Source organism: Polypterus senegalus, chromosome 11 (assembly GCF_016835505.1).
Source record: "Polypterus senegalus isolate Bchr_013 chromosome 11, ASM1683550v1, whole genome shotgun sequence".
NCBI lineage: Eukaryota > Metazoa > Chordata > Cladistia > Polypteriformes > Polypteridae > Polypterus > Polypterus senegalus.
The window spans coordinates 108,632,792-108,704,880 of NC_053164.1; the positions used below are offsets into that span (position 1 = coordinate 108,632,792).

A 72,089-nucleotide genomic window follows, 5' to 3' on the forward strand; every position below is an offset into this window, starting at 1 on the left:
TTATAATGTCATGCATTTGAACATTAATGTATGTATAGTGAGATTAAAAGAAACTTCAGAACAGCTAATCCACCTCAATCTAAGCATGTTTGGGCCCAACAGTACTTGGATGAGAGATCATCTAGGTTGCTGCTGGAAGAGGTGTTGGCGTGGTCATCAGGGGGTGCTTACATGTGGTATGTGTGTGGATTCTAATGCCCCACTTCAGTGAATGGGAAACTGAGCTGTACAAATTGAGGCTGTCCTTTGGATGACATATAAAAAAGAGTTCCCAACTCTCTGTGGGCATCTTTCAGAAAGAATAAGGCATTTCCTGATGCCCTGACTAAGGTAGTGGTTGAAATGGTTCCCCACTGTCTCTGCAAATCACTTTGAATAAGTTAGAAAAATACTATATAATTGTAATTAATTATTATTACTGGTGAAGTCACAAATGTACACTTTTAGGCAGCAAGCGAACATATTGACAGATGCTTGATAAATCAGCAACTGAAATGCTTCTAAAGTAGTGCTGTACTCACTTGGCACTGGTTGTCACTGCACAACAATGCTAATGTGCATTGTGTTCTGGCCTAGTTTGACCAGAGCTGGCAAACCATAGAAAAATGGACCCATACCCACCTTATTCACTTTGGAATAGTACACCATGAAAGACTCTGGCAAGTAATTACTGCATCTTTCTTTAATGATGGATACCTTGATATGTGCAGAAACATATACAATCACCTATTTTTGTAAACCAACATACAGTAATACAAATTAGAAAAATTAGTTTTATTTTCTCTCTTAAATATACTCATTCACCCTATAGATTTCTCACTGATCATACCCTCTTCTGAAATGTTACTACTTCTGTAGTAAAGTTAATTCTGGACAGTCTCAAATCAAAACTAGATTTCAAATTTCATGAAGATCAGATATTATAGCAACTCTGGACTGTGAATATGCCAGTTTTCATTTATGTGTCCCAGGGAAATCAAAGGCTCCAATTTGACTCCACTTCATACTGCCAGGTGTATTCTTCTCTTATGTTCTGTCATAGTAGACATTATCAATGTGCCCCCTAGGGTCTGGCACCATACCACTTGGCTTTAAAATAACTATTTGAAGCATGTCTGCTAAACTCACTCCATTAATGCTAGCTATGTTAAAAGGAGCAAAAGACATCAATATTTTACCCCACTCCCTGCACTAGGGTTTGATCACTGTCTTTCCAAACAAAAATATAAACACTTTGAACTGAGAAATTTCTCCCTATAATAATATTATCACAAAACCAAGCTGATTCATCAATGGCAAGCAGATACAGTATTGTCAAAGTTTTGCCTCTTATTGGATGCTCTGTAAACTCCTTCAGATTAGAATGGGGATATCTCTTTACTGCGTTGCACAAATATGGGTATTGTTGCCTGGAAAATGTTAATTACTTAAGACCAGAAGCCTCTGTGTGGGTAAATGCTATAAATAAATAAAGGTAAGCGATTTTAAATTAGGATGTGGAACCCGACAATGTCCAATGCTATATTTAAAATTAAAACATTAGAACAATCAAGATGAGAACAGGCCATCAGCTCAGCAAAACTTGCCATTCCTATGCACTTAATTCTTCTAAAATAAATCAAGTTAAGTTTCGAAAGTTCCTAAAGTCCTACTGTCTACCACACTAGTTGGTAATTTCTATTAACTGCTGGCCATTTGTCTTCTTAGAAATAAAAGGAAATACAAGGAAGTTGTACCGCTCTCAGAACCGGCACGATTATAATACACGCTGCCCTATTTGAGAGGCAGCAAAAAGAAAAAAAATAATCCGGGGCGCGAGTGACCAACACTACTTTTCTACTTCCCCACTTCAATTATAGAAACACACCAGTGAAAGCAGGATCAAGCAAAAAATGATTATTGGCAGACAATATATAGGATCACTGTAACAACAACAAAACCTTATATACATAAAATCGGGCTGCAGCGCTTCCCTTCCCCACACAAATCATAACACCAACACATAAAAACATACATTACTAATAAAGACATGAGCCAATGGAAACACACAAAAAAAACAATGGATTTATAGTCTTTTAAATCTTATCTGTACGGAGCATTGATCTCAGTCTGTAGTGGTGAATGAGACGCCGACCATATCTCTTGTTCCGGGAAACGTTCTGATTAACAATTCCTTGTGCTGGCCCGTCAAGTCCTCTCCCGTATTCCTTCCTCCCGAAAGAAAAAATCATTTGCTTGGAATGAACCCGGGTTCACCTGACGATATCCAAGAGGTGTTAATCCTTTCCCTCGTGCCTTTTTCTGTTATGGCTTCCTTCTCTCCTCTTTTTCCCGCCACCTATTTACATTCAGATAGCTCCTCCCCGTACAGTCTGTTGGCTCTCCAAGCCAGGTACTCCCCTCCCTCTTTATAAAGGCCAGCCCTAAACATAAAGGCGTACCACAACAACAAGTAAGGGAAAAGGTACAAACTTACAGGTACATACACATATTTTAGTTGACCGTTACAGAGTCCCCCCCTCCAAACCCTCCATTGGGGCATAGTAGGGTTTCATGTTGGTCACATGGAATGTATCTGTTTTCATGTTACTGTCAGTTTGCCATTGGACTTGGTAATTAACGGGCCCTAATTGTTTTAATACTGTGGCTGGACCAAACCATTTTGGCGCTAGCTTGGATATAAATCTGGATGATGCTTTTGAGATGTAGTGAGTCCTTAGCCAAACCCGGTCCCCTTCAGAATAACTAACCTTCTTTCGGCGCTTATTGTAAAACCGGGCTTGTTTAGCCTTGGAACACACCAATCTCTCTTTAACCAGAGCCTTCAAATTTTCCAGCTGCAAGACTTTGCAATATTGGGATGAATCAGGAGTTGGGGGTGACAAGCGCTCTAGGGGACCTAATATCTGTCTTCCGAGAGCCAAACAAGCAGGCGATTCACCAGTACTCTCATGCCACGCGGAATTGAGGGCCATTCTTAACTCTGGAAGCCTCTGATCCCAGTCCTGGTGGCGGGTACCGACGTAGGATGCTATCATAGTTTTCAGGGTTCAATTCACTCGCTCCGTGAGGTTGGACTGTGGATGGTATGCTGTGGTTTTCTTATGGGTTACCCCCCAATCCTTCATGAAACTTTCCATCTCAGAGCTGGTAAATTGTGGACCTCTGTCAGAAATGATGATCTTTGGAACCCCCCAGCGGGTAAACATTTCATTCTTTAGAGTGGAGCACATCCGTTCAGTGGTTGAGTTTGGCAAAGCAAAAAGCTCCACCCATTTGGAGAAATAATCTACCACCACTACCAGGACGGTCCTCTTGTTCCTACTTGGCGGCAGTGGTCCCATAATGTCAATTCCCCACATCTCTCCCGGTTCAGTGAGATTTGTTGATTGCATTTGTCCTGCAGGAAGCCCCGGTGGGTTTTTGTACTGCTGGCATATGGTACAGGTTCTCACATGTCTCCACACGTCCTTCCTCACGGTGGGCCACCAGGCTACCTCCAATACCTTTTTTAGAATCTTCAATCTGCCAAGGTGACCGCCGAAAGGGCTGTCATGAAAATAAGCCAAGAACTCAGGAAGAAGTGCCTCGGGGATAACTAGTTGGTATTTCTCACCCCCGAGTCTTGATAGCACACAGCGATACAATATCCCTTGGAGCTCTTGGAAATGAATGTGTCCCATTCGTGACTCAGCGTTTTCCCGTACTTCCCGACAAACCAAACCAGACTCCATCGCCATGAGGTTCCCTTCCTCAGCTGGCGATGCAATGGGTCTGCGGTGTCAGCTAATCTGGGTATGAACTTGTGGAACCAACCCACCAACGGTACATACAACACAGCGTCTCTCTATGTTGATGATAAGGTTCTGTTCATCACTAACCCAAATATATCATTGCTGATCTTAATAAATGAATTTAAAAGTTTGCTGAAATTAAAGTTAGAAAAAAGATGTGCTTTTTCCACATTCTGTTAAAAATCTTCAGCATTTCAAATTGTTGCCTTTGCCCATTTTTATTGTGTGTGGAAGAAAGAAAGATTTGTCTTTAAAAATAAAAACATGTTGATGTATTAGGACAAAACAGGGCTAGACAAAGAGAACGAATGGCATTTTTTTCTAAAAGGACGCTTATTTCAAACTTAATATATCACACTTCAAAAATGTTAGGACTGTTTACTTTTCACTACTGTATCACCATTTCTTTTAAAAACACAAATGAGGCATTTGGGCAGTAAAGACACCAGTTATGGGGTGGCATGGTGACACAGTGGTAGCATTGCTGCCTTGCAGTAAGGAGACTTTGGTTCACTTCCTGGGTCCTCCATGTTCTCCCCATGTCTGCGTGGGTTTCCTCTGGGTGCTCCGGTTTCCTCCCACAGTCCAAAGACATGCAGGTTTAGGTGCATTGGCGATCCTAAATTGTGCTTGGTGTGTGTGGTTGTGTGTGCCCTGCGGTGGATTGACGACCAGTTGTTTCTGCCTAGTGCCCTGTGTTTGGTTGGGATTAGCTCCAGCAGACCCACGTGACCCTGTGTTAGGATATAGCGAGTTGGAAAATGACTGACTGGCTGACACCAGTTATTTTAGTTTAACAAGTGGAATTTCTTCAATTCATCCATCTTGCAGGCCTTCAACTGCACAATTCTTCATTGCCAAATTTTGTGCATCTTAATGTACCATACATCCTTAGTCGGAGACACGTCAGGACTGCTGACAGGCTAATCTAGTAACCATACTCTCTGCTTACACAGCAAAGCAGTTGTAATCGGTCAGAATGTAGTTTGGCATTGCAATGCTGGAAAAGACAGCACCTGGATGCTCTAAAATGTGCACATATCTTTGTGTATTAACAGTGCCGTCTAAAGTGTGCAAGTTACCCATGCTATGGGCACTGACACCACACCATACCATGACAGATGCTGGCTTTTGGAGCTGACATTGAAAACATCTTGCATTGGTTATTTCTTCTTTGAAGCGGTGAGCAGAATAGCTGTTTTTGCCAAGAACAATGTGAAATTTTGACTTGTAAATATTAATTTACGTAACTACTATTTTCAATCATGAAGAATCCACTGCATCCACTTAACAGTGTCATCTCCAGACAGAGGAGTAGCTTCAGTGACAGACTTTTGTCACTGTCCTGTTCCACTGACAGACTAAAGACATCGTTCCTCCCCCACACTATGCGACTCTTCAATTCCACCCGGGGGAGTAAATGCGAACATTAATTTTATTTTAATTCTTTTCATTTTTATTACTATTTAATTTAATATTGTTTCTTTGTATCAGTATACTGCTGCTGGATTATGTGAATTTCCCCTTGGGATTAATAAAGTATCTATCTATCATCTATCTATCTATCTATCTACTAATATCTGTCCCTCATGAAAGTTTACACACATTTTATGTCACAAAAAAACAATGGGAAGTTGGTTTCTGGTCTGTCTCAGTTCGCATCAGGTCATTGCAATATCCTCTAACACCAGCATCATCTGACAAAATATCACCCAATAGATTTAAATGTTGAGAGAAATGAGAGCCTCACAACCACCTGCTGCTCAGGAAGTTCTGTTGGCTATGAATTGCCAAAAGCAGGGGTGTCCAACTCCGGTCCTGGTGGGCCGCAGTGGCTGCAAGTTTTCATTCTAGCCATCGTCTTAATTAGTGAGCTGTAATCTTAATTGTTTTACCTTAGTTTTAATTGACGTGACTCAGACCCCTTAGTTGTTTCTTCTTCCTTAATGAGCAGCCAAACAATAATGAGACACAAAACAAGCCGCCACATGACCAGCTAACCTGAAAATAAGGAAAGTTGAAGGTCTCGGTCATGTTGGGCTTCTCAGGTCACCAAAACATCTTGATGATGGTCTTAGAAAAAACTGAAAAACAACAATGTGCTGTGGCAGAATATGAGCAGCAACAAGTCAAGATATTCAACAAAGGCTTTAATTAACAGCAAAAATTAGCTTCTCATAAAGAAACTGGTTGGAGTGAAATTGGCTTAGAAATGGTTTGACGTTCCAGTTTAGTTGGTCATCTGTTGGCTCGTTTCACATCTCATTTCTGTTTGGCTGCCATTTAATGAAGAGACAAATCAATTCAGAGGACTTAATCCTTAAAAACAGGGCTATTAAAATGAAGAGAAAATGAGTTAATTAGCAGTGAAAACTGCTCACTGATTAGGAAAAGGGTTAGAAGGAAAACCTGCAGCCACTGCACCCCACCAGCAGTTGCCATGTATTTTCTGGTCATGCTTGAAAATACTGTAAGTGAAAATCAGAACATTTTAACCCATGTTTCTTGTCACACATCCAATCTTAATTACAGTATTTGGGTATGGTATGACCCGCTCAGACAGTCAAGCAGATTCCCATACGCTCTCTGAGTCACCTTCAGAGATATATGTCCAAAAAAAGGATCATTCAGTCTTAAGAGAATAAGAAGACCAAAAATGGGTAGAATTCACATTATACAGAGCATTGTAAATAAGTGTGGCACACTATGAGAAGGAAGACAAGTAGTAAGTATCACATTTTAAGGTATAACCCATGTTAATTCTGAAATATAACAAGAATCTGAAATTATCTTGATGCACTTCTTTGTTTTTTGCCCTTTCTGTAGATTTCTGTTCATCTGATGGTTTCACACACGTGCGATTAGGAGGCAGTCAGAAAGCGTAAAGGTGAGTGAAACATCGCGAGATGAAGGGTTGTCACGTGGTACTTACCGGAATCTCTTCTCTCCACAGAAAAGCGGAGGAAAATTAATCACCAACATTTCCAGCTTCCAAAATGGCCGTCACAACATCACTTCCGGTCACACGAACTGACATCACTTCCGACGCTTCAAAAAGACATCACTTCCAGTTTTCATCAAACGACGTTGTTTCCGCTTCCTGTTGCCACGTCACTTCCTGCTAACCATTTCCTATTCCCATAATACATTTCGGTATATAAACGCCATTTTGACTGATAAACTTTGTCAACTGTTACCTCTTTGGTTGCATTTTGATCATTTATTTTACTACTTTGTCCGCAGGACGATATACAGGGACGGTTCCCAACATTTTGTTTTGTGTGAGACGTTTTATTATTTGGGAAAATCTCCACAGCTGTCACTGCAAAACTCAGTGAGCCTGACCTCTCTGTTTGTCCCTTTATTTGGTCATATTTGCACTATTCTTAAATTTACGTCGTACTTAACCCCCATCTTACCCTCCTGTACCCATCATGATCATTCTACTTATAATCAAATACCCAATACAATTTTCTGCAGACCTAAATAGATTTTCAATTTTAAAACAACTTTAAACAAAATAGAGTTATAAAGATGTTGGCCATTTTCACACTAGGATTGGCCATTTTTGCATCTGTTTAATAATTACTAAAGTGTGAGGATTTCTTACCATTACCATGCTAATGGACTGGTAAGGTGAATGCATTTCTTAAGATGCCTTGGTCAGGCATATTCTCACCTGAAGATATGAAAGCAACTATCTTTGCTTCAGAGCAGGTATGCCTTCACTCATTTCCAGCACAGTAATATTAAACAAATGTTTCCTAGGGAATTTTAACTTCTGATATCTGTTTGCTTTTTTGAAATGTCATGAAATTTCTCTTTTTTCCTTTTAATTTCATTTATAAATGGACTTCAATATTTTCTTGACTCTGAAGCCACACAAATTTTAAATTTGTAAAAAATATGGATGTCAAAATTAATTTTCAGTGTAATTCTTCATTCATGACACATCTCCATTTGCTGTTTCCATTTCTATTATTCATATTTTTTTATATGTAACCTGTTGCAAATATTGCCTCAGGTTCATATTAAAGTATATGCAGACTACATGCTGTCACAAATTCCCAGTCTAAAATAACAGAAATATGCTTTGCATTACAAAACACTAATGAAACCTATGCAGTGTATGAATGATAATCAGAAGCAACTGACAGTAAAATAGAACATGTCATGTTGACTTATTTTAATTTTTAACCATTTTACAAATCATTTGATGACAGACATGCAAGGAAGACTACTTTTTAATACATTAACGGAACAATAATTTATGTAATTAACATTCTTCACATTATCACACTGCATGACAGAATGCTGAAGGGAACAGCAAATGCAAAACTATAAGTTACTATATCAGGTCAATAAAACAAATGTATAAATATTTCTCTATCCAAATATTTCTGTAATCTTCAAATCCAGTTCAGTGTTGTGGGAAGCTAGAGCCTATTCTGCCAGCACTGGGTATGTGGCAGTAGCCAAACATGGATTAGAAATTACTCCATAACCGGACATGCTCATGCACACATGTATAATTGTGCACTCAGGGCCAATTTAGGGCAGCCAATCAACTTTATTTGCACTTTGCCAAGATGTCAGAGAAATACTGGAGTGCTGCACATGAAGAAAATCCCATGCAGATATGGGAAGTACAGGAAACTACAAGAAAGCCTCCAAAACTGTGGCAGTGGCATGTGCTGACAGAGCAGGCATAAAACTGGATTTAGATTACATTAGATTAGATCATCTTTATTAATCCCAAGGGCAAATTTAGATGCATAGAGTAGCAGCAACATAACAAGAATACATACTCACAGGAAAAATAATACAGCCAATCAATCGATTGATCAATTAAAAAATTAATAAATGTATATGGTGCAGAAATTTCAAATGAACGTCAACAGTACGTCAGGAGGAAGTAGCAGTGGGCAAAAAAGACCACCAGAGGCGCTTCTTAGCACACTGTTGTGGGATGAGCCTGTGGCTAAAAGTGCTCCATGGAGGGGATACTGGGGATTTTTCATGATGACACCCAATTTTGCGATCATCCTCTTTTTCACAACAGCTTCCAGTGTGTCCGGTGTTGAAGCAGGCTTTCCTGATAAAATATGGTCAGACATTGTGCATCTTTTAAACTCAGGTTGCTTCTCCAGGAGACTGCAGCACCGAGCAATACACTGAAATATTTCCAGAAGCTTGCTGCATAAATCAAAAGACCTGAGTCTCCTTAGGAAGTATAGTCTGCTCTGGCCCTTCTTGTGTGGTACCATTGTGTTGTCATACTGTAATAGGCTGTGATAACGGTATTTTATTGCATGTGATACACTTATACAGTGTAGTTCAACATTTAAGAAAGATCAGCTTGCAAAAGATCTAGAAGTGAAATAAAAAAATGCAATCAGGCAATAGCCAGTTGAAACGAGGGTCTATTTGTTAATAGTAGGGGTAGGCTTTTCTAAACATATCTTGAATAATTATCAAACATTTTTTCTTTTAATAAAAATTTCCCAAGGATGTAATAAAATACACATTATTTATCATATTACTTAAAATATGCTTTTCTCCACCATTTCAGCAAAGTGTGGATTAAGTTGAAGGTAAAGCATTTGCCTTTGTTTAACCAACTTTTTCCAACAGAAATGGATTATGTTAAATCTAGCTGTGTTACCCGTCATCACCTTGGAAATTTCCTAAATACTATATAATTAACAGAGTACTTTTCTGTTGTGAACTTGGCCCGGACACAGACAGGCGGACATGTTGTTCTTTAACCACCACACGTTTATTTACACTATATACAAGAATAATTATGGTCACAAAGACCCCAGTTCATTGGTCACACAGACCCAGTCACGTGCACAAACCCCCAAACACAGTCCTGGCCACAATGCCTTGTCTTCGGGCCGCCTCCACAGCCCCTCTTGCCTCGTCCTCCTTCCACCCGACACTAGCCTCGAATGAATGGAGACGGCCCCTTTTATAGATTACCCGGATGAGCCCCAGGTGTTCCCGGCAATCTTCTGTTGGCCACGCCCCAGCGTGGCGGAAGTGCCGGCTGCCCTCCTGGCTGCTCTCCGGGCGCCGTCATAAATCTTCCCCCCAACACTTCCTGGTGTGGCGGAAGTGCTGGGGTAACAGGTCCCCAAGGCACTGGGGTGCCTCCTGGCGGTGACCACGGGCCCCTACAGGGAAAGGCTTCCATGCCCTTGACCCGTGGCCCCAAAGCAACCCGGAAGGCAAACCCCACGTGATCCAGGCAGGGCTCTGACCCTCTTCCGGTCCCTCCTGGCGTCCCGGCCGGGTCATGGCCCCTGGCATCCCTGACACTGTATACAATATTTGTAGTTTTTTTTTTTTTTTTAAGCAGAGGATATTATTATTTCAATGAAGCTCCTTATGCGTGAACATACTACAAACAATTGCCCAGGAGTAAGACATTCCTACCATAGTTCAGCTTTTCCTATTGATTGACACAGGAAACTGTACTCTTTTGAATCAAAAAGGTAATTACATAACAGAAATTTTGGGTATAAATATACTTCCTCCTCTAGGACATCCTGTAAAAAGAGTAGCTTCAAACAAATTGAAACATGCCTAGTGTATGGGAACAGCAGTTTGGCTCAAAGAAAGTGGAAAACTAAAAACTGGAAACAATAAAAACTGAAATAAGCCTAAAATAAACTTTCAAAATTGAAAATAATATAAAGTCAAATAAAAAGTACAGTAAACAGCAAATCTAACTTTGCAATTTTCACTATATACGTACTACACAATGGTGGTAAGCAAAACTGAACTAAACTAAGTTTCAGGTGTTTTTTTTTTACTTCATTCACACAAAAATTTGTTTTTGAGTGTATCTCCAATCGTATGTTTATCTGGGGTGTGACGGAAAGTAGTACTATAGTCTTCTTCTTCTTTCGGCTGCTCCCGTTAGGGGTCACCACAGCAGATCATCTTCTTCCATATCTTTCTGTCCTCTGCATTTTGTTCTGTTACACCCATCACATGCATGTCCTCTTCTCACCACATCCATAAACCTTCTCTTAGACCTTCCTCTTTTGCTTTTGCCTGGCAGCTCTATCCTTAGCATCCTTCTCCCTATATACTCAGCATCTCTCCTCTGTACATGTCCAAACCAGCGTTCTCTCGACTCTCTGACTTTGTCACCCAACCGTCCAACTTGAGCTGACCCTCTAATGTACTCATTTCTAATCCTATCCATCCTTGTCACACTCAATGCAAATCTTACCATCTTTAACTCTGCTACCTCCAGCTCTGTCTCCTGCTTTCTGGTCAGTGCCACCGTCTCCAACCCATATAACATAGCTGGTCTCACTACTGTCCTGTAGACCTTTCCTTTCACTCTTGCTGATATCCGTCTGTCACAAATCACTCCAGACACTCTTCCCTACTGATTCCACCTTGTCTGCACTCTCTTCTTCACCTCTCTTCCACACTCCCCATTACTCTGAACTGTTGTGTTTAAACTCATCCACCTTCACCAACTCTACTCTCTGCATCCTCATCATTCCTCTGACCTCCCTCATTTATACACATGTATTCTATCTTGGTCCTACTAACCTTCATTCCTCTCCTTTATAGAGCTTATCTCCCCCTCCCAGAGTCTCCTCAACCTGCTCCCTACTCTCGCTACAGATCACAATGTCCAAGGGGACTCCTGACTATTCTCTTCTGTCACCATTGCAAATAAGAAAGGGATCAGAGCTGATCCCTAATGTAATCCCACCTCCACCTTGAATGCATCCGTCACTCCTACCGCAGACCTCATCATAGTCATACTTCCCTCGTACATATCCTGTACAACTCTTAGATACTTTTCTGCCACTCCCAACTTCCTCATACAATACCACAACTCCTCCAAGGCACCCTGTCATATGCTTTCTCCAGATCCACAAAGATGAAATACAGCTCCTTCTGGCCTTCTCTATACTTCTCCATCAACACCCTCGGAGCAAACATCACATCTGTGGTGCTCTTTCTCGTCATAAAACCATACTGCTGCTCACTAATCATTACCTCACTTCTTAACCGATCAATTATATTCCCCTGTAGTTACTGCAGTCCTGCACATCCGCCTTATTCTTAAATATCAGCACCAGTACACTTCTTCTCCACTCCTCAGGCATCCTCTCACTTCCATTTTCCTAAACACCTCTATGCTTCCATAGGTATGTCATCTGGACACAACGGCTTTTCCATTCTTTATCCTCTTCATAGCTGTCCTTACTTCCTCCTTGCTAATCCATTGCACATCCTGATTCACTATCTCCACATCATCCAGCCTCTTCTCTCTCTCGTTCTCTTCATTCATCAGCCTCTTAAAGTACTCTTTACATCTGCTCAACACACTGTCCTCGCTTGTGAGTACGTTTAAATCTTTATCCTTTATTACCGTAACCTGCTGCACATCTTTCCCAGCTCGGTACCTCCGTCTAGCCAGTCGGTACAGGTCCTTTTCTTCCTCCTTAGTGTCCAACCTCTTATACAACTCATCATATGCCTTTTCTTTAGCCTTCGCTACCTCTCTCTACACCTTGCGCCTTATCTCCTTGTACCCTTGTCTACTTTCTGCATCTCTCTGACTATCAAACTTCTTCTTTGCCATCCTTTTCCTCTGTATACTCTCCTGTACTTCCCCATTCCACCACAAGTTTCCTTTTCCTGCTTCCTCTGTCCAGATGTCACACCAAGCACCCTTCTTGCTGTCACCCTTACTATATCTGCTGTAGTTTCCCAACTGTCTGGTAATTCTTCACTACCACCCATGTACATCCTTTTGGCAAAATCCACTATCCTCTGACCTTCTTCATTTCTCTCCTTGACACTATACCTACCCATCACCTTTTTGTCTCCCCTGTTCCCTTCACCAACATGTCCATTGAAATCCGCTCCAATCACCACTTTCTGCTTGGGTACACTGTTCATCACTTCATCCAACTCACTCCAAAAATCTTCTTTCTCATCCATTGCACACCCAACTTGCAGGGAATATGCACTAACAGCATTCATCATCACACCTCCAATTTCCAGGTTCATAATCATTACTCTGTCTGACACTCTTTCACCTCCAAAACACTTTTGATATACTGTTCCTTCAAAATAATACCTACTACATTTCTCCTCACCTCGAATCCACCTGGCCCTTCCATTTAGTCTCATGTACGCGCAATATATCAATCTGCCTTCTCTCCATCATATCTGCTAACTCTCTCCATTTACCAGTCATACTGCCATCATTCAAAGTTCCTACCCTTAATTCCACTCTCTTTACCTTCCTCCTCTCGTCCTGCCTCTGGACACATCTCCCCCAACAGTAGCCCAATTTCCGCTAGCACCCTGTTGGCTAACAGTACTGTTGGCGGTCGTTGTTAACCCGGGGCTCAACCGATCCAGTATGGAAATTTATATTGTTGTCTGCATATTGATTTGGCAAAATTTTACAGCGGATGCCCTTCCTTGATGAAGAAACACACTGGTTTGTGCATCCCCTGTGGCTGGGTTAGGGTACTATAGTATTATTATCATTATTTTTAGAGTTATCATTTGTTTATGTTGTTTACACAAGCATTTGTTTTCACATTTTTCATCAGTTGTATGCTCAAAATTCTATTTTTTAATATGGCTTTACCCCAATAGCCATAGCCATACAATTAAGCTTTAATCTTGCTTTACTTTTAACTTATCACAAACACAAATATCATTCACAGGCTGCAGATTTACTTGGACTATGCAATGAATTGAACATTTTGAATTTTGGGGTTGTTTTGTCCCTGCAAATGTACTGTAGTGACCTCTTCGCTACACCTCTGCTCACAGAAACAGTGGCTAGTTCACGGACTCAAACTTTATTCTGCATTTACTAAACCATGTCTCAAAAATGCACATGCTGCACTAGTATAGCGTACATGGCACAGTATATTAAATGTCAACTCATTTTCTTTTTTCTATAACATCTTCAAATTTTTTTATCAAATCAATTAATTTCTTAGATTTTTGCATCCTAATTTCTATACTGTAGTCACTGTTTTTTGCCTCTAAATATAGATATATCTAAATGTCCTTTTCCTAGTGGATACCTACTGCCCTAGATATACAGGTATAATCCTGCCAAATTTCAGCTTATTAATTAAACTGTAAATAGTGTTTTTGTTGATGAGCATGTGAGTGAGTCAGTCTAAATATCTATATAGATAATGGGTCATTAAAACTGAGATCAGAGGATCAATAAAAGGCCTAAATTATTAAATGTTCTTTCCATTACTGTACTTTGCTCAATTATTTACACATCTATACTTTTTAAATATACATTCATTTATTTAGAGAGATAAATTATAAAAAACTTTTGCTTCCTGTTAGATTTCTTTTTCCAAAATACACCATTACAGAGATTAATTCATTTCACTTCATGCAAAAAACAGACAGTGACCAACCAGAATAAGATATGTGCAAAAGCTGAAGAGGTTTCATTAAGACATTACATTAAGGAGAGGTTTAAGTAAGGTCACGGGTGCCACAGCTCATAAAAGTGTACTTAAAAAAAGTATAAAAAAAAGTGTGCATGTCATAACTCCAATAAAATTGAGAGTTTTACCATAATTTTTTGGTGCTTTGCATTGATAATTAATTTGTACAAATCACAGTTGCAATACATGTAATCATGTTGAGGACTGCTGACTCAGTATCAAGTCAGAATAGCAGGACAGTTTGCTACATATGTTACATGGATTGTATATTTGGTCAGTGTTCTGATCAGGTCAATTCTGTGTCAGTTACTATTCATTATAAATCTTTCTTAGATGATGATTTAAAATGGACAGCTGACAAGTGTTATTTATGGGTAGGGTGGACACTTCACAGATCTGAAAATGATCACTACACATGGCAGCGACTGGCAACACCCAAAATGAAAACAATAAACATATAATAATGCTGTGATCAATTTAAAGTGAAAACTGACTATAAATTGAGAGACAAAGTAAGTGTTTTCCTCATCCAAAAATCACATGTACATTTTCACTCTCCAAGAGTTTTTTATTGGTCAAGAAATTCTTTACACGCTTCTCAGAAGTTCATAAGTATTGAGAGTTCTGCCTTGACACTGTTCATCTCTACATCTCATCAGCAAAGTTTGCAGAATGCATTGAGTTCATCTTTCCTTCTTTTCAAAAAAAAAAGTGGTTTCTGAACCACTGAATTACAAGAGGTGTTTTGTTTCACAATCTTATTTTTACGATCAGCTAAAACAGTGCAATAAAATATTTTGTATTTCACAGAGGCAACAGCCAATGCACATTAATAATGTTGAAAAGAACACACAGGCATCTATATAGACTTTGCTCTGGACAGATGACAGTGAGCTGAAAATTCTCACTGTCTTACCTGCTTCCAAACTTCTAGTCACCCTGATTAAGTGTTACACTTTATTGGTTAAGAAACATTTTTTTATTTTGAAAAGTATTTGTCATTTATCTACTTTAACATATCAAAAAAATATACACTCTCCTTTAACTGAAGTATAAACTAAATATGGCCATGTGATACATCCTCCTTAATAAAAGGATGTGCTTGTCCAGTGGCTATGTCTCTGGCATTCCAACAGATGGGGCACCACAAACATTTGTAGTAATAAAATGCATTGCATTTGCCAACTAAGTTTACATTAATGTCTGTCCAAACTTTGTCATTGTCACTGAAAATTCAGACGGTTTACAGTACTGACTCTGCATGCCAAAATGAAAGAAAGCGAGGGGGAAGATTTAATAAGCTGTTGCTGCCATCCAATACAACCCAGTTGCTAAGATTTTACTGATAGAAATGGCACACCTTATGCATACATTATACAGTGGCCTGACATTTACATAAGGAACTAAATATCCCCCTCAGTATTACAAAATTGTCAAACCACTGTTTTTGCTTCCACACTCTTCACATCCATGACAGGTAAAGGGAGAGAGTTAGTCGATATGATGAAGCAACAGATACATTTTTTTGTTTTCTGTTTCTCTTCCTTGACAACATGACCTGAAAATTTTGCTGAGGTTTTGCATTGAAAGCAATTTTAATTAGCGCAGCAGTCAACATGCTGTTAGTGTTCTTTCTGGTCTATTTAGATGGCATCACTCTGACAAATTTGTCTTTATTAATTTTGTGCATGCAGATAACTTTCAGGGTAGATATCTGTACACACTCATATCAAAGTTGAATTGTTTGCAAAATGAAATCTAAGCAGCCAAAAAAAAAAATAAAAATGCAGCTCTGAGTCACTTTCCAGTGGGTGTGACTGAGTATGCCTGTATACACGATTGTTCACTGTGATGAACTGGAGACAAGGTTGGTTCTTTCTTTGCCCAGTGCTTCCGTTGTATAGTTTAAACATGTACATAAGATGATTCAGCTCCCTGCGACTGTGAACTGCATTAGTAGATTCAAAAATAGATGGACAGATTTTTTTTGTCTTGGACATTATTTTCTGATAACTAAACTGAAATCTGTACTGCTAGCTATACTATGTTAATGCTTTTCAAAAAAGCTGAAACACAATTAAGGATTTTTTTATGTGGAAATTTAGACTTGTTTCTGCAGAATTAATTAAGAGTAGTATCCAGGATGCATACTTTTTATTTAAGCAACAGCATTTTTATTTGAGTATATTTTTTTGCACCTGGAAATTGGTTCAGATAATTTGAATAAGTTCTAAGAACAAAAACTTTTAGAAAACAGGGACAAGAAGTACTAAAGAAATAAAGATGTGTTAATTAAATCACAAATTGGCAAAGTAAACACTCTCCTTTTTACATTTTTTTGGAATCAGATCTAATGAACATATTGTGAATTTTGTCTTGGATGTGAATACTGAAATGCTCTGTGCAGTGATTAATTAAAATGATTAAATCAGATCAAATTTTACAAAGTAGAGCACTTGACAAATTTGATTTCATATTAATCAAGTTAACTATTGCCTTGAAACGATAATTTTTTATCATTATTTTATAACTGTGGTATAAAAAGTTGAGCATGGCATGTATGTATGGAATTCAATTACACATAGCTTAATACTCTTTTCAATTTGAGTAAAGTATAACATTAATAAATCTTTAAAATGGTCATATATTTTGTGAAAGCCCCAAACGTATACCGATTTAGTTGAAAAAGTTCAGTTAATAATCATCTGTGATCTCCTATGATACATTGTTTGAGCATTGATTTATTTTGATAACTGGAAGATTCCTAACCCAACTGAATGGGAAACTTATGCTTTGTACAGTCTCACAAAAAGACTCCAGACAGTCACAAAGGTTTGGGGCAGCAACCCGTATATTATGATCCTGGTTGCAAAAGGTTGAAAAATGATTGTTTACAGGAATGAATCCAAAACAGAACTAAATACTTGGAGGTAAGATGGTGGTTTTAAGGGCTGGTGGAGGAAATTGTGTCATCTATGCCAGAACCGGAAGTGACATCATCAAAAGGCCTGGAAGTGACATCATCAGAGTGACCTTAGACCTGGCACAATTTCCTGGGAATGGTCTGCAAGGAACTGAGAGAGACAGTCAGCACACTCCGCCAACCTTTTGGTTTGATGTAGTATTACACTTACTCAAGCCCTTTAGCTGCCTCCTAATCGCTTGTGTGTGACAACAGTATTATAAAATTTAGAAAATAAAATCCTTATGGGAAATGGTGCAAAGCTTTGTTTGAGCTTGGCAAGAGTTTCTGAATGCTGGTATAAAACAGTCTGTTGGGTCTCTGGTTATGTTTTGTTATCTTTTGATATTTTATTATACACATGGAAATATCTCATAACAGTGCCTGGTTATCTAAACTGAGTAGAGCTGGGGTGTTGCATGTTGAATATGGTTTACATTGGCTAACTGTCTGGAATTTTGTGTCATGTACTTTTGATTAGATTTTGTGTTTTATCATTGTATTGTGTTCCTAAGCTTGATAAAATTTAAATAAAAAAAAAAAACCAGAGTAAACCAAAGAAAAACCATTTCTATAGTGTAACTGTCAAACTTTCACTTTGGTTATTTTGTATTATGCTATTTTTTTCTCAACATTCTAACTTGAGAGAATGTGTGGCACTGTGACATGCATGAGATCTTGCCTGAATATGTACTATTAAGGTCAAAAGCAGGTCTAACATAATTAAACAAGAATCTGAAATGATCAAATTAACTACACAGATGATCACAAATTGAACACTGGTTAATAATTAGATCTAGTGCATCATTATACAAAGGCCACAGACATGTCACAATTTTTTGCTACAGTATCGGGTCTCCAAAAAAGAGTGGTCAATGTCATGTATCTGTACATCCCTTAAAAGTAATTTATCATAATAAAAAGAAAAATCAAAAAGAAAGTTGTTAACAAAGAAGTTAGAAGTCTCTAGTGCAATATGGTTGCTGTTCATTCTGTTTTTTATGTCTATTTGTTACATTTTCCTCTTCCTAGTTGATCTTACAATGTGTGATTTATTTATTTTGCTCTGCCAACGCCATATTTTTGGATTTTGTCTAACTTTGTAGGATTGCCTTGCTCCTGATGCAGCTGGTCTTATTATACTGGACTCCTCAGTTCTGTCTCCTTTATGGATATAATAGTGGGGTAGATTTGGTTATTAAACAGTCAGATATACCACTTGTATAGGAATGGCTACTTTCTTTCATTTGTGATTTGCAGAATAAAATCGGTTCCTTTTAGGATCCCTGTTGTTTTCTACTCTCATTCACTGTGGCATCCAAGATCTGAAACTCCTCTTTCTAGAACTACTTATACCAGCTGCGGCATACAGTAAGTGATATTGAAAGATCCCATAATGCCTCACAGATTTATCTTAGGGTCAACTTGTTTGTTTCACTCATATAGTAATGACTTCTTGCAAATCAGGTATGAATCAAAGCTGTGGTGCTCCAGTGCTGCCCATTTCTGTATCAGAAACCCAGTCCTTGAGTCTTACAAACTGTGGTCTGCCAGATTGTTAGTATTTATCCAGGACACAGGATGCAATTGTGTGTTTTAAATTAATTTTGTTCTTGTATTCCCTATTACATTTTCTAGATACACTTATTAACATGGGGATTTTAATTTGTCTTTTTTGCCTGGCAAAATAATTTCTGATTTTAATGAATTACTGTCTTCTCTTAAACTTGTTCCAGTTGTGTACTCATTATAAAGGAAATATTCCGAATTTAATTATTGTGAAAATATGACTATATCAGATGTAATCATTTCAGATGAATACCTATTAGATAATTTCTAGCACAAAGTGTAATTTATATACAGTTTCCCAAATCCCTAGATAAATTTTTTTCTTTACGGCCAAGGAAGGAAGGATGTTTTACCAGTTAAATTCTGATTTAATTACAAAACCTAATTTTCTTAAGCATTCATGTAAATCAATGAACCCAGTCACTGGGTCACACATAGAGGGACCAAGCTGGGAAAAATGAACAGCAGGTTAGGGTGATAATGGATAATGATGGAAATGTACTCACAAGTGAGGAGAGTGTGTTGAGGAGATGGAAGGAGTAATCTGAGAGGTTGATGAAGAGAATGAAAAAAATAATGTTGGATGATGTTGAGATAGTGAACCAGGAAGTGCAATGAATTAGCAAGGAGGAAAAAAGGATAGCTATGAAGAGGGAGAAGAATGTAAAATCTGTTGGTCTAGATGACATACCTGTGGAAGTACAGAGGTATTAGAAGAGGTGGCAGTGGAGTTTTTAACCAGATTATTTAATGCAATCTTGGAAAGTGAGAGGATGTCTGAGTAGTGGAGAAGAAGTTTACTGGTGTCGATTTTTAAGAATAAGGGGGATGTGCAGAGCTGTAGTAACCACAGCAAATTGATGAGCGACAGCATGAAGTTATGGGAAAGAGTAGTTGAAGCTAGGTTAAGAAGGGAGGTGATGATTAGTAAGCAGCAGTGTGGTGTCATGTCAAGAACGGGCACCATAGATGTGATGTTTGCCCTGAGGGTGTTGATGGAGAAGTATAGAGAAGGCCAGAAGGAGTTGCACTGTATCTTTCTGGACCTGGAGAAAGCATATGACAGGGGGCCTAGAGAGGAGTTGTGGTATTATATGAGGGATTGGCAGAGAATTATTTAAGAGTGGTACAGGATAAGTACGAGGGAAGTGTGACAGGGTTGAGGTCTACAGTAGGAGTGATGGATGCATTCAAGGTGGAGGTAAAATTAGATTAGGGCACAGCTCAGAGCCCTTTCTTATTTGTAATGGTGATGGACAGGTTGACAGAAGAGAATAGCCAGGAGTTCCTGTAGACAATGATGTTTGAAGATGACATTGTGATCTGTAACGAGAGTAGGGAGCAGGTTGAGGACACTCTGGAGAGGTGCAGATATGCTCTAGAGAGGAGAGGAATGAAGGTCAGTAGGACCAAGATAGAATACATGTGTGTAAATGAGGGATGTCAGAGGAATGATGAGGATGCAGAGAGTAGAGTTGGTGAAGGTGGATGAATTTAAGCACAACAGTTCAGAGTAATGGGGAGTGTGGAAAAGAGGTGAAGAAGAGTGTACAGGCAGGGTGGAATGGGTAGAGAAGAGTGTAGGGAGTGATTTGTGACAGACAGCATGAGTGAAAGGGAAGGTTTGCAAGACACTAGTGAGACCAACTATATTATACTAGCTGTGTGTAGTCTTTGGGACAAAAAGCAATCCAAAGACTCCATAGTAGTTTTACTATATTGGTGAACTTGCAGAGGCGTCAGCTAAGTGGGACGGGAGAGGTCGTACCTTGTTAGAGACTGATGTGTAGTCGAGTGCTGCTCTGGCAGGACAGGCTGAAATTTATGGTAGCTTGTTGTGCAAATGTACAGTTTGTCTGCCTGGTTTCAAAAAGAAGAGAGGTGCATGCATGTGCCATCTAACCAAGTGCAAGTCACACTTGCATAAGCTTCTATATCTTTCTGTGGAATTCGCACCAACTCCAATTGGCAGTAATTGAGCATGAGTAAAGCAGAATGCTCCATACACACACACACACACGTTTTTCGTAGTGAGAACTGAGGTGCATGCAAGCATTGAAAATTTTTTACAAGTGCTTGCATGCACCGTCTAGTGCGGGGGTCGGCAACCCGCAGCTCCAGAGCCGCATGCGGCTCTTTTTCACCTTTGCGGCTCCGGTAGTGTGTCACGCGGGCCGGAGTCTTTCAGTGGCTGCGGCGCGCTCCTGAAGAATGGGAGGCGGCGCCTTACCTGTCAGGCTGCTCGCCGCGGAGGATGACGTGTGTGCTGCCGCTGGCCGGCAGCCTATCAGAGAGACTGCCTCTGCGCTGCCGAGCCTGCCGTAAAGAGGAGGACCGGGCTGAAGGAAGGCGCGTGATTCGCTCTCAGGAGGTAAGTCACACTTTTTTTTTCCTCTTTTCTTTTCTTTAACACAAATGGCTAATTATATGGGGCCTGGACTCTGGCACATTATATGGGGGGCCTGGACTCTGGCACATTATAGGGGGGCTATTGGACTCTGGCACATTATAGGGAGGACTATGACTCCTAGCACAATGTAGGGGGGAGCTATGGCTACTAGCATATTGTGGGGGCTCCTATTGGCTACTGGCATATTATAGGGGGGCCTGTGGCTACTGGCACATTATATGGGGGGCTTATTGGCCCAGTAATGGTGGTGATCTGTGATTTTTAGCGGTACAGTGGTATTGCGGCAGAAACGCCGAACAATTTTCACACAGGTTGCAGGAAAAGGAAGGGGAAGTGGGCATAGCAAATTTTGGTATGGGGCCCTGTGATTTCTACTTACGTTGCTGTTTTCAACCCCCTGGTAGGCCATCCATGGATATGTGGTGAGAAATTAGCAAACCACAAAAAGTCCAATGTTGCAAGACATTTCCAGAATAAACACACAGCCTTTGCTGAAAAATATCCAGATGGAGATAAGAGACGAAAAGCTGTTGCAGAACTTATCAGGAAGGTTAATATGAACAAAAATAATTTCAAGAAGTGGGTGAAGTCTGCAAATACCACAACATATGCTAGTTTTGTGGCCGCTCAGGAAATAGTCAAGCACGGGAAGCCCTTCACCGATGGAGAGTATAAAAAGAAGCATTCATTAATATTTGAACATCTATACATGGACGTCAAAAACAAAAATGAAATTGTGCAGAAAATCAAAAACATGCCACTCTCTGCGAAGACTGTCAAAGACAGAACCCTAAAAATGGCAGAAAACATTAGCAAACAGCAAATTCCAGACATTAATTCAGTTATGGCATGCTCCATTGCCTGTGATGAGTCCAAAGATATTGGTGATATTGAACAAATAGCGCTGTTCTGCCGATATGTGAACTCTTTTGGGCCACAGGAAGAACTGATTGAGCTGATACCACTAAAAGACCAAACAAGGGGTGAGGATATCTGTAAGGCTGTCCTGGACTTTTTAACTGCTAAAAAAATAAACACTAACCACCTGGTCTCAGTAGCTACTGATGGGGCACCGAGCATGAGAGGAGCACAGAAGGGCTTTGTGGCTCTACTGCAGAAGGCGTTGGGTAGAAGGCTGCTGTCATTTCATTGCATCCTGCACCAAGAGGCATTGTGTGCTCAAACATTTCCGCCGGAATGCACAAAAGTGATGGATGTGGTCATTCAGATTGTAAATAAGATAATGGCAAAGGGTTTAAACCACCGCCAGTTCCGTTTGTTATTGGATGAGGTTGAAAGCAAATATTCTGACCTCCTGCTCCACAACAAGGTCCGGTGGCTGTCCAGAGGCGAGGTGCTAAAACGCTTTGTCACATGTTTGGAAGAAGTAAAAACCTTCCTGGACAGCAAAGAGCTCACCTTTGCTGAGCTGGAACATCCAGAGTGGCTGGAAAAATTACATTTTATGGTAGACATGACAGCACATCTAAACACGCTAAATACCACCCTTCAGGGGAAAGGAGGCACAGCCCTGCATATGCTGGAGGAGGTTTTGGCATTCGAGCGCAAGTTGACAGTGTTTGTCAAAGATTTACAGAGAGGCACACTGTCTCACTTTCCCTCTTTGAGAGAGTTCAAACAAAGTCATGATACAATCAATTTGGAATATTTCAAGTCTGCAATCAAAGTTCATTTGGGAAACGATTCTGTGAGTTCAGAGAGGAAAAAACCACATTATCCTTCCCTGTCATCCCCTGGAGATCGATCCATCCCTATTGAATATGACTGCATTTACAGGTGTAAGTCAACCTGATCTTGAGATGGAATTGGCCGATATAGCCGACAAAGATCTATGGGTGTCCAAGTTCAAATGCTTGACCGCTACTCTTGAGGATGTTGCCCGTCAGAAGGCCATTCTGGCTCAGAATCATAAATGGACTGATATTGAAAACCTTCCCAAACAGGACAAACTTGTATTCGAAACATGGAATGCCATCCCCAACACTTATATAAACATGAAAAAGTATGCATTTGGAGTGCTGTCGATCTTCGGCTCCACATATGTATGTGAGCAGGTCTTCTCCAACATGAACTATATTAAAAACAAACATCGATCACGCCTCACAGATGACAGCTTGCAAGCCTGTGTGAAAATGAAGGTGAGGTCTTACAGCCCTGATGTGCAGACACTGTGCACTGAGGTTCAGGAGCAAAAATCCCATTAACCAGGTAAATTAAATATTTTAATTAGCTATTAATGTGCAAAAATATATTTTACATTGTTAAGTGAAAAAGTCCTTTTTTTCTTCAGATTGACAGCTAACTGCATGATCCTGTATATAGCATTAAGGTAAGAAACAATATATGCAGTGTTAGATTTGTTTTATAATGGTTTTGCGGCTCCAAGATTTTTTTTCTTTTCGAAAACAGGTCCAAGTGGCTCTTTATGTCATAAAGATTGCAGACCCCAGGTCTAGTGGCTATGGCTGAGCGTGAGCAGAGTAGACTACTCCATACACACACAAGCACGCACACACACACAAAGGTCTTTCGTTTATATATGTCAAATAGTTTGGAGACATTGGCACTGATGAAAAGACAGGAGACAGATCTGAAGGTGGCAAAGTTAAAGATGTTAAGAGTTGCATTAGGTGTGACGAGGATGGACAGGATTAGGAATGAGTACATTAGAGGGTCAGCTCAGGTTTGGTGACAATGCCAGAGAGGCAAGATTGCATCTGTTTAGACATATGCAAAGGAGAGATGCTGAATAAATTTGGATAAGAATGCTAAGGATGGAGCTGCCAAGCAAGAGAAAAAAACGGAAGGCCTAAAAGGAGGCTTATGGAAGTGGTGAGAGAGGACATGAAAGTGATGGGTGTTAACAGAGCAAGATGCAGAGGACAGGAAGATATGGAAACAGATGATCCGCCATCGCAACCCCTAACGACAGCAGCCAAAAGAAGAAGATTCCTGTAAGTCAATGCCTTGATTTTTATAACAAATTTTGAAGTACTATATCAGACAAATTAGTACATATTAAATCTATTATCAAAAATTCAAAGTACTCATAAATGAGTGACATTAAAAACACACAGCTAAAAAGATTTGGAATTTGACCCATTTGGAAATTCAAATGCAGATGTGGAAACATAAACCAAACATTTATAGGAAGAATGGGAGGCTTATTTTACTGTCATTCTAGAATTTTACATTGTTTCTTTTGGTGAAATTTGTCAGAAATGAAAGGACTGCAAAGTAAATAAGCTTAGCACTTTACAAGCCACAGCTACTTATTTACAATAATCTTTAAATGACTTAATTGTCCTTCCATTCCATCTTTCTCTAATTTCATAATTATTGTTGCAGATGATCTAGTGAAAGTTTTGATTTCTCTAAGAAACTACTCACGTCTCTCTAGATCACATTCACATATCTTTTCTGATTCCTAAATTGCTGCTTTTTAATCCTATTACTGTTCATTTGATCAGTCTCTAAATTACCACCTTTTCTTGAATTTAACCCACCGGTTACATATATTTTTGCAGTAAATGGGAGGTTTGTGCCAGTTATATAAGTATGTGGGTTATCCAAATATCTCTATACAAAATGCTTGTTCTAATAATGATGTACACAAGACTCCATTTTATGCTGTATGGATCCACAATCTGTTTTTCACAACTCTGAAATCCGAAGAGCTTTAAAAATGAAAGTTGTGCTATTTTTTGTTTTTCTCTAGGTTCCATGTGCCTTTTCATTAGTTAATGATTTTAAATAGTTATTTTTGTTGGTAGCTTTCAAATGAATAGACTGGCTGCAGCCTGCTCTAAAACCTGTTGAGTGTCTTACAATATGCTCATAAATAATTACAATCAAACAGGTAACTGGTGACAAATCCTGTAATTGAATGAAAATGAAATGGTTTCTTGAATAAAACACAAAAGACATCAAAACATTAATTTTGATGGACTATTTTACTGCTCCCAATTTCTGGTGATCCCCCAAAATATACTACAAAAATGAAAAAAGTGGGTTTACATATATAACAGAAACTTTTTTTCCTAAGACTAAATCTAGCGAGTTTAGGATGCAGAATGTTGGGTTTTCTCTCATCATCAAAAAATAAAGAGCAAAGTACAACTCAAAACCCATAAAAATATTAAAACATTCTTATATTTTTTCCTTGTACATATCAGCAAAATTCAATGTATAAAACCTTATTCCAACAAAGCTTTTGAATAAAAATTACATCATGAAAGGCAATCTGTCTTTCCACAGGTTATAGAACATTGTGATGTTGTAAAAATATTACAGATGCTACATATATAATACATTTAATATGATTTTTTAATTACCGTATTTACTCGCACCCTCGTGTAAGACGCGCACCCTAATTTTTACAAAGAGAATCACGAAAAAAGTTTTGCCCAGTGTACGATGTGCATTGTGATTGTATAGGAAACACTTAGAGAGAGGGAGCGCCCTGTCGGGCAAGAGAGAGAGCGCGAGTAAACGAGCTAGCGACCGAGAGAGAGAGCGCGAGTGAGCGAGCCCAAGCAGAAGAAGTAAACATTACAGAATGACATTTCCTCATGTATGACACGCACCTGATTTTCTAATGCTAATTTTCGGGGAAAAATGCGCGTGCTACACGTATAAATACAGTAGTATTTTAATATAATTATTATTATACTATTATTACAATATTCATATTTTTTGATTTTGGTACATCTGCAAAGCAAGTAGTTCTTATCATTTTCTCTATGACACAAATGGGAGGAAAACATAGCTAATACAACTCTTGAAAATATTGTGCCTCTCAAAAAAATGGTTCACTGCAAGAACAAAGCGATGCATAATAAGGTAGAGAAATTCACTGGTGAATGATAAAGCACATTTAATGCTGAAAGAAAGAAGCCACCTAAGCATACTTCACGATGCAATTAATTGTTTTTACTTGCATATTGCTTTCTTGTTATTTATTGTCACATTTCATAATGCATCTACTTTTTGTATATTTATTTTATTTTGTCCAAAATATTCCTCCACAGAAAATCCTCCTGTTCTCTACGCCTCTTGATTTTTATATAAATTAATTCACCACAAATCTCTACTCGCAGTAGCTCACAAGTGAAAGAACTAAATCAGTCAGTCAGTCATTTTCCAACCCACTATATCCCAACACAGAGTCACGGGGATCTGCTGGAGCCAATCCCAGCCAGCACAGGGCACAAGGCAGAAACAAATCCCTTCCAGGGAGCCAGCCCACCACAGGACACACACACACACACCCTCACACCAAACACGCACCAGGGACAATTTAGGATCCCCAATGCACCTAACCTGCATGTCTTTGGACTGTGGGAGGAAACCGGAGCACCAGGAGGAAACCCACGCAGACAACAGACAATTCTACTAAGAGAACACCTAACCCACAACCGCAAACAAATAAAGGTTATCTACCCATTCATCATGAGAAATCAGAAAGGAAAATTAAGGAATGGGACATTGGCATCTTAAAGAAAAAAATGATGCAAATCAATCACTATCCAGGGGCCAAGTGTGACGGTGCATCTTGGCGACACACTATCGGGTTCCACTAGGAGCCTATTCAACCCACCACTGTTGACAGTCATGACCAGGATGAGCTGAACAGATGAGGGCAAACACACCATGCAAGGGGATGGTGTAAAGGTGCTCAGTGCTTTTATTAAAACAGTTTTCTAAAAATGTCCAATAAATAAATAATCCAATAAAATGAGGTGATGGTTGAGATCAACACAGTCCATTAAAACAAGGTTAAAATGTGGCAGGAAACTATCCATAAAAAATAAATATGCGAAAGATTGAATGTAATGAACAGCAAGGGCCATATAACGAAACAGAAAAAAACATATCTAAAAGAACCAATACATCCAACGGTAGGTTTTATATACTTGCAAAAGTTCACAAAAACCCAAAACCTTACCAAATATGATCAGGTAGACTACTTGTCTCCAATTGTGAAAGTGAGTGCTATAGGATAGCCCAGTAACTATGCTATTTATGAATTCATTCTTGTCTTTACACCAAAGACACTATAGATTTTAAAAAACAAAATTAAAGACATTCCAATAACAGAAAATACACGATTGTTTACTATGGATGTCAACAATCTTTACACAAATATAGACACAGATCAAGAACTAGAGATCATAAAACAACAATATGAACTTTACCCAAACCTTAAAGGACCTGACAAAAATTTTATTAGATTAATTGAATATCTCATTGAAACAAAATGACTTTGAAGTCCCAAGCAAATTTTTCTACAACGAAAAGAAACAGCGATGGGCAAACAATGTGCCCCTGCATATGCCAAGATATACATGGCCTACTGCGAGAAGGGAAGACATGAAAACTACCCAATAAAAGCAGTAAAATGCTTTCGATTCTTGAATGACATATGTGGATTGTGGAATGACAATGTAAAGGGATTTCATAAATACACAAATATTCTGAAATTATACTGTCCAAATATTAAAATTGCGTACACAGTGAATCAAGAAGTTAATTTCTTGGATACAATGACATACAAGAAGAATAACAAACACATGACTAAAATATACTTCAAAGAGACGGATACGCTCAGCGTTCTCCATGCTGACAGTTACCACCCCAACCACACTTTTAAGGGGATCATCAAATCACAACTATTAAGATGTAAAAGAATACACATGGAGCAAGAACACTTTGAACCAGCGCCTTAGACAATCGTTATGGGCAGAACTTTTTGAGAACAATAAGAAAAACATTTGAGAAAAGAACAGAAGATAATACTAAGGAAGATAATGATGACAATACTAACCTACTCAAAATACAGTACAGAAAATGAACTTCACAGAAATGAAAAATAAAACAGGAACACTAAAGGAGATCCAATTAGACTAAAATAAATAAAAGTTTATTGGACATCCTGGTTTCAGGTAAAATCAAAAATAAACCAACAAACATCAGCTATCAGAATCAATTATTGGTCAAATACTGGGATTATGAAAGAGAATCATTAAAAAAGAAGTTCCAAGACAGAAACTATGTACATTACATCATGTGTCAATATTGTAACAGTATACGTATAGGAGAAGCCAAGAATTTGCTTAAAACAAGACTCCACCAACATCTCCATTGAAGAAGACTAAAACACCACTAATTCGAGATTTAGGGAGGACGGGGCACAAAACTTAAGAGTATGATTTTTTTTTAAACAAATAGAGACTAGCCAAATAAAAAGAGAAAATGGGAGGAGAGTCAATGGATAAAGAAACTCAACATTTTGATACCAAATGACGTTAATTTGAGAACAGAGTAAAAGGAACTTACCTGAATATAAAAAAAAAAAACTTATTTTTTATGGACATAGAAATTAAAAAGAATGATGATTGTAGATAGATGTAGAACATAGAACAGGGAAGGATCTTCCAGAAGCAAAATGTAAGAAAAAGATAGGTAGCAGGTTCCTTCCTAAAAGGAAAAAAAAAGATGAACATATTAAAAAGATAAACATTCTGCATTTCATACTGTATTTCTATAACAGCACAGACAGTAACTGTTGTCCCTGCTACTGTGCAACCTTTGCCAGCTGATCCAGAACAGGGACAATTTATTTTCTCTTTTTCTCAGTTGCTGACTTGGAACGAAAATTTTCATAATCCCCCATGACACTGGGATTAACTACCAGAATTATGAATTTTATCTTCTCCTATAAATTCCTCTTCTCAAAGGTCAAAAACAATAGTTCATTTTAAGGTAAATATATTGGAAAACTAATGAAGAAAACATATTTAATGGCAGCAATATTAAACATTCAAGATTAGTTAAAGCCAATTCTGATCGCCACCTAAAAACAAATATTATGAAACCTAAAAATTACAAGACTACTGCACAATAGCGTCCAATCTTTTAAAAATCGCTAGTTGTCCTAGGTCAATCTCATCTCTGTTTTTTTTAGATTCTTTGGATTATAATGCTGTGCAGCTCAAAATCATTGATAACCGCTTTTCAAAACATCTTACCCCAATTACATGTTGAAAATATTTTTGTGGGTTTAAGGGATATAATGATTACACACAGGACTTTTAATATATCATTGTCCAAATTTGAAGAATTAATAGAAAAATGTTTTCTGGCTGCAGACCTTATCTAGTACAGATCTCTTGTTTTGGGGATCCGCAATTGGGCTACTCAATTAAAATGTTGAATGAAAATGAATGGATATGTTTCTTACTAATCTTCCACCAAAAAAGTAAATAAGGACAAAAAAATGTATCTTACATTTGACTCCGGAGTCTGCCCGAGACTTCTTACAGTATTGCCTGAGTAATTATCTTTAATATCCTTTCCCTCCCTTATAAAATTAATATCACTTTAGTAGGTCATTTCCCTAACCCTAGTCTCTAATCTTAAAAATTCTTTAAACAGCCCTAATCTTGAATAGTACTAACCCTAATTGTTTCTACTGAATTTTTATATGTCAGAATACCTCAATTAAAAATATTTTAGATGCTTTGTTAAAATTAATTTATTCTATTTTGTTTTAAATTCAGTATAACATTTTCATCTATATAACTCACAATTCTTTTGGATCACCTGCAGGTAGTTTAACTTGAACCCATGTCTGGATAATTGTCTATTTGGTTGTTTAGCATATATATATATATATATATATATATATATATATATATATATATTGGGATTATTTTAGAATTTTATTACTGAATCCTTTTACAATGTAAGTATTTTTAGATGAGTGAGCCAGTGCACATTCTTTCTGAGCTTTACCTTTCTCTAACCTAAACCTAATCCTAGCCCTGATCTTACCCCTATCCCTAATCCTGATCCTAACCAATAATCTTAATCCTAACCATCCTAAAAAGATGTCTGTCATAACATATTTAACTCTAATCCCAATCCTAGTCTTAAAAAAACATTTAATATAACACATCTAACTCTCAACCAAAATCTCTAAAAGACACGATGACCATAAATCTAATGCTGAAAATTAATCCTAGCCCTAAAATGAAAATTAATTCTGACCCTAAGGCTAAACTAATCATAACCCACATGATAAAAAAATACACTTTCAGGATGTGAATAATGCCCAAATCCAAAGGCTAAAGCACTGCCGTGCAATTGGGTAGGAGGAATTCAACACAAACATTATCTAAATGTGGAAACATGTCGTGGGCAGTACAGTTATCAATCAGAAGCCGAATCATCCTTTTCTTCTTCTTCATAGTGTTAGGTTTCTGAACTCTTTTGGGATCCCCCAATCCCCCCCACCCAATGGGAACGACACGCTGAAGTGTGTCCCAAAGCGCGATTGCCGCATCTGTGTAAGATTGTTTGTCCGTTGCCGGGGCAGGGCAACAGCAGGCTCACAGCAGTGTAGTGAGGCACCACAGAAGCGAATCCTAAAAGATCGTGGGCGCACTAGAAGTCCCTGTCTTGCACCCAAAAACACAAGGCTGAGTCTTAGTGCTTTAGCAAAACCAGCTCTATTCAGCTTGAAACAGGAACAGCACGGTTATTTACTGTAGCTGGATCTGCCACTCTCCTATACACAGACACAGGAGTCAGGCAGGGTCGTGGCCAGGTTAATGGCCAAGTAATCTTGTTCGCTGCATTACCCATCGAGAGCTGTGAGCCTGCTGTTGCATCCGACAACATATAAAACAGTCTTTCACAGACGTGGTGATCGCACTTCGGGACAGTCCAGGACAGTTGTCCAGTTGTGGGAGGTCCCAAGAGAGTTTAGAAACCTCACATTTTCTGTTTCTTGAACGAGCATCACTGAACCACATAACTGCCTTTTTGGTGTCTTCAGATGCAGCAGTTCGCATACATTTGCAACCCGAAATTTTTCTTCTTTTTTTCTCAGTCTTTCAAGAAAGTTGACAGTGTCGATGGCAAAATTCCGAATTCACTGGCAATGTCTATTTTCTTTATGCCGCAATTGAGAGCTGCAAAAATGTAAAGTTTTTTTTCTAATATGATCTGTTACCGTTTTTTCATGTCTGCCGTTTCTATAGGAGGGTTACAATGAGTTAAATTCCAGTGGATGTTTTTCAGATGTTGATGAGCAATAAGCAAAAGGTATCACTGAAAACCACCGAAAACAAAAACAGCAAAAAAAAAAAAACAGTACTATGAAAGTCCGAAAAAAGAAAAAAAATATTACAATGTTTCTGTTTAGGTATCGTTGTGCACAACTGAGCTGCGACCACAGAACTAACTGCTCTGTGGATGATTCATTCAAGCATTTCAAGGTCACTTCATTGTAATGAAAGTATCTGTTGAATGTACTTCGTAGTAATGAGATTTCTATAGACTTGTGTCATATGGGGAAACTGTCGCGACCAAAAAAATATGTTGTAATTTAAATTTCGTTGTAAAGATATTCATTGTAATGGAATTTAACCTGTAGTTTTAGCTTATTTCTTCTCTTACTGTAACATCATTTACAAACACTGTTTTTTAAATCTTTATTGTAACCTTAAAGAAGAATAAACCTTTAAATTTTTATTATTTCCACAATCCCCCTTGTCCTCATTTCTCCTCTATCCATATGGAGGGTTACTACAATAGGAATTTAATTGTACTGTGCACTTAAGATAATGAATCTGAAATAAACTGATTGCACTATATATCAAAATAGTGCCTTACAAGTTTTTAAAAAGCCAGTACCATTGTCCGTCTGAATGCACAGCATACATTGCAAGCTCAGAGCACCAAGTAACACCAAGATTTTGTACTTTATTCACACACAGATTTATGTATGTAGCAAATCATTTGCAGTAATGATGAAAAAGGCTAGATATGTGCTATAGCCAAGCCATGATCAGACACAAAGTACATTTTTTTTTCTGTACAGAGTTGCATACAGAGTTGTTTTTTTTGTTCAAAAGACTGTAAAAAGAGAACAACTGAGGAAGTCATGTTTGATTGAGTAAAACTAATTAGCTTCTTGTTTCCTAAAAATTTATTCAAATCCATTTTATGATGACTTAGATCTAATTTTAGAGTTTTCTGCCAATACAGCATTGTGATATGTAGCAATTTGTTTCGTAATAACATTAACAAATAGTGCAGAGTTGCAGCAATTTATGAGAAAACAAAACCCCTTCGTCCTCAGCTAAAATGGTCCATGTACTTTTTGGTATTTGAAATTTCATTTTAGAAGAAAAAACGAAAATGAAACGAATTTTCAGAATTATATTTTTGATTAAAGAATAAAATGAAGGAAAATAAGGTTTTTTTTTAATTCTATGATAACAAATTGCAGTCATAAACTTAAAATTACACGTATCTTTCTGGATTTATTTGTGATTCAAATAATGAAAGTGTACTAGCTCAAAAACAACAAAAGAGACAAATTTTCATTGTCTGAAACCAGAAGTACTTCTTCTGCGCGATTTTTGACGACACGTGTGAACAGTCCTCCTCACAACACATCGATCAATGGCCTTGAAGATGCACTGGCATCAGCAGAGGATTGACCATTACCTTGTTTTTCAGAACAGTAAAAGAGTGACACTCTGGGACGAGGACTTGAGTGCGGAAAAACTGAGTCACATCTTTTAGGTAAAAATACAAGCTTTGCAAACTTTGCTTCATTGATGTAGCAGTTCTTTTATGAACGTTATTTTTGTTACTTACTGTGAAACAGCTAACATCTAGTGATTATATTTACTATCATTAAGTCTTGCAATTTTTATAGTGCTAGCATTTTGAATGTGTGTAAATGTGTGAATGATTGTTCATTGACTTTTACTGGCTACTAGTTACTAGCTAATTAGTAAACATTGTGTGTATTAACAGTGCGCACAAGTGTAGTGTCATAAATACGAGTCCAAGACAGAGGTTAAATTTATAAAGGTTAGGGGCAGCCACCCATATATTGTTTTTCCCAGCTGCAAAAGGGTTTTATGAATCAAAAGCACGATGTGCATATTACAGAATCCAAAACAGAACTGGCTATAGTAGCCCAAGATGGAGGCTCTAAAGGTCTGGAGAGGAACTGATGTCAGCAAAGGGGCCGGAAACAGAAGTGACGTCATCAAAGGGGCCAGCTTTGGAAGTGACGTCATCAAAGGGGGCGGCTTTGGAAGTGACGTCTTCTGAGTCGCCGAAACCTTGCAGGATTTTTCACCAGTGCAGCCAAGTCGTCGATCTTGGTAGTGAGTTCACATTTTCCAGGATCACAGAAGGCACCGAAGGTTTGTAGCGCCACTTTCTTGCTAGACGCTTGGCTTTTATCTTAGCACCGGCTCTGCTGCCCCGATACCGCCTTCTTACCTCGTCAGGTAAATAGGGAACCACACCGGCATAAGCATTTGTTCTCAGCGCTTGAAGTTGACTACTTGAATAGACGAGTCTCAGTGTATAAAAATCCATCCCCAAGTAGTAAAAAGTGTCCAGGGAACGAGTCCACATAAAAGAAAGTGGTAGGAGTTAACAGTGAAATAAAGAAAAATAGAGAAAAAGGTGGAAAGATAAAGATAAATTCTTTAAAGGTAAAGTCATACACAGAGCTGCTGTAAAGGCTGCCACTCGCGTCGGCGCCTGAGTCATATAACTGATGTGTAACACATGTTAGGAGAGCAACGTGATTTAGAGAAAGTTTTCTTAAACAGGTGTCAGCACACACTCTGTGCATCATGGATGACTCAAACAAGGCCATGTTCCCCGGAGGAGCCTCTGGTGTTTTCAGCGCGTTAGACCTGATACACAGAGGTCACTATGAAGTCCATGGAGAAGACATGGAATCAATGCCAGCAGCAGGTTCCAGCGGCCAGCATTTTGCATTTATGCGAGCATCGGCTGTGGCGCCGGCTGGCGCTTCACATTCACAACATGCTACTTTCAAGTTCCCCTGTGACGTCCAAAACTTTTCAGAGGTAGGATGTGTCTGTTCTCTTGAATATTTTTCATATATAAATTACAGAACCAGCAAAATATAAAGGAACATAATTCTCTGGATGAGCATGAATAGGTGAATTGTTAAGAATAGCAAAACTGTGCTAGTCGAACTGGCCCAAGTAGCAAACAATCACTGAATGGATTTGTGGCCTGCTGCCTTTTACAAGAAATGTAAAATTACAGTGTTTTGTTTTACAGATCAGTGTTCCTTGCAGATGTGGTTGGTGGGAGGTTGATTCCCAACAGAATGATGGCTGTGCGATTCCTAGATTGTGTGGCTGTGCTTCAGGGGATAGTAGGAAAAGTTCAAGATGCCATTGGCAATTACAACCCCATTATTTTGACAGATGCACAGGAAAATGCAATTCTGGACTCAAAAGGCACAACAGGTGAGCCACAGTATTACAGCTAAAACCCATACTATGAGGTGTGGCAGAAAAGTAATGAGACTGGCAACACTGCAAGCAATCTGGCAACACTGCAAGCAATCTGGCAATGCTGCGCTGTTGTCCTTGATAGAGCATGTATATCAGTATCCTCCCATAGCTCAGTGCGAGTTTCAACTCCTTCCTTTAACTACGTGATTTTTGTGATTGCTATTAGCGAAGTTGTGTTTTTGGTTGTGCGTCACGCAAAATGGAACAGCGGAATTTGGAGCAACGTTGTGCCATTAAACGACAAGTGTGACGTTTGAAAAGTTAAAACAAGCCTATGGGGAACATTCTTTATCCTGAGCTCAAGTTTTTCGCTGGCACAAATCATTTTTGGACGGAAGAAAACACGTTGAAGATGAACACTGTTCAGGGAGGACTTCAACTTCGAAAACCAATGAAAACATCGAACGTGTGAACACTCTTGTGAGATCAGACCGTCGTTTAACATTAAGAATGTTGAGTGGACAATTAAATTTGAACAGATTTACCGTTTAACAAATTTTGACTGAACATTTGCACATGCGAAAGGTCTGTACCAAAATGGTGCCGAAAAACTGCCCTCTCCATAACAGAATTTTTGACCTCAAAAGTCATTCCTGTGGTTCCCCAGCCCCCTTATTCACCTGACCTGAGTCCGTGTGACTTTTTCCTAAACTGAAAAATGTCCTCAAAGGACGTCATTTCGGGACTTTAGAAAACATCCAAAAGAGTGTAACAGACATGCTGAAGACCATACCGGTTGAAGACTTCCAGCGCTGCTACCAACAGTGGGAACAACGTCTCCATCGGCGTGTAGCTGCCCAAGGGATCTACTTTGAAGGGGATAACATTGATGTTTGAAAAAAACAAAAACTTTGGTAAATAAAAAATCAGTCTCATTACTTTTCTGCCACACCTCGTATACTATGGAGAGACACTTCTTACCAGATTGTTTGTAACATTTAGTTTTAGGGTATTAGCTTCTGAACAGTTTTCTTTGGTTTTGTGTTTCATCCATAGGGTCACAGTACTGGAAACAAAATGCACGAAAAGTTCTTGCTGTACCTGAACAAGACTTTAATAGCCTCCAGGGAACAAAGAGGAGGAAACTGAGGTATGTAAATCAATAGAAATTTACATGCTATAGGATGAACAGCAATACAGAAGAATTAATTAGATTTATGTCTCATAATAGCAGTAAGACATCATCACATCTATCATCATTTATCAATCTAGTGATGTTCCTTTAAGCCAGTCAGTACCCATTGACATTTGATTTTCCGCTTGTATTTGTAGCAGCCGTAAAGATGATGATAGTGCCGGTTTGGGAGAAGTTGGTGACAAAATAGAAGAGTGGGTGATGGCATCTCAAAGTCTACCAGCTGTTACAGCAGCAATCAGAGAGCTCACTGATCTTGCAGTTACCCATAGAGTCATACTCACTGCTCCCAAGCTGCAGACCATCAAGGAGGGATTTAGCTGTGTGGTTTGTATGAGTATGTTCACAATTTTCATAGTAATTGCACTACATCTGAATTAACTAACCTTTTCATTATATTTTAAAACACTGTTAATTGTAAAAACATTGTCAAACCACATTCAAGCAATATTTTGGTCAAACTTATTTTTCACAAGCTGGCTCTTTACTTAGCGGTGTCCATTTAGAGACTGCACAGATAATCAAGATGCAGCTGTGATATAACATAACAATATTCACAAGCTCATATGCACATTTAGTTGAGCTGAAGTTGTCCCTGCTCTCTTGACTATTAAAATATATTTTTTCAAATCGATTACAGTGTAAGTGATAGGTGACAAATTTCTCTGTCATGCAAAACCTAAAAGTTCAGAGTTAAAACAGGGCTGCAGCTGCCTATGTTGAGTCAAGTAGAAATCCACCTGTTTATTCTTTTGGCACACCAACTTTTTATTTTTCTTGCTTCCCACAGACCTCAGTTAATCAAGAAAACCTATTCCCCTTTTTAAGAATAAATGTAAAAAAGCAGTTTTTGCACAGAAACAGGACTGCTTTTTTCCCCCATCAATTACATTCAAAGTAGTTAAAGAGAGGGACTTTCTCAGAACAGCATGAACAAGAGGAATTACTACATGACCAAAAACTTTCAGCATATTTAGGTATATGCAGTCTGTAAATGAATGTCATAAGACAGGCTTGAAACATATAGTTTGAACTAAGTTCTAGGTAAATGGATAACAGTCTGTTACTTTTCTGATTTATTTTTGCAGACATCATTGAGGAACCAGTTCTCTCGCGGTGCTGCAGAAGCATTATTGGCTGCAAGATGTGTGGAGCAGTGGCTAGAGACATCTCTGCACTGTGCAAAATGCAGGGAGGCCAACAACGGTGTTAACAGTTACTGGTCCAACAGCTGCATTTTCTGTGTTGAAGTCATTTTTTACAGAGGAGGAATGTGGTGTTTACACACACAAAGGTTTACATTTACAGTCAGTTGATCGTTTCCTGTCTGTTCTGTACAGCTTTCAGATGCAGCAGTTCATACGTTTATGAGAAAGAGCAGAGCTTCTGTGTGTGGTGTAAAGTCACCGTTTACGGCTCTAAAAAACATTTGTGAAATGTCAGGATTTTTTTCTGCAAAATGACTGTTCTTAGTTTGTCCTGTTCTGTTGTGAAGGGATCAACTCCAAAAGTTTAATATTCTTTGAGTGCAGATCCCAAGTGCTGCCTGTAAAGGTCTGCAGGTTCAAGTCCATGTGGCAAGAGCTCTAGAGAAATTCTTCTTTTACACCCAGGTTCCGCAAAGTGATATGGTACGCCTTTTCCTGTCAAAATAACATCAGGTGTTTAAACGTGGTCTTTATCAGGCTTGTAATCATTCTCACACTTTTTTATTTTTTACCTGGGATTCTATGAGCATTCCATGATTCTGCCACACTTGCAAGACCAATGTGGCACAGCTGGTAGGTCAAGTTAGACACACAGTATCGCACAAGGTTGTCCTCCATATCTATCTCCTCCTGGTCCATCAGCTGGAGTAGGGCTGTTTTCAGTGGATAGTTGACACGGTTGTTGATCTCAGGCCAAAGCCTTTCAACTGTGTGGTTAGCAGAAACATCTCTTAAATGTTTTACAAGTATATAAGTAGTAGTATAAGAATTTCATCCATCCATCCATCCATCCATCTTGCTGGAGCCAATCCCAGCCAACACAGGGCACAAGGCAGGAACCAATCCTGGGCAGGGTGCCAACTTTTGTTAATGGTACTAAAATCTTACTCTTCTGGATTAAGTCTGTAAATATGGCGGTCTCTCCTGATGGAAGTGATGATGTTGACAGCATTTCCTGCATGAACAGTGTCAAATAAAATTCCTTTCCATGGTCCACTTGCACCTGGTCCCACATACCATAGGTGATCACTGGTACAGAACAAATAATGAACATTTATTTTACTGTCTTTTCAAAGTATTTTGATTTTTGACCAATTAAAGTGGTTATTTTTGCATTAATTATTAATGTTGATTTGGGTTATTTGCAGTAAGACAACATTCCTACCTAGAATGCCTTAAATTTCTTTGTAACGTCACTGTCATGTTCAGACTTTGTAGATGTGTGTCAGTACAAATGAAAGATATGTGGAAACCCAAGAACTTTGTTCTGTTCACAAATGACCACAGTTTAACTGTGCAATAAATGTGAGTTGTCTGATTCATGTGCAATTCCATTTTAATTGTTCTTACTTTTCATCCAAACACCAAAAGGTATATATCTGTCAACATTAAGATGAAATACTGATTAAAATGTTTGGTAAGTTCTTATTGTATTATAATCAGGAACATGACACCAGAAACATTTGGTGCATTTCTCTATTTTAAATTCAAATATTATAAATTTGTGTGCCGGTTAAAAAACAGATAAGAAGTCATATTGGGCACTGTGAAATCACATTTGACATTTCATTATTACATGTTACATGTTCATCTAAACACTGTTAATAGGTCAGTAATAAAATAAAAGATTTGAGAGGTTGTATTAACTGAAAACATCTTCATAGATGGTCAAGTTGTTTTTGATTGGCATTGTGGAGTGACTCACAATCTTTTTGCTGAATCCATCAATAGCTAAAACATGGGTGACCCCGAACATTACAAGTTTTTTGTTTTGGTCCATGTGAAGCTTGTGCCCCATGTATTCAGCATGGTATGGTGTGGGATTAAGATTATGAGCTCCCTTAAAAAAATCACAAGAATAAATGACAGCTAATAGGATAAAGACAGATTTTATCATAAGCTGGAGAAGTGTCAACTAATTCAAACTCTGTATTCGGTGAAACAGAATTACCATTACAGGTGTTATATCACAAATAGGACTTAAACAGCTTTTGAATACAGTTCTGGCGGAAGATTACTGAATAACATACTTGACGTCTTGCTTCATGATAAGGTTGATTCACCTCCCTTAAAATTGACCCAATTCGTCCCTCTGCAGCATATATCCCTTTTGTGGACAGATAACCCTTCATCATTTTGCAGCCATATATTGGGCCCACCTCTGTAAAATTAAGTTCATGCTAGAATAACAAATGTAAATTACCTTGTTCTAAAAAGAAATGTGTAACCCTAAAACATTATTGTGCTAATTAACTGTACCAATATTAGTGACAGACATCTTTTAAATAACAACCTACCACCTGCAAGATGCATGAACACACACACACACAGTCTCAAAATAATAAGGTGTAGGAAGAGAGTGCCTTACCTCATTTATAGCTTTTGTAACCTCTATCTGCAAATGTGTATCAGAGAGTCGACAGCCCGAGATTTGCTCAGCACAAAACTTTCTAACATTTCTCACAGAAAACCCTCTCGCTTCTTCATGTTCATATGACAGATGCTCAGATATAATTTTCGAAGACAGACCTTGTTTTGCCATCTCTAAAATCACGTCTGAGTACTGTTCCAATGTCATAATGATAGTCCAGTCTACACACCACTGACCAGTGTTTGCTGCAAGTGGCGCATTACCTGACCAGATTGTTGACCTACAAAAACTTCCAGTTCAGACAAAATAAATAAAGGGCATTTTCTCGTTTTTCTTTTCTGATGTGGGAAAGAACAAAAGGAAAAAAGTAATTGTTTTGCGTTTTTCATTTTTCTCTTTTAAGTTGAAAATGAATAAGTGTCTCTTTCTCTTTTTTAAATGATATTTTCTGAAATGAAATTTGAAATACCAAAAAGTACACAGACTTAAAACGCCTGTGTATCATCCCACCATGGTGTTGGAATCATAATCGTTGATGTTTTCCAATGACAGTGTTACTCTGGCAGAACTAGCTTTAACAGGGAGATATGGGTAAAGAAATCAATGTTATCAACATAGATACATTTTTATTTATTAATTCGACTGTTGTTTTTTAATCAAATCAATGTTAAGCATTAACTGACAAAGGGGAGAACCTCCATTCTCAATATACAATAATGTGATACATGAACTACCCTGAAGGTGTTCTAAATGCAAACATTTATTCATTATATATTATATTGAATTATTTCCCCATCTTTTTCTTATGTTATAAGAAATATGTATATTTTAAATGTAAAATGGAATAGAATATTAATGTTTCAATGACTACCTAGCTGATGGAAGGTTTTGTTTTATTTCCTAGAATTTGAGGTGTTAATAAAACATTACAGGCACTTTGTTAAACTTCTAATGAATAAGGTAGAAATTAATTTGAAAATTTAATTAGTAGTGAAAATAGCAGCTTAAAAAATATAACTTGGATATGTATAAGGAAATTGTTTTTGTTTTAAGATAACATGTTAAAAGATATGCTTTATATATTTTAGGATTACACCTGCTGAGCTAAACAACTTTTGAAATTATTTAAAGGAAATAAATAATTAAAATTAAAAATATAACATTTTATATAAATTACATATTAACCTTAGATATAGTGAAATTATCTGTCACTCTGATAAATGATTATAAAAGCTGAGACAAAAACATAAAAAGGAGAAATATGCACATACCTGAATAGTGTTCTATAATTATTAAAGTGAAACAGGGAATGTGGTGCCTAACTGTTTTTGCTTATTTTACCCTTTTCTAAAACTAATTAGGAATTTACAAGTCCAATAAACCGTGAGTTACTTCCCTGTCTTCAGCTTCCTATGCTGAGTAAGAGATGTTTCCATTAAGAACACTGATGTTTCATTACCTTTGTAAAAGAATACACAAAACAGCATGAAAGTTTTGGGAATTCATCCTGTATACTTTTGAGCTCAAAACAGAACTGAGGAGACAACAAAAATGGCGGATGTATATATTCAGAAGACATGATTTTATGGGAGAAAGGTACTTTGGGGACTGGAAATTACATCTGAAGGAGATGGGATTTTGAGATCCGAAAGAGGAAGTGATGTTGGCTGTCTTCTGAGGAGCGGCAGTGGCTTTAGTTTTTGTAAGCAAGCCTCTTAGGTTTTCAGTGAAAGTAAAATTACTTGAGTTTCCTGTGTACAATCCTTTCCTTCTTTTCAATTAGACTTACTCCCTCTCTGTTTGTCTCTCTCTCTCTCCACAGCTGGTGTTTACTAGTGGTCATGACTGCAAGAATGCCTTTGCCGGCCCACTTATGTGTAATATTAGAACAGCATGATGTTAGAAAAATTACTCTTCCTGTTGGTATCCCTGAAGCTGTTGACGATTTTCTATCAATTATCATTGACAAATTCCAGGTTCAGGGTAATTTCTGTCTTATGTACTAAGATAAAGATTTTGAAAATGAGTTTTTCACTCTGAGTAGAACAGATGAGGTAAAACACAAGGGCATGGTGAAAATAGTACAGATTGAGCCAACAGTCACCCTTAATTTAAGCACATTGCTCTACTTCAATGACATCTGACCTGTCTGAAACTTCAGGCCCAGGGGATCAATACTCTACTGATGAAAGCTGTTCAGCTAGCTCCCAACATACAATTCTGCTCCCTGCTGCATGTCGTTGTGATCCTTGGCCAGCTCCATTCAAAATACGTAGGTTCTCTCATGATGTAGAAATGATTCTTCAAGAAGCAAATAAAGCTTATCACGTTGATGGAACACTTCCAAAATGCAAGTGTTAAATCAAAAATTAAGCAAGCTCTTGCAGAATCAATATTCTTCTACACAGCCTATCCCACAGGTCTTGAAATATTGAAGGTTTTAGAAGCTCTTATCAACAAATTCCCATGTTTGAAGGAGCCTGGGTCCATTTCAGGAATGTATGGCTGGCAGCAAAGCCTGAAATATAAGTTGCACAATTACCGTGCAAAATTTAAAAATCGAAAAGTATCCTTCTCTTTGTCAGATGCATATTAGGGTCCACGGGCCTTATTTATAAACGGTTCGTACGCACAAAAATGTTGCATAAGAACATTCCACGTTCAAATCGCAATGTATAAAACCTAAACTTGCCGTAAAGCCACGCACATTTACACAGTAGCTCATACCCTGTTGTACGCAAGTTCTCTGCTCAGTTTTGCAGACTAGCGGCACCCAGCGTCAAAACAGTGCTACTGTTCCTGTGTGGTTATCCTTTCTTTTTTAGATCCACATCCCTGACGCGGCTTTATAAATACACTGAAATTAACCGCATATTATTTATTAGTTTAATGCATCTGATTGTAATTAACTTGTAACAATATAATGGTCAAACTATAACAAATACCATAAGTGCTTTAGTGTTGTTACTCTCACTGTACCTCAGATCCCACATCAGATCATCTTTTTCCATATTACTCTCACTGCACCACTCGGAGTATTTATATCACTGTATCTGAGTGTGAATCACAGCTTACAGCAGCTGATCGGAAAGAGAATTATCGGTATACAGCATCAAGCACACGCTGCCTCAGCCATGCTGTCTATTTGAACTGCTCTCATATGAAAAATGCTTCAGAGCCTTTCCTGTACTGACCTCGCAGTTCAGAAACAGTTTTATCCCCAGAACTCTAAACGCACTCAATCAGTCCATCAATTGCTCCTTGTAGAACTGTTTGTACTTATTAGTACAATCACCTCATTGTAAACTTGCACTACAGTTATAACATTGCACAACCTGAGCCACTTTATAAAGCGCGTATATACATATGATGACAATATCAATTTTAAGATGAAATGCATATGCATATGTTATTATACAAATAAAACTTTAACTACACAGTGCCGCAGCGCTAGCGAGCCGCTGGCACTCCGTTCACGGATTGTTCCTGCCTCGCGCTGTATTCTTGCTGGTGCTGACGTGACACTGGAAAGTTAGATGGATAGAATAATTAAACACGTACTACGAAGATATTTCGATATTCCTTAAAAGTTTTGAAGAATCTGCGTTCTAAGCTTGCAGATGGCTTAATGTCTATTACAGAGCTGATTGTGTGGCGATTGGGTATTTGGAGAAAGAAAAGTAAGGACAGGAATTGGAGGTTAGTAGGTTTGAAAGAGACAGTATTGCTACAATAAAGTACTTCATCGAAGGTAGCACACGGCGCAGCAAGCATCTTGCGTGAGACATGAACAATCACTACGCCACCGTGTTCCTATGTTTAATGACATGCTTTAACTCCTATCATCATGAAAATGATATCACTTATAATATATATTTTAATTATTCAGAGAGCTGTTATATCATGAATGTAATGGATTCTGTGTCCAGTTGGAGGAAGAGAAAGCCCGGAAGCACATAGTGATTCACACACATAGAGCACATAGAAGATCAAATATAAAACAAAGCATTTAACGTGCTACTTTAGTTACGATGGGATTTGAGAAACTAGTAAATTAAACGATTTTAAGATTAAGTTTATGATGTTCTACTTTAATGACACAATAAACTACATGATTAAAGTGGAAATTTAGAGATTAAAGTTGACATTTCATGCTTTTTTCCCCACTGTGTGGCTTTTTTTTTCTCTGTACCCAAATAAGATTTCATATGACACTCGGACGGTGGGCTACGACTCGCCTTTTCACAGCGACTTTGATATCTGACAACTTTTTTTTTTATTTCGGGCACTGTGCAACTTTGTGAACATGAGCTTTCAAGTTTCTCTGACACGCTATGTCACTCGATCAACTTCCTTTTGTTGTTTATACCACTGTTTAAAACAACAAATAGTGCGTTTTTCTTTGCTTCCACTTTTGTATTTGCTGAAATTCTTCTATTTTCCCTCTTGCTTTTGCCATTGCCTTTTCACAGATGACTGAGTTTAAGCGCTATTTATATTGATTTGCATATTCAAAGAGGTGCAATTCTGGGAGGAGTTGGGGTGGGACAACAGGCGCGTGCATATGCATTACTTTTCACGCTGACCGGGATATACAGTGGGAGCCACGTCAAACAGCCGCCTGGAGCATGACAGGTCCATGACAGGACCATGACAGGACCATGCACGATCCGTGCACGGAATGTGATCCCCCGCGATGACGCAGTTAACGATGCCCCGCCCCATAAACGCCCCCATGCGCTTTCTAAAAAGATGGTTGCAATGCTGTATAATCCCGCCAGATGGAGCATTGACTGCTTCAGTTAACTGCAGTGTCCAGGAAGCCCTATACCGTATCTTTAATATACTGTATAGGCAGTTCTTGTATTGTCAACATAGTTTCATAAATAGATGACGTGGTAAAAAAGACAACAACAAACCGATTAATAAAACAGATTTGTTAAATCACTCAATACACAACCCATGATGATTATGCTATTTATTATTAAATAATGAATTAATAAAACTAGTTAGTAAAATATTTTTATTCTAGACTATAAGTGAAGAAAAAATAAAGCAAGTTACAGTAGGCGGTTGATACGACAGCTTGCGTGGTGCAATGCTAAGAACTGCTGATTTCCGATCCGTGCTATATAAAATCATCACATTCAAATATTAACAATTCCCACACACCCTTCCTACATTCACGACATGTGTACTTGTTGCAGTGTACACATCTCTCTGTGCTATGGTTCCTATTACACTGAATGAGCACCTGACATTGTACTTTCTTCCCTATATAAATAACATTCGAGTATAGCGTCTCCAAATAAATCACATTCGAGCTATAGCGTCTCCAAATAAATCACATTTGAGTTATAGCGCGTTTTTATGTGAAAACAGCATTGTCAGATTTGGGGGGGTGGGGGGTGGGTCGTGAACGCGACTGAGAGAATGGAATTGAATTTAAAAAAAAAAGCTAACCTTTACAATTATCATGCATTTACATATTCGTTTTCAAATAATATTGCATTATTATATAGGAGCTTCCCTGTCTGCCTATCATATAGTGCCTTTCCTTCCTACCTACCTATCTATATATCTATCCCCTTAGCTGTTTTTATATATCTATCATACAGTGCCTTCCCTGTTTATTTATATATCTAGTGCCTTCTCTGCCTGTCTGTCTTTCTGTCTGATTGCATATAGCGCTGAACTCACTGCTCTGTGCTATTCTGTCCTCTGCATGTCCTGGAGTACAAAAAAAACAGCACCATACAGCAACATGTGCGAACTGGCAAGATCGGGGAAAAAACACGCGGTCACTGATTACAAACCGCAAGATGAATGAAAGAGACAATATATGTAAAAACATCATCGCACTAATGCAATATTATTTGAAAACGAATAGCGTCAGATCGGGTTTGAATATGCGCCCGATCTGACGCTGTTCGTTTTCAAATAATATTGCATGTACTTAACTATTTTCGAATAAAAACATACATTTGATTTCAGTCAGTCTGTAAGAGCCAGTGTACATTACGGAAGCGTATTAGGGCCACGGTGAAAAAAAAATACGGACACAGTGAAGAAAAAAAAAATCTAAATGTCGAGATTAAAGTCGACATGTTGACTTTATTCTCGACATTTCCACTTTATTGTCGCCAATTATGTCGAGATTAAAGTCGACATTTCCACTTTATTCTAATAGTTTATGTTGTCAGTACAACAACAACAACAACAACAGTAGAATGTCGCAAACTAAACTAAATCTTAAAATGAATGTTTAATTTACTAGATTTTCTCAAACCCCGTCATTAATTAATGTAGCACATTAAATGCTTTATATTAAGTGTTCCCGACCCAGTTAAGTTGTGTTTACACGGATTACTGTAGAAACGGAACACACGTGAAATGCGTGTATTCCAAATAATGATCTATTATTTCCACTCTAAAACTCCACTTCACTCCCAGATAATCAATCAAGGCATGAGCTGGGAGAAGTTTGTGCACGTTTTAAGTCGTTGGGGGGATGGAATAGCCGACTCGGAACCAGTGGTGCGCTGTCAGATCCGGAAATCTCTGCATGACAGTCTCGTGCACCTTCTCTTTTAAATTCTTGGGCAATTTGGCTTTGCCGTTTGTCCCACTCCAGTTCAATGTAACCCATGGGTCTCAATCACAAAATCAGCCAACACTGTAAACAGATGACACAACAAATTATATACTCTGAAACGTTCATTTGAACATTTAAAAATACAGTATATACAAAAACATAAATATAAAACAATCAACTATTATTGTTAAAGTCAGTCTGCTGTTCAGGATCAAGTTTACGGGCTTCGTTTAACGTTGAAGCACTAACGCCAAAGTGCCACCGGTGTGTGTGTGTGTGTGTGCGCTCCGGCATTCGTCAGGTTTGTCTGAGCTGGCTTTAACACAAACACATTTGCGCCAGCAGGACGAAAAAACATTTTAGCACCATCTAACAGTCAGTAATAAGGAGAAGTCAGTACATTCTCCGTTGAGATTTCTCACATTCCACTCCTCCTAAGTTTGTCTTTTAATGAAGTTCTAAGAAAACTAAGAAAAATATTTTGGGTCACTTAAGCACGAAATAGCACGGACGCAAATGATCAAGATTTTAATTGTTGTTGTCATTTTCTCAAACATGATTTTCCAACTTGGCGTTTATAAAGATTTAGACAGACTGAATTTAAGAATGCACCCCTAGTAACCTAAAAAAACACACACACACACACCGAAGAGCAAAGCGGAGCTGCATTCACACCTCAGACCGTCTTTTGTCTTGTAAATGAGGTATCCTAATTCACCTTCCAATCCCCACCAGCACACACACTCTTTGTCTGTACTGTACACTGTTGCTGTTTGTTAGGGCACTTGGTTATACAGAGTACTTTAATGTATAAAACACTTACTTCCTGGTTTGTTTTATTTTAAATATAGCTTATTACCTTATTCAGCAAAATAAACAATGTTATCTTTGTGTTAATTATTAACGTATTGATGTCTTTTAATTAAGGACAAAAATAGACCATGCGCTTGTGTTTAGGACTGCTGAACAGCTGTGTTCATAGGTTTAATCAACGATAACAGTTAAAGCATTTGTGGATGAGAGGTGTGTGTGTGTGCGCTCCTGCATTTCTCCGTTGGCTTTAACACAAACACATTTGCAGACAGGTCTAAAGAACCCTCCCCGCAAAAAACACACACAGAGCAATTAGCACCATGTCATAGTCAGGATTCTCCACTGAGGTTTCTCACCTTCTAAGTTTGTGTTTGCTCTTTTGATGGAGTTCTTAAAACCCAAAAAATTATTTATACTGAGAAAAATTATTATGGGTCACATAATCACAAACACAAACTAGCACAGATACATATGATCAAGTGTTTAACTATTGTTTTCATTTGTTTCTATGACCAGTAATAATATTAATAATAATTATTATTGTTAGCCCAACTCTTTGACTATTTAAAACAAAGGCGTCTCCCATTTTTGCCCATTTACTGTAAGTAGTTGGTTCAAGTAAATGTTTTTTTTAAATACCCAAACAATCCCCCAACAATTAAAACACGCACACGACTTTAGAAATAAAATGTATTCTTCCAAAACTAGTCAATCGCTTCTTAAAACCGTTCTCACCTCTCCGCCAGTGTCTTTTGTTAATCTAAATGTGCTGATAAAAGAAAAGCTGCAAGTAGCCGGCTATTCCATCCCCCGAACGACTTAGAACGTGCACAAACTTCTCCCAGCTCATGCCTTGATTGATTATCTGGGAGTGAAGTGGAGTTTTAGAGTGGAAATAATAGATCATTATTTGGAATACACGCTTTTCACGTGTGTTCCGTTTCTACAGTAATCCGTGTAAACACATTTTTAAAACAGAAACGTTTTCATATTGTAGTAGTAAATGACAAAATGTAAGCATAAACTATATAATGTATGAAGCCTGAAGTCCAAATATCAAACACTTTCACAAAAGGAACAAATATAACAGAACAAGTATGCTTTTATTCAAAAATATAACTGCAGAAAAAAAACGCCTTAACATGCGACATTGACACTTGTTTATTGTGACTGCCTCCGTAGCGCAATTGAATCAGCTCCGACTGGGAGTCAGAAGATCGTGAGTTCGATCCTGCACCACTTTGTTTTGAGAAGTAAACTGCTCTTAGTCTTACTATTTTAGAATAAAAACATGCATTTGATTTCAGTGTGTAACAGTGTAATTTATGATACTTGTAAAGGTTAGTTTTTTTATTCACTTTTCATTCTCTCAGTCGTGTTCAGGATCCTTCCCTACCCCCCATCTGAGAATGCTGTTTTCACATAAAGATGCGCTGTAGCTCTGCAGTGTACTTGTGACTGCATTCTCGTACCAATGCTTGCGAACTGAAGTGCCTGCATGCAGTTTTCGTGGCATTACACGTCTATTTTTTTGAGCATGCCCATGTCGCTCAAACACAGGAACATATGTTGGTGTACAAGAATAAAAAACAAGTGCACTTTTATTCTAGACTATAAGTGAAGAAAAAATAAAGCAAGTTACAGTAGGCGGTTGATACGACAGCTTGCGTGGTGCAATGCTAAGAATTGCTGATTTCGATCCGTGCTGTATAAAATCATCACATTCAAATATTAACAATTCCACACACCCTTCCTACATTCACGACGTGTACTTGTTGCAGTGTACACATCTCTCTGTGCTATGGTTCCTATTACACTGAATGAGCACCTGACATTGTACTTTCTTCCCTGTTTAAATAACATTCGAGTATAGCGTCTCCAAATAAATCACATTCGAGTTATAGCGTCTCCAAATAAATCACATTCGAGCTATAGCGCGTCTCCAAATAAATCACATTTGAGTTATAGCGCGTCTTTATGTGAAAACAGCATTGTCAGATTGGGGGATCGTGAAGCGACTGAGAGAATGGAACTGAATTTAAAAAAGCTAACCTTTACAATTATCATGCATTTACACTGGCTCTTACAGACTGACTGAAATCAAATGTATGTTTTTATTCTAAAATAGTTAAGTGCATGCAATATTAGCGTCAGATCGGGTTTGAATACACGCTGTTACAGAAGGAGTCAGCTTATTCAGTGCAGCACTTTCAACACAGTACATGCAATATTATTTGAAATGAACAGCGTCAGATCGGGCATATTCAAACCCGATCTGACGCTATTCGTTTTCAAATAATATTGCATTAGTGCGATGATGTTTTTACATATATTGTCTCTTTCATTCATCTTGTGGTTTGTAATCAGTGACCGCGTGTTTTTTCCCCGATCTTGCCAGTTCGCACATGTTGCTGTATGGTGCTGTTTCTTTTGTACTCCAGGACATGCAGAGGACAGAATAGTACAGAGCAGTAAGTTCAGCGCTGTATGCAATCAGACAGACAGACAGGCAGAGAAGGCACTAGATATATAAATAAACAGGGAAGGCACTGTATAATAGATATATAAAAAACAGCTAAGGGGATAGATATATAGATAGGTAGGTAGGAAGGAAAGGCACTATATGATAGGCAGACAGGAAAGCTCCTATATAATAATATAATATAATATAATGTTATAATTATAATAATAAAATATAATGTTAAAATCACGTGATTGCAACTCAGCGCAGCTAAATTGCTGGCGTGTGTTAACGTGTTCTTGAGAACAAAGTGCCATCTAGTGGTGGAACCAGGTAAATGAATAAATAGGGCATGAATGGGCGTGTTTACTGTGAAATCTTGACATGCCTTCTGTCAGTAGAGGGAGGGGGGGATCACGGCGTGCATAGGGCAGCCGTACGCCATTCGCACGCCATTCACACGGCCGCGGCTATTTGACGTGGCTCCATCTGTATGTAGCGGAAGAACGTGGAAGTTGGCGTACACACAGATTTATGCGTCTGAATTTTTTGTGCATAAGCACATTTCCGCTTTTGTCGGTACGCCATGTTATAGTGTGAATTCTACACACTGCGTTATACATGAGGCCCCAGGTGTGAGTATGGATTGATCCAGTATTGGACCACATATTGTACCTGCATAAAAACACACTTAGAAACACACACTTTAACCACAGAGATGGACTAGACTGCATCTGATCTAACTTTTATCTGAATATTGTCTTGGATATGATGGCACATACTTGCAGAGCTATATTCTTTGTAACACACACACACACACTACGAATAATGTATGCTGGACAGGTAAAATATGCATCTGAATCCCCATACACATATTCACATCTGAATTCTTATCACTTTATCTCAAAACGATGAATGGATAGTATATTCAGAGTTCTTGATCGATATATGGTTTCTTCTTAGTGCTCTCTAGTTCTTTATGGCCATTTTAGAATTTGTGGCTGTACCATTCTGAATGTTCTCCTGTTCTTATGAAATTCCATTACTTACTCATTAGGTCAAGAAGGAATTCAGAAGAATTACAACTGTTCGCCTGGAGCATATGTTTATGAGCAGACTCGATACATATACACCACGTCTTCTTGAACTCATTAGAGCCAAAGGAGAAGTGGCTGGAACTAAAATAAGACCAATCTTGGATACTTTGAATGAGGTATATATTAATGTAATTAATTTGGTATGTTCTTTACTTGGTGTAACAAGATGTGTAGTAGTATTCAAACCTGCAGCCAATTCCATCATTTTTCTGAATAACAAGAACTACAACAAATATTTATAGCTTTAACAAAATGTATATCTACTATTAGTTAACACAGCATACACTAAAAATAATGGTGGTGGAAGAGTTATGCCATTTGCTTAATTTTGGAAAAAGGCACTGGGCATTTTGTTCTAGCATAGAAGGTACTGGTTGCTATGGTGTCCCTGTCCGACTATGATGATTTTTTGAAGAATACACAGTCTGAGTATCTTTAAAAGCTGTGAATGACAGATTTAAACTAACCAATTGGTCAAAATCACCCCCAAGCAGGGTGTAAAGCTGTTATTGCTACAAAGGGTGGCTCTACAAAAATACTGGAAGTGCATCAAGTCAATATTTATAAAAAATGCATTGCATATTTGCATATTTATAAAAATTATGTTAATGAGAATATATTCTGAACCAAAACATTGACACTTTCAATTATTTTGCATTTTAATGCTTTGAATTTAAAATATAACAGAAACAGAGTTTAGTATAAGAAGTGTAAGATTCATAATCTTTAATTATACAGTACTATAATTAAGCCATATTCACTCTAAATATATTTCTTTTCAGAACTCAATATTGAAAGGAGAACAGATGGAATTATCCAGTGCTTAATAGAGTACCTCAGAGAAAGTAATGAGGAACTTTTCCAAGACTGCCAGGTATGGCCTTTAATTTAGTCTACTGAAGGAATTTACTCGGTTGTACAGTAAATACTTAGGAGTACAATTATGTACTGCATATAGAATTTGACAAAGAAATAAACATAACACATCATTATATTTGTATTAATCTGTCACAGGAGGATAATCAAGATGGAAACACTGAGCATCTCTTGAAGATCCTTGTCATCCATAGTGCCACTACAGAGGATCCAATGGATTTTGCCATTATTATTGAAGGCTGTAAAGTGCTGACTAACTGTGGAAGCAGAGCCAAGGGTTGTATCCTATTAATGGGGTTTATTTATGCTTTAAATTTAGTCTACCCAGAAAAGCTATAGTATACATTTGAGTTTTTCCAAAAGGTTTTCCTTGACATTGATGGGATAAAGCTGCTCAAAAAAGTTCAGACACTAAAAAACAAATTGCTGGCTTGAATGTAACTACTCAAGTTAATAATGGATAAATTCTTGTTACTTTGTTAAAACGTCATTGTGTCCTAAAATATTAAAACACTAGGTGAACTTTAGTTTTTGAAACAAAAGCCTACCTCGCCTCTAATTTGTAAACATGTATTTTGTTTTTTGTAACATTTGTCTGTTCGGAAAATCAAAGTTGTACTACTGTTGCATGATAAGGGTAGTAGTTATTATGACAATTTGCTTTTTTGTGTATATTGATCATTTTTCATGTGCCACAGGTAAAGCTCTACACATTTACAGTTTTATGGTCAGTGGTTTCATACTAGAGTGACAGAAGTGTACATTGTGGTTTGAATTTGACTTTTTTTAAATTCTGCTTTATTTGAATTTTTGAATTAGTGTCAGGGCTGACAAGAACAGTAACAAAACTGTTAAAAACTGTTACCACCCCTCCAATAGACCCGGCCCTGCAGTCTCCCCTGCAGAACCCTATAGTCTTCTCTTCTTTGAAAACGGTTCAGCCTGTCCTTCCATTTTACAGAAGCTTTTTGTCACCAGGACAGATGGTCAGCCATCCTGTGTCCTTGCCAACTAGTTATGTAATGCCAAGCTCAACCACTTCCACTGCAAATAATGTGCTGTTAGATCAGCAACAAGTACCAAGTTCAATTCACCCAGTTGTCCTCTCTGAAGCCACATCTACAGCCCATAGTCTAGTGCTCCAAAACAATTATGACACATTAATTATTGACCTCACACCCAAGAAAAAAACAGAAAATCTAGTATGCCAGTAAAGATGGAAAAGGAAATTATTAATGTGGTTTAAGAGTTTGACAAGGAAGATGATGAGGGGATGGAAAATGAAGGCACGATCAATAACAACTCAGACTGTCCCCATCTTCTGCACAATCATCAGCACCCTGATGCAATTAACAGTAATCATTGCCAACATTTGGATAAGGATAAAATGAGTCCCAGCCAGGCTTTGAAAAGCATGCTTTGTCAGGATCAGGATGACAGGCGGAGCACTGGAGGGGAATTTGAAATGTCTTGCATGGGGAGCTTCACTTCAGAGGAGCAGGACCATGATAAGGACTTTAAGAATGATTCAGAAGCCTCAGGGACCAAGATGTGCTGTGGAGATCCTGATTCCATGGAGTTGGAAGACTTGCAATGCCATCACCACTATCACCATCACATTCAGCAATTGAGTGGTAAAGACAGAATGGAGAAGGAGCAACTAGAGCAAGATGAGGAGGACAACCATTTGAGGGAAAAACTGGAGGATAAGCATGAGTCCTTGCCCTTGCCACATCAGCCAGTCATCAAGATTAAAGAAGAGCTGACTGACCCTACTTATGACATGTTTTACATGAGCCAGTATGGCCTTCACAATGGAGGAGCTATTGCAACAACAGCTAGCGCGGCTGCTTTACATGAGTCCTTTGTCTCGTCCATGGGCTTTGGTGGCAGAAAAAAAAAATCTCCCTCCCCTGAAGGTGACCTCTGTTCCAGTCCCGACCTCAAGATCTGCTACATGTGCAAGAAGAGTTTCAAAAGCTTGTGCAGCGTTAAACTCCACTACAAAAACGTGCACCTGAAGGAGATGCACGTCTGCACGGTAGCAGGCTGCAATGCTGCTTTTCCATCGAGAAGAAGTCGGGACAGGTTAGTATGACTAAAACTTGCACTTGTTACTTTTATTGCATGGTGCCATGCCTATTAAACTCATTGCAGGTGTATCACTAATTCATGTTTCTTAAATATAACTATGGCATTGAAGAGAGACTTGAAAGGCATTTTGGGACACATGTCAAGAATTTCAATTAGGAAGCTTATACAGTAAATTGTCATTTTTTTCACTGTTAGAAGATCTGGAACTCAACCATAACTGAAAAGTTTGTCATGGAAATTATAAGAGTGCTTAATTCTGAGGCTATAAATGAAATTCTCCATCCATCCTTTCAGGTTTAGGGCTAAAATGGGCACAGCTGGTAAGTTCTCGATTTGGAAAATTACTGTTAAATGTAAAACATCCACTCATTTTCTAAATCTACCTGGTTCAATTCAGGGGTAGCATTCAGCATGTCCTCAAGGGGACTTCAGGGCACATCTGTCCGTTCTAAATGTAAAAAAACAAATAACACACATTTGATAGAGTGCTTCATTAACCAGGTTGCAGCAGAGTGGCTATAATTTTATTTTTACATCTGCGGTTTCCAAGGTATTAGTTCATGTATTCAATCTGAAATGAAGCCTCTACAAAGGAGAATATCTGCCAACAATTTCTGAAGTTTTCACATGTGAAAAAGTTGATGACCTCATAGTACTGACCAGAATTATTAATGATCTAGAAATTACGTGGGGTAAATATTTTGGGGTTGAAAAACATTTACCCAAGACTGTTCAAATAAGTTACTCATTAAAAAAGAAGACTTTTTTGGCACTTTTTTGGAATTAATTAGAGGGGTTGTTCTGCCCCACATCTTGTTAGTTGAGACTGTTATTTGTTGAACTGTGCTCCCCCTTCATCTTGTCATTTATTAACACACCAGTCAGTCACATCCCACACTCACAGTGGTACTATAAAAGTCTATGAAACTCGCATAATGCACGTAGGTCCCATAATTAACATTTGAATACAATACACCCCATGTGTCTCATGTAGGCACCCCTTTATCTCTGTTTCAGTCACATCCAAAACGTATCCTTAGGGTATATAAACCCCTGGATCTGGTTAGTTGTGGTACGCAGCAATTTGAACCTCTGTCTACGCGCTTCTCTTTGTCTTGATCCATCCATGGAAATCACTCGCCTTGTAAGTGTCTTTTAAAGCTTTATTGTTTAATGTACACTGTCTGCTATGTCTTGCTTTGTAAATCATTCTTTATTGTTTTTGATTGTACACATACAAATGCCTGTATGTTTCTTTTGTATATATTTCAGTTTACAACGAAGTACATCCAGTAAAAGCCTTCAAGATAGCTCGCTCACCCCTTGTCGTTTTTTATGTGGATGTGCTGAGCTGTTTAAGCTCTCTGCGGCCGCATTGCACAAGACAGTGCAGAGTGAGGCAGAAAAGGGGTAATTCCTATAGGCTGGTATTATTCGTAAAGATGCAATGAAAAGCAAATTCTAGGCTATTAGTGATTATTGATCTTTCTTCTGTCTATTTGCCTGTTCCAGAACTTTATTTTTTTCCTGTTTCTTCAGCTTTCAATTTTCTTAATAAATCGATAAGTTATTCTCCCTCAACATACAGTATTTCACCTTTCTCAATGAGCTTAGTTTCAGAAACAAATCAGATTAAACGTACATACACCCAAATTCTCTTTATGTTTAGTTGTTTTAATTGGTAACATGATGTACTGCAGCCATGAATATCCAAGTAATGAACCTATAAAGACAGTGTCCTTTACGATAACTAATTTTAACTCACTTTTATCGTTTCTCTAGACAAACAAAACCAGTGCAGCACACACTGTTTTGAGCTGTAGTAAAAAAATAAACACACAACTGACATTTTACCAAGCAAACCACACAGAGTCCACCAAGCAATATTGTTTCTGCTGAGTATAGATAGCAAACCATTGTATCGATGGAGTCAGTGAAGGGCTGAGTCAGCTTGTATATGCAAACAGGAAGAAAATAGGTAATAAAGTTTATTGACATGATGAAAAAAATTAAAAAGAAAGAGACAACTTTTCATCTGCATGGCCTTCACCGCATGTATCACAGCATGCTGATGCTGAAGGCACTACAGCTGAAATGTTGTGTCTCTGACTTTATTCTGTGACATCATGTTGGTCTAGCAAATCAGAAATAATCTTACAACCTCCTCAGTATTGATAAATCTACTTAATCCATTATCAGCCAATACTGACATGATGAGAAAAATAGTATGTATTCTTCCATCCATCCATTTTCCAACCTGCTATATCCTAACACAAGGTTACGGAGGTCTGCTGGAGCCAGTCCCAGCCAGCACAGGGCGCAAGGCAGGAACAAATCCCGAGCAGGGTGCCAGCCCATCTCAGGACACACACCAAGCACACACTAGGGACAATTTAGGATCGCCAGTACACCTAACCTGCATGTCTTTCGACTGTGGGAGGAAACAGGAGCACCCGGAAGAAACCCACGCAAACACGGGGAGAACAAGACCTGCACAAGGCTGGAATGGACTACAAAACCACCAGCAAGAAGCCTGGTGAGAAGATGACAACTGTTAGTGCGAAAATAACATAAATAAATAAAATGACCATCAATCAGCCTCAGCCTGGAGCTCTATGTAAGATCTCGCCTCATGGGATGAGCAAAAAAACAGCCCCAGAGTGTGATGTGTCCACCTCCGTGCTCAACTGTGGGGATGGCGTTCTTTGGGTCACACTCAGCATTTCTCTTCCTCCAAACACAGCAGATCGAGTTGACACCAAAGAGCTCGACCACAGCACACCTCCCAAGCCTTCTCTGAATCATTTAGATGTTCATCGGCATACTTAAGATTGGTCTGGATGAGTGTCCACGCTTGAGAAGGGGGACCTTGCGGGCACTGCAAGATTTCACTCCATTATGGAGTAGTGTGTTACCAATTGTATTCCTGGTGACTGTGGTGGTCCCAACTGCCTTCAGATCATTGACAAGCTCCTCCTGTGTAGTTTTGGGCTGATCCCTCACCTTTCACATGATCATCCTCACTCCATGAGGCAAGATCTTGCATGCAGCTCCAGACTGAGGGCAACTGATGGTCATTTTATTTTTCCATTTTTCCATTTCCAAATAATCACACCAACAGTTGTGACTTTCTCAATGGCCTTGTAGATCATTCCAGTCGTCTCTGACGCCCTTTCACAGCTCTTTGGTTTTGCCCACCATGGTGTTTGAGAGGTTGGAATGGAAGAAATTGAATCTGTACACAGGTGCAAGGTTTGCTCTGAGGGTGTTGATGAAGAAGTATAGAGAAGGCCAGAAGAAGCTGTATTGCGTTTTTGTGGACCTGGAGAAAGCATATGACAGGGTGCCCCGAGAGGAATGTGGTATTGTATGAGGAAGTCGGGAGTGGCAGAGAAGTATGTAAGAGTTGTACAGGATATGTATGAGTTGAAGTATGAACGTGGTGAGGCCTGCGGTAGGAGTGATGGATGCATTCAAGGTGGAGTTGGGATTACTTTAGGGATCGGCTCTGAGCCCTTTCTTATTTGCAATGGTGATGGACAGGTTGATAGATGAGATTAGACAGGACTCCCCGTGGACTGTGATGTTTGCTGATGTCATTGTGATCTGTAGTGATAGTAGGGAGCAGGTTGAGGAGGAGAAATGAAGGTCAGTAGGAACAAGACAGAATACATGTGTGTAAATGAGATGGAGGTCAGTGGAATGGTGAGGATGCAAGGAGTAGAGTTGGCGAAGGTGGATGAGTTTAAACACTTGGGATCAACAGTACAAAGTAACAGAGAGTGTGGAAGAGAGGTGAAAAAGGGAGTGCAGGCATGGGTGGAGAAGAGTTTCAGGAGTGATTGGTGACAGACAGGTAATAGCAAAAGTGAAAGGGAAGGTCTACAGGACGGTAGTGAGACCAGCTATGTCATATGGGTTGGAGACGGTGTCACTGCCCAGAAAGCAGGAGACAGAGCTGGAGGTGGCAGAGTTAAAGATGCTAAGATTTGCACTGGTGTGACGAGGATGGACAGGATTTGAAATGAGGACATTAGAGGGTCAGCTCAAGTTGGACGGTTTGGAGACAAAGTCAGAGAGGCAAGATTGTGTTGGTTTGGACATGTGCAGAGGAGAGATGCAGAGTATATTGGGAGAAGGAAGTTAAGGATAGAGCTGCCAGGAAAGAGAAATAAGAGAAAGTTTATGGATATGGTGAGAGAGGACATGCAGGTGATGGGTGTAACAAAACAAGATTCAGAGGACAGAAAGATATAGAAGAAGATGATCCGCTGTGGCAACGCCTAACGGGAGCAGCCGGAAGAAGAAGAAGAAAAAGAACATATTAATGTATACCAGTAATGGCGCACTGCACGAATACTCTTGCCTTGAGCATTCCTAGTTCTCATCCTTTTTCTCTGTACATTTATCATTCAACCGTCCAAACACTTCTCACCCATTAGGGAACAATGTTTTATTTCATGTAGAACTGTGTTCTCATCAGTATTTTGATGAGGCACTGAGTTATAGACATAACATTCCACTTCATTTTCGCCTAATACTTTTCAATCGGGAAAAGAAGTGAATGTGAGATGTTGAAGTGTACCTTGAGTAACACTTAGGAAACCATCCAAACAGTTCTTACCCATTAGGGAACTATGTTTTATATCACGTAAAACTGTTTGTGTGCTGCAATTTCATTTCATTGACATCAGATTCACTGATGACTTCTTGTGTTCAGTTACACTGTTGTACTGACACCCACAAATACCGCTGTATATCTGGTTACTGGTGTGCATATGAATTAATGTAATACTCATCATCAATAAAGAATGCTGATGATATTTGTTTGGGTAGTAAAGTGTGACGGGCCAGGTAAAAATGTATTTGCCATAAACTCTGCTCCTATTTGTATTAATACAGGCTTATGGGCGTTAAAGCATTGATGTGCAAAATGCTGAAATAAAGCCTAAAAATACAAAACTTTGTAAACTGTTTTCTAATTTCTATATATAAAGCCAAAGAGCAGTAATGGATAGACATAGCAAAATAATGAACAAAAGCATAAATATGCACAAATTGCATATCAAAGTTTGGGTTCCAGGAGGAGTATGGTTGCTCTTCCTCTTTCTCAATTCTGTGGGTGGTGGTGCATGGCCGTTCTTAGTTGCTGGAGTGATTTTTCTGGTTAATTCCAATAACGAACGAGACTCCCTCCTGATAAATAGTTACGTGACCCCCGAGCGGGTCGGCGTCCAACTTCTTAGAGGGACAAGTGGCTTTTAGCCATGTGAGATTGAGCAATAACAGGTCTGTGAAGTCCTTAGATGTCCAGGGTTGCATGCGAGCTACACTGAATGGATCAACGTGTGTCTACCAGGCGGCGAGAGGCGTGGGAACAAAATGATGAAAAAAAACCTAAATATGCACATATTGTATATACAAATTTTCAGCATGATCTCCTAAGTGCATTGATCACTGAGCCATAGCAGTGGAACCTTTAGGTCTGGAGAAAACCGCACAAAGCTGTGTTCTAAATTGTATATATAAAGTCAATGAGCAGTAATGGATGGACATAGCAAAATGATGAAAAAAAGCATACAAATACACAAATTTAATATCAAAATTTTCAGTAGGATCTCCTGAATGCATTGATCACTGAGCCATTGCACCGCAACCTTTAGATTTGGAGATCATTGTCGTAGGCTTATTTTAGTATTGAGAGTGAATTTGATGATTGTAAAGAGTTTAATTTATGATTCTAAGGCCGGGTTTATGCTTCACGTGACACATGCTGCAGCGGACGCTCCAACTACACAAGCGTTTTACTGTTTATACTTGCTCGCGTACTTTACGTAAATCTGGTAGAATCCACCAGGTGGCAGTGTGAGATATTATCACGGTCAGAACAGGTTCGGCTTCGCTGTGTTGTGAATTGCCTGGAACACCCATTAAAGTCCAAAGACACCTTATTGCAATATCTCTGAAAAGGGTGTTTAATGATTAAATCCATCAATCCAGGGATGTGTCCATTCCAGCAAGCATTGGACACAAGTCAGAAACATTCCCTGGACATACTTTTACGAGTGGCAAATCCTGCTTGATTTCCAAAGAAACCGCTGAAATATCCAGTGTGGTGACAGAGACGCTCCGCAGCCTTTGCTTACTTCGGCAGCCTGAGAAGCTGAGCTGGTAAAAATGCAAGCGCAGCGATCGGAAGCAGAAATGAGGGAAATACTCCGGTGTTAGCACAAGGCTAAAAACTAAACCCACCAGACCTGTGATACCGTCCATTCTGCTCACAAATGTCCGATCACTGGACAAGTTGGATTATATAAGCTGCAGCAGGCCAAGCAGTGGGAAATGAGGGACTGTGGCATCTTTATTTTCACTGAGACATGGCTCCAGGAAAGCACTGCAGACTCGGCCATCCAGCTAGACGGACTGACCATCTTCTGAGCGGACAAAGACGCCTCTTTGTCCGGTATTACCCGCGAGGGGGACTGTGTGTTTATGTGAACAGAGAGTGGTGTACGAAAGCTGCCTCAGTTGTGCGACACTGCTCCCTGCTGATAGAGGTTTTATCAGTAAGGTGTTGGCTTTTCTACCTGCTGAGGGAATATAGTTGCATGCTGGTGGTTGCCATCTACCTCCCGCCTAGCGCAAATGCTAACCAGGCACTAGCGAAACTCTACAAGATCATCAGCAAACTGTAAACGACGCACCCGAGGCATTTTTCATTATTACTGGAGAATTCAATCATGCCAACTTGAAGTCAGTTCTCCCCAAATTCTTCCAGAATGAGAACTTTGCTGCTAAACAATTTTTACACAAGTGCTCCTGATGCCTACAAGGCCCTACCCACCCCCACCTCGGCTACTCAGACCATATCAGCGTTTTTATGGTTCCTGCATACAGGTCCCTGCTGAAGCGCATTAAACCAGCCTGCAAGAACATCAGAATGTGGCAGGTTGGTGCTGTTTCAGCTCTCCAAGAGTGCTTCGAATTGACAGACTGGGACATTTTCTGGGAGCCTGCTATGGATGGTGACTCCATCAGTCTGGAGGAGTACACAGACTCTGTGACTGGCTACATCTCCAAATGCATAGAGGATGTTACTGTTACCAAGGATGTTACCACAAGAGCCAACCAAAAGCCCTGAATGACGAGAGAAGTGCACAAGCTGCCCAAGATCAGAAATGCAGCCTTAAGATCTGGAGACATGGCCGCCCTCAGGGTGACCAGAGCCAACCTGTCTCGCACTATAAGGAGAGCTAAGTGGTCATATGCGCACAGGATTAACAAACAATTCAGCAGCACCAGAGACACACATCGTATGTGGCAGGGTGTTCAGATAATTACAAACTACAAGCCCAACCCACACAACAGTGATGGTGATGCCTCCCTTCCGGATGAGCTGAACAACTTCTTTGTACGGTTTGAGGCCCCGAACAAAGAGCCTGCAAGAAAAGCAACACCTCCCTCCACTGACCAGGTACTCTGTCTCTCCATAAATGACATGAAGAGTACTCTATCCAGAGTCAATCTATGCAAGGCTGCAGGACCTGACATCATACCTGGTCGTGTGCTCAAAGAATGTGCCAGTCAACTGGCTGGTGTCCTCACAGACATCTTCAACACATCTCTGAGCCAGTTGTCAGTTCCAGCATGCTTCAGGTCAACCACCATCATAATAGTGCCGAAGAAGTCATCAGTGACATGCTTGAATGACTACCGACCAGTTGCAGTCACGCCAATCATAATGAAGTGCTTCAAAAGGTTAGTCATGTCAAACACACCTGCCTCCCTTGACCCTCTTCAGTTTGCATTCCGCTCAAACAGGTCAACTAAGGATGCCATATGCTCTGCCCTTCACTTCTCCCTGACACATCTGGATAAAAAAGACACATATGTCAGGATGCTATTCATAGACTTTAGCTCTGCGTTCAACACAATCATCCCTCAAAAGCTGGCTGTAAAACTGAGCAGGTTGGGCCTGAACACCACCCTCTTCAATTGGATCCTTGATTTTCTTGACAGAGAGGCCCCAGTCAGTTCGGATGGGCTACAACACTTCCAGCAACATCACACTGAGCACTGGAGCACTGCAGGGCTGCATGCTTACTCCACTGCTGTTTACCCTGCTGACTCATGACTGCACAGCCACACACAACACCAACCACATCATCAAGTCTGTGGATGATACAACGGTGCTGGGACTGATAAGCAGGGATGATGAAACAGCATCCAGAGATGAGGTGGAACGGCTGTCTGCATGGTGTGAAGACAACAATCTATCTCTCAGTGTTGACAAGACAAAAGAGATAATCATGGACTTTAGAAAATCACATCCTGCCCACATCCCACTCGGCATCATCGGTTTAGATGTGGAGACTGTTAGGAGTGCCAACTTCTTTGGTGTGCACATAACTGAGGAACTTACGTGAACACATAACACCTCATTACTAATCTAGAAAGCCCTGCAGAGACTACACTTCCTAAGGTGGCTGAAGAGAGCAAGTCTTCCCCCTTCCATCCTCACCATGTTCTACAGAGGCACCATTGAGAGTGTTCTCATCAGCTGCATCACTGTCTGGTATGGCGACTGCAACATATCTGACTGCAAGCGCCTGCAAAGGATAGTGAAGACAGCAGAGAATATTATTGGGGTGCCTTTCCCTTCACTATAGGACATATTTTACAAACGCAGTGTCTGCAAGGCCTGCAGCATTCTGCAGGACCCCTTTACACCCCTCACATGGACTTTTCACACTTCTGTCATCCAAGAGAAGATACTGCAGCATCAAAGCCAGATCTGCCAGGCTGCAGGAAATTTTTTACCCCCAAGCTGTCAGACTCCTTAACATCATGCTGCCCCCTGAGATCTTCCACACTACTTCAACCACCTCTAAAAACAGAACTTTTGTACATGCAAGCCACTTTCCTGCAAAGACTAGTGTGCATGTAGAAAAAGAACTGAAAATCTCATACTGACCTTTAAGTATTTTGACACTCTTGATGTCCTTCTGCTGTGAAACATTCTGAACTGTCATTGTTTACACATGTCTTAAACAACTATTATCATACACAGATAATTTCTGTATTATCTACTGTATATCTATTATTTATTATTTATTTATTATATTACATATCTATTGACTACAGTGATCCCTCGCTGGTGGGTTGGCACCCTGCCCAGGATTAGTTCCTGCCTTGTGCCCTGTGTTGACTGGGATTGGCTTCAGCAGACCCCCGTGACCCTGTGTTCAGATTCAGCGGGTTGGATAACAGATGGATGGATCCCTCGCTATATCGCGCTTCGACTTTCACGGCTTCACTCCATCGCGGATTTTAAATGGAAGCATATCTAAATATATATCACAGATTTTTTGCTGGTTCACGGATTTCTGCGGACAATGGGTCTTTTAATTTATGGTACATGCTTCCTCAGTTTGTTTGCCCAGTTGATTTCATACAAGGATTAGAAGCTACCCAATCAGAGCATGTATTACGTATTAACTAAAACTCCTCAATGATATACGATTTGCTTCCCACGCGGTGCTTGATTGTTTGCTTTTCTCTGTCTCACTCTCTCTGACATTCTCTGCGCCTGACGGAGGGGATGTGAGCAGAGGGGCTGTTTGCACAGAGGCTGTTTGCCTAGAGGATAGGGACGCTCCTCTAAAAAATGCCGCTTTATCGCGGTGCTTCGGCATACTTAAAAGCCTAAAAGCACGTATTGCTTTTTTGATTGTTTGCTTTTCTCTCACGCTCTCTCTTGCTGACAATCTCTGCTCCTGACACGCATTCCTTTGAAGATAAGATATGTTTGCATTCTTTTAATTGTGAGAAAGAACTGTCATCTCTGTCTTGTCATGGTGCACAGTTTAAACTTTTAACTAAAGGGTGTTATTTCATATCTAGAGGGCTCTAATAATGTTAACAGTGTGGGAGAGTTTATAAGGGTTTAAAATATTTAAAAATAAACATACAAACATATGGTTTCTACTTCGCGGATTTTCATCTATCGCAAGGAGGGATTGCTGTATATGTATCTAGATTGAAAATACCATACATTACATCAATGTTCATATTGCTAACTACCTGTCAATATTGCTGCTACTTCTTTGTCTTGTCTTTGCACAATGTCTTGTTTGTGTTTTAATTTGAAATCTTAATTTTAATTCTATTTTTAATTTATTATTTCCACGTCATGTTGTTACACTGTGGACCTTGAGCTTCTCAATTTCGTCTATCTGTATACTTTTATATGGTTGAGATGACAATAAAGTTCACTTTGATTTTGATATTAAAATTTCAACAATGTAAAAAACAACTTTAAAATGTAATGAAGATCTCAAAAAAGAAAATATTTTGTTCAAAACACTTGTTTCTAAATAAAAACAAAAATGTGCATTATTCATTTTGTAGTCTGAGTGATTTTAATCTTAAAGCATGAAAACAGAAAATTAGGTACAAAATACTAACAATTATTAGTCGGTTACCTTCTTTTTAAAAGTAATTTTGAACTTAATAAGAAGGTAGATTATACTAAAAAATATTAGATAGACTCACTTGACTGAATTTATGTATATTATTTGCTACATTTAGGTAAACTTCACTAAAAAAAGGGTTAAATTTACTTAAGAAAAATGAGTGCAAATTGCTGCCTCAGTTTTATTGAGTAAGTTCTATACCCTGCTTTTTACAGTGAAGAGCACATGTGTGACACCTACTATAAACTCCTAGCTTCCTTACTTACACTGACCATTCCTCATCTTCAAAGGGTACAATGAATATAAAATCACTTTGTTAGAATAGAATTTTCTTAACATTTACAGGAGCCTCCATAGTATATGACTCATTAACTAATAACCGTCACACTTTTTTGTTTCTCTTTCTCTTGTCTTTGCTTCCCTTCTCTTGGACCTATTTTTGTTATCTGTGGGAAAATTACAACATTTATTTCTTGTTATATTAATGGGGCTGGTTTCAGGGTTTTTCCTGACCAGTACCCTTTTTGCATATAGCAAATCTGACACAAGTCTCAAAAGTGGGGCTAATGATTGATGCTGTGTTATATTAAACAAACTTTAGTTTACCAGATTACTTCCACAGCAACAATAGCTTATGTGTTACTCGTTTGAATATTGCAAGATCAACTAGGTGCCCCTTCTTTTCGGATGTATTTCTTTTGACTTTATTGTTTACTATTAGTAGTTACCTGTTGTGATGGAAGTGCTTTTCAAATGAGTGGAGGCCACAACAACGGCCAAAGTAGATATTACTATAGTGATTAAGTTTTTATTGAAGATCTATATTGATGATTAAAAGTAGAAGACAAAACTAAATACTTGTACAATATGTGTACAGCCTGCATACTTCAGTTTGATCATTAAAAACGTTTTAGTCAAGTTACAAGCAGAAACAATTCAAATAGACATCTGTCCTACTGCTAGCATTAATGTCAATAAGGGGTATCACCAACAAAACAGGCCTAACGCTTTTTGTGATATTAATAGGCCAACAGCCAACATCTTCTTATCCTTTATGGGATCCATAACTACTTTCAGCATTTATATAAGAAATATTGGAATACTGACTAATAATGAGCAAGCCTCTTAAATGCAAGTAAAAGCTACTGTTCCTAGTCCATCAGAGGTAACAGATTAAGATACCCTCAGGCCCCTAGGTGATTTAATGAATACAGTTCCCTAACAGAGGGCTGATAAATTTTAAAAATTAATTTATGTGCACATAAACATGTTTCGTGCAGCAAGATTCCTCCCACTCTTGATTTTGCCTTGTGGACATTTGATCTTTTCGTCGAGCTGCAAGATGAAAAGGCCCTTTGCTGACAGCACATGAGTTTGAACCCAGAGATTGGGATATAGTAAAGACTTACTAGCAGTTTCCAAGAAGAAATGAGCCATTCCAGGCACTTCTAACTACTACCACAGCATTGAAACTGGAAGAGAGACCAAAATGTCCAATTATCACATCGCTAAAAGGTTCCATCTTCAGAGGGGGATCAAGCTATCAACCAACTGACATGTGAATCTTCATTTGTTGCAGCCCACTCAATTTCCAGATAAGGGATTCCATATTGGTGACCTCTGCCACCAAAAAGAAAACATAAATGTAAACCTGCTGTAAAACAGTGTTCTCAATTTCCATGGGTTCCAAATCATAGAAGGCATCACATCAAGAGTTTTAAATATATATTAGAATTTTTTGCTCTGGGATATTGGACCACAAGGCCTGATTATTATTCATCTATTATCCAACTTGCTATAGCCTAACTATAGGGTCACGGAGGTCTGCTGGAGCCAATCCCAGCCAACACAGGATGCAAGGCAGGAAACAAATCCCAGGCAGGGTGCCAGCCTACCGCAGGGCGCACACACACTAGGGACTAGGGACAATTTAGAATCGCAAATGCACCTAACCTGCATGTCTTTGGACTTTGAGAGGAAACCGGAGTACCCTGAGGAAACCCCCGCAGACATGGGGAGAACATGCAAACTCCACGCAGGGAGGATCCGGGAAGCGAACCCGGGTCTCCTAACTGTGAGGTTACAGCGCTACCCACTGCGCCACCCCCCTGATTATTATATCATATTAAATCCCTCATTATACTGTAGAAGAAAAGTTGTCACAACCTGATATTTTGTGGGTTGATGGGCAATATAGAAAGAAAAGTTAATTATCTTCAAGCACAACAAAGGCAATTTAACTCTTTAGAAAAGCAACATGTACATTAGTTTATTTGTACCTATTGTTTTTACTAATGGAAATAGAATGGTATTCTTTTGAATTTAATATATACATCAGTGATTTACAAAATGTGATTAGAATAATAGCATTGTTAGCACCTAGTGCCAAAACAATGTATAAGAGTGAATATTTTTAGATATACCCCATATTGTAGACTCACTGACACTTGGTGTGAGTGGACAACAATGTTGTACTTCAGGATAAATTATTGTATATAATTTGAACTGTGCCCAGTACCCACTTCTTTTGGTTAATTAGAATTTAACAAACATCATAACTTCTACATGTAGTACTACATTATTGACTATCACCACATCAGCACTTCCAACATATTCAAAGGAAGCTCCTTCATTTAATAGATAGATAGATAGATAGATAGATAGATAGATAGATAGATAGATAGATAGATAGATAGATAGATAGATACTTTATTAATCCCGAGGGGAAATTCACATACTCCAGCAGCAGCATACTGATAAAAACAATATTAATTAAATAGTGATAAAAATGCAGTGCAAGTTAAAAAATGCAAGGTGGAGAGTGTAAGGCAGGTATAACAGACAATAACTTTTTATAGTGTTAACGTTTACCCCGCCGAGTGGAATTGAAGAGTCGCATAGTGTGGGGGTGGAACAATCTACTCAGTCTATCAGTGGAGCAGGACAGATGTAAGTATTTTAAGGCTCCAGGAGAAGTCTGCACCACCTAAAAGTCAGTCCAATCAAGGTATTATTGGAAATTATAGCTATGTTTGTCAAGGGTTTACATATAGTTCAAAATAGTTAAAAATGCTGCTTCCTGAATGCCATTCTGGCAGTTAGTATAACTTATACTAAAACTCCACAGTCCAAGTCACTTTGTTTCAAAAGTTTTAGAAAAATACAAAACAAACAGTTTACACAAAAAATAAAAAAGAAGGTTGACAGGATACACACACAAATAATGTTATGTTATTTTCTATAATGTTCCACTTAAGATTTAACTTTCTAGGTTACATTTCTTAAATTGTCTGTCTGTTATCACACACACTAGGATCTATATTTGACATATGTATAATAGAGTCAGAAAACTATATGCCCTTAAAGGCTTTCTTTCTAACAATTAATGTTTCTTTCTAGCTGTCCTACTTCAATTTGAGCTCATTCTATTGTCCAAACACAGAAATACAGAGCGTTGAGAGCATTCTATTAAATTCAGCTTATAGGTGGTAAACAGAATCTTCCATTATCCACGTGAAAGCTACATCCTATTCAAATTAAGAAAAACTAAGGGAAACGTAATATTAATAGTAATATTGAATTAAACTAGTTGACATTAATTTTACAAGGTATTGTCTTGGTTTTAAAATAAAGGAAATTTTGTTAACTGAAAGGAATGATAGTAAGCTAAATAGTTTTATAGGAATAGAGACACTTATGACCAAAATGTCTGATTCAATTACTATAGATAAAGAGACAATACAACTAACAGCTGTGGGTGGTAATACAGAACTGATAATTAATATTATGGCTACCTGGGCCAAAGTAACATAGAAAATAGTCAAACAACTAATAACTGGAGAAAACAGCGATGGAATGTCTTATGTAAACATTGGCTACCAATCTGCATTGTGTGAATTGAAAAGCCCACATACAAACCAAAGATCCCATTTAGTGGACGATAATTTTTAAGTTCAGTAAGATGCATTGGTACAACTTTTGTAATTAAAATGTATCCATGAAAAGGCCAAGTGTCATGCATTAAAGACAGTATTGAGGGTGTCTTCTAAAGGGAAGATTGACATCCAATGTCCAGCACAGATACTGCCTGTCTTTAACAGAAGCTAATAATGAGAACTGAGTTTCGACCACAGCTGGATATAAATTCAGAATGACTTCGTTGATGTGAGCATGGTTTTTTCCATTAGGAATCTATCTTTGGTCATTTTTTTACACATGTCATTGGCAACATAAACTAGTAACTTTTGAAGTCTGATCGTAAATGAAATACAGAATCAGGTACATTTTTGAGGGAACAATTTTATAAAACTAATATTAACTGGATGGGACTGCCTATTTCACCTCATTGTACAAATTTGGGTTTGGCCCAAATATATATGCATGGATACCATTACTTTATACCAGTCCAAAAGTCTCTGTCTGTATTAACAATGACCTCAAACTACTTCAAATTAGAATGTCTGCCATCGAGCAATTGGCCATTCACTTTCAAAATGCATTAGAGGTAAATGGGATTATCAGAGAAGGACTTGAACAAAACATATCACTATACGTAGATGATATGGTACTGTATATACCAGACCCATAAACATTTTTATCAGTAGCCTTTAAGGCACTAGCAGAATTTAAAATTTTTTTATCTGGACAATTTGAATAAAAATTTGCTTTTTCCAGTTAACTCTCTAGCACACAAGACTAGACATCTACCGATTCATTTTAACAGAACAGTTTAAATATCTAGGGGTAAACATCACAAGTAAATGTAATGATCTTTTCAACCCAATTTGCTATCAGCATGGAAAAAATAAAACAAGATGTTCGCAGATGGTCTATTCTCAAACCTCACATTAACAGGAGGAATACTAATTATTGCATATACACCAATAATCCAATTGTCCATCCATCAAATTGAAAAACAGCTCCATTCCATTATCCCTCCTCTACCAAATTTTACAGTAGGCACTATGCAGTCTGAAAAGTAGACATTCACCAAACCCAGATTCATCTATCAGACTGCCAGATGGTGAACTGTTATTCACCACACCAGAGAACACATTTCCAGAGTCCAATAGGGGCATGTTTTACACTACTCCAGCTGACTCTTGCCATTGTGCTAGTAAACTTAGACTTGCATGCAGTTGCTCAACCATGGAAACCCATTTCATGAAGCTTACACTACAAAGTTCTCATGCTGATGTTGTCTTGAAACTCTGCGACTTCTGCTGTGAGTGATGCAACAAGAGATAGGCAATTTATATGGGCTATGAGCTTCAGTATTGACAACCCTTCTCTCTGAGTTTCCATGATTTACCACTTTGTACCTGAGCTGTCGCTCCAGACGCTTCCAAATTCATAATAATAGCACTTACAGTTGACTGAGACAAATCTACCAAGGCAGGGCATACATTTCACATACTGACTGGCAAAGGTGATATCTTATGACCTGTGTTGGGTTTACAGTCACAGAGCTCTTCATTACAACCCATTCTACCCCCATACTTTCAGCCATGTATGCATACACACACACTCATATACAGTAAATAGCTAGAAAGACAGATAGATAGTATTTAATCCTGATTCACCAGTAAAATTAAATTTTACTGTCTATCATGATGCCAGAGAGTGTTTTAAAATGTTTGTTTAACATGCAAGCAAGAATTTCACTATACTGTGTACAACAATATTAAAATATGACTACTCTACTAGTACACAGTCAGGGCTGGAGCATTAAATAATGGCGCATGTTGGAAGACATATTTATTCAGCTCTGCCATATATATTAGAGCTGGAAATCTATTAACATAATTACTAATTAATTTCATAAATTATTTATTACATTAAGGGCGGCACGGTGGCACTGATGCCTCGCAGTTAGGAGACCCGGGTTCGCTTCCCGGGTCCTCCCTGCGTGGAGTTTGCATGTTCTCCCCGTGTCTGCATGGGTTTCCTCCGGGCTCTCCGGTTTCCTCCCAAAATCCAAAGACATGCAGGTTAGGTGGATTGGTGATTCTAAATTGGCTTTGAACATGAACTTTTAACAAAATACTAATTGAGCAAGTCCAACTTGAATTAGAATGCCTTCCTAAAAGGCAAGTTGAAAAGAAGGCAATAAGGCCAAAGTATCAATTCACAAATTGGCACTGCATATGAAACACAGACATGTCAAAGTTAAAAACAATCAAAATGACTGTTGACTTTGAATACATTGCTGTGGACTGATTTCATTGAATGAATATGCACTCTTAAATGGGCATACATTAAAACTTGTGTAAAAAGGGCCCAAATACTAGCCTCAAATGTTCATCACCATCAACAATTGAAAATTATACTCTACAAAAGAGAGGTATCTGCGAACGGCAAACTACAAGCTACTTTTTTTGCTGCCCCCTGTCCCACCCCTTCGGACAGTTTACATGTCTAAGAGATTTAATGCTTCTGTTGTTGGTAGAATCGTGGTATGCCTTGGGATTTTTTGTGTTACAAAAACGTGCCACCACAGAAAAACAGTTGAAAAACACTGCTCTATCTACACCTTTGCTCCTGAAAAACTGACACTGTGAATTGTTTGGGTGGTTATGTTGCATTCTTTGCATAAACTAGCAAAGATACTGCAAACTGGAATAATGGGTATGGATAATCATTACACTTCTGTTTCATAGAATTTTGTCATTATATTAAGACAGTCAGCACTGTAAGGTACCTGGCAGACCAGTGAGTGAAATACAGAAGACTTATTTGGTTGTAGTGCCACCCAAAGATAACTTATTTAGCACTTATGTGATTTGACATTAAATCAATCTAATTACAGAAACATGAAATGAAAAAAAAAATTTGAATGTGTCAGTTGGCTTTGCACCCTAGGAACCAAGTTACCCAAACTATTCTATAACATTTCAGTAATTAATTATTTACTCTGATGCTGATCTTTTTTTTCATAAAATAGGTAATTATGATAGCAATTGACAAGAATAATTAATTGCAGAACTATGGTATTTGAGGGTTCCTCTAGAGTGACTCATTCTCTTGCACAATTTGGCTAAAAAACTATTCAACACATCGTCATCACATAACCTGCTTAAGCTTCGAGTTTGGTATTTTTATGTCCAGTTGTTTTAGCTGTAGACCATCCTCAAGTATCTGTGACACACAGACACACATCCATCATCGAGCTATCAATGTTTTCGGTATCAGGGTACCCTAAAACATCGAGATCCGTTGAAATTTTTGATGAATTCCAAAGCTTTAGTTCCTCCCCGATAGATGATAGGTTATGGCGGGGTAGGATGCAAAGCAAAAAAGAGCATAATTTTTTCTCTAGCGTTGCACTAGACTGCCTCCTCCCTACCCCCTTTCCTCCCACTGTCCTGCAGTTATGTCAGTATGTATCAATCAAGAAAATGAATACCAGTGCTACGTACTGACACCTGACATGTGGCGTAGTATTGTGAGTGGTGTAATATAAAATTTTAAACCTTTACATAAAAATTTCATTTAATAAAATTTTTAAAGATAATAAATAAGTCAATGGATGTGTATGTAATTCTTTAGGGACACATTTAAATTTTTTGTATTATTGTGTAATGTAATGAAAATGCTTCCCTGAACAAAGCCCTGGCTGAGGCCTTTGCCTTGTTGCCAAATCTGGATGCATTGCCTGCTATTTTTAACTAAACACACTGTGCAAATTTAAGAGACATTTATCAGACATTGTACATGAAACCTATACTTTAAAACCACTTCAGAAATTAGCTGAATGACACAATATTTACACAACATGACATGTAAAACACAAATGTCTATCTTTACTGACATGTAGCTCTGAAATCCAAATGTGCCCATTTGATTATCAGGCACTTGTGGTAAAGCAATAACTGAATTAGTTAAAATGTGAATCTTTAACACTAGAATCCAAGAGGCCTAATAATAAACTCATAATCCCAGCTCACTTTAAATCCATTCGCACCTTTCCATCAGTGTCTTTTTGCTTTGTAAATGTGTCGATCAGGGGAAGCAGCAAGCAGCCTGCTGTCCCATACCCCACCTTGATGAAGCTCAACTCGGGCAAAAAGTTCACCTAGCTCAAGCCAAGGCTCCTTATCTACAGTACATGTGAGGTTCCTGGAGTTGCATAGGGTAAATAATACAGTATATCTTTATTTGAAATACATGCATTTCATGTGTGCTCTGGGTAAGTGTGGGATAAAAGGAAATGTGAGAAATTCAAAAAATGCTGAACACATAACTAAAGCAGAAACTTTTTCCATGTTATACTAATAATGACGAAAAGTGTGTAATGTGTGAAGACTTTAATCCAAATATCAAATAAACATGTGCACTTTTTTTCAAGAATATAA

At 38.6% G+C, this 72,089-nt stretch overlaps 1 pseudogene; it reads left to right on the forward strand.

Moving 5' to 3' along the window:
* Positions 1-33,993: 33,993 nt before the first annotated feature.
* Positions 33,994-53,264, forward strand: LOC120538593 (annotated as a pseudogene).
* The last annotated feature ends 18,825 nt before the right edge of the window (positions 53,265-72,089 follow it).